The sequence below is a fragment of the Castanea sativa genome, chromosome 11, assembly GCF_040712315.1.
Source record: "Castanea sativa cultivar Marrone di Chiusa Pesio chromosome 11, ASM4071231v1".
NCBI lineage: Eukaryota > Viridiplantae > Streptophyta > Magnoliopsida > Fagales > Fagaceae > Castanea > Castanea sativa.
Window position 1 is genome coordinate 8,517,705 of NC_134023.1, and position 70,125 is coordinate 8,587,829.

The window sequence follows — 70,125 nt, forward strand, 5'->3', positions numbered from 1 at the left end:
GGAAATGTGTAGATGATTGTGGTATAAAAATCTCTAACTCTCAAGTGTATTTGCTAGGATTTTCTCTCTGAAAAGTACTCCTTACAATTTGTAGGTAACAAGGGTATTTATAGTGTGGGTAAAGAATTTGGTAAAATATTTTATCTTTTTGCCAAACAGAAAGTTTCACAAGTATCTCGCGGGATGGCCTTCTCGCAAACTCTTTGTGAACGTGATAGTCTGACGAGACTCTTCAGCTTCTAGTCACATGGTTCACACATGGCCTTTCGCGAATTACTCTTCTCGCGAGCTAGTTGCAAACTGCACTGATTCATCTTCGAAAGTTGATTCTTCACCAATCTCTCACACTCATCTTGTAAAAGAATGAAGTTTCTAGAAATTGAGAGAATTCTTATTGATTCACAAAATGAAAATATCAAAAGTGTCCAAAATAATTAACCTCTTCCTCTATATATACACAAAAACAGAGGCGAGAAAATAGCTAAATATCCTAACTAACTTCCTGATCTAACTCCTAACTCCACCGTTGGATGTGTAACACCTGTGCTTTCCTCTAACAACTTTAGACTTGCATCCATGCACATGATGTTCATGTAACTTCATTAAGCAATACGTTATTGTTTTCTGAATAACTTCATTCCTTTCAGCAAAACAACTTGTTGTTGTTTTTGTCTTTATCTGCTGATGCTCTCTGTCGTTGAACTTGAGTTCTTGTGCAGCTGTGTTAGTTTCACCCTCCCCCTTAAGTTTTGAACCTTAAGTTCTGAGACTTGAATTGAGGATTGTGTCTTTAGTCCCCTTGGAGTACAAATATCTTTTAAACCCAATTTTCCAGAAAGTCTTGTAAAAGCTAAAAACCCCAAAGCCTTGGTGAATATATCTACCACCTGAGAATTAGTAGCTACATGAAACGTTTTAATCGTACCCTCCATGATTTTATCTCTCACCAATTTACAATCTACCTCAATATGTTTTGTTCTTTCATGGAACACTGGATTGGCAGCTATATGCAAAGCTGCTTGGTTGTCACAAAACAACATAGCTAGCCTAGAATGATTTATCTTTAAGTCCTTGAGTAGTTGTAGCACCCAATTAATCTCACAGGCCACACTTGCCATTGCTCTGTACTCAGCCTTAACTAAAGACCTTGTAACAACTCCTTGCTTCTTTGATCGCCAAGAAATCAATGATTCCCCAAGAAAATAGCATAGCCAGTTAGGGACCTCCTAGTATTAGGGCATCCAGCCCAATTTGCATCACAAAAGGACTTTATGTGCAGATCAGAATTTTTAGGAAACAAAATACCTCTTTTTGATGAACCTTTAATGTACGGAAGCACCTTGTTGGCAGCAAGCAAATGGGGCTTTCTTAGCTGTGATACAAATTGGCTTAGCATATGCACAATATAGGTAATATCTGGCCTTGTCAAGGTGAGATACAAGAGTCTTCCAATTAGTCTTCTAAACTAAGCAGGATTTGCAACTAGTTTTCCTTCGTGTTTGGATAACCTCAAATTTTGCTCCAATGGAAATATGACAGGTTTTGAACCAAGAAAGCATGTATCCTTCAAAAACTCCAAATCATACTTTCGCTGGTTTAAACTGATACCTACATCAGTTCCGGCCACTTCAAGACCTAAAAAATACCTCAAATATCCAAGGTCTTTCAACCCAAATCTGTCATCAAGCAATTTCTTTAGACAATTTGATAGGCCAAGAATGTATTGACCCCTTGTGATAAATTAACCAATTAATTAGTCAAGTTAATTAATTAATCCAAGTAACATGCAAAATGTGTGGTAGTACAAACAAATCACCAAATAACTAAATGCAGCAGAAATTAAATTTGACACGGGTGATTTGTTAACGAATGGGAAAAACCACCGAGGCAAAACCACACCTAGTGATTTTAAGGTCACCACTCAAGAGAATTCACTATTATCACAACAAGCGGTTATAAGTAAAGGAATCTCAGTACCTTATACCAACCTACAGTTGAATCCTTACCTCAATACCCAATTGGACTTGTTCTATAGTGACAATCTCTTCTTGTATTGCACGGCTGCCAATACGTAACTAAGGCGTTGGTCTCTAACCAGAAAAGTAAATGCTTGAGCTTGAGAAGCTTCTGGTCCAGTGGGCCCGTAAAACGCACTATACGTGGATCCTAGTACATGACTTGATCACCAACTTGAGAAGGATATTGACTGCAAAGTTCTTCTATTCATCACACGATGAAGATCATGAAGTTGCTTGGTCACAAAACCCTATGGTGTATAAATACAGCAACTTCTTCAAGAGAAAGAAGAACAAGGGAAAATATTGTCTCCAGTCACAATTTGCATGAACAAGACTTTGCTCAATACTCGCGCAACCCTAGACGGCCCTTAAAATAATCCTTATATATGTTTAGGGTTGTGAGAAAAGAAAGCCTAAACATACATTCACAGATTGGATGAAAATCAGCTCTGAAAAATTGAACTTCATAAATCTCGACAGATATTCTAACTGTCGAGTAGACGTCGAGCCTCAGATTAAAACAACTCTTTCAAACCTCGATAGATACTAGCTGTCAAGATTTAATGAACAATACTTCCTTACTTGATTCTTGGATAGATTTTCATGGCTTTAACACTTGAACTTGAAACCTTGTTTCTTGAAGCATTAAACAAATCCTAGATCTACCCAATTACAAGTAAAGTGCGTTTTGTCAAAGGATTAGCCAATGCATAAAATATTTTTTTTGCTAAAACCAATACATAAAATGTTGACATATGTTCTTAACATCAATCAAATATGTCCTAACAATCTCCCCCTTTGGCAATTCATGACAAAACCACAACAAATAAATGAAGATATGAGAGAAGTCATAAATCACTCAACTCATACTCACTTGTTGAATGCAATAAAATCTATCCTAACACAATCTCTTGAAAAACTTTGCAAGAAGAGAGTTTATGGCAAGAAGACTTTGACAACCTGTATTTTTGAAACACTTTAAACAAAACTCATCAAGGCATTTTAGTGTGAAACAGAAATAAAAGATGGCATACAATAATATAAGAAGCATGTGCATAAAAAGAGAAAAGAAACAACACATGTAAGGATAGGTGAAAGAACTGCAATTCAAATGTATATATATATATCAACAAATACAAGGTTTGCTATCGCAACATGATCACAAGATCTAAGGTACATGAACAATGTATCTAAAAAAGAAAGAAAAGAAAAATATACATAAAAAATCCTCACTACATCCCTCAAAATATGAACACTCCCCCTATCTCCTAAACTAACCTTCCCCCTATAAGTATGACTACTCTCATATCCAAAACAACTCCCCCTTTTTGTCACAAGTGACAAAGGGTAAGTATATCAAGTAGACATCTCATCAGCACTAGAAAAGCTAACACCATCATCCTCAGTATTAGAAGCATTAACATCACCATCATCGTCCTCATCCTCAGAAGCCTTTAGAGTAGGAGGAGAAGAAGCAACGAAGCCACCCATGACACCTTGTCGTCATGCAATATAACCAATACGGGTGTTCACCTGACACAATTCATCATTGAGAGTATCGAGGCGAGCATCCATGCACACAAGCTGTGCCATGATGTCCTCGAGAGTCACACCACCCGTAGAAGAAGAGGAAGCGGATATGGATGGAGCCATAGAAGCTGGAGGAACTGCCATCTCGAATGTAACTACGCCTCACTCCGTTTAACGGTAGTGACGTCTATGGCACACATAAAATGGAAGTGGTCAGAAACGGGAAAGGGAACAGAAAAATGGCATAGAATCCTCATGATAGCAGAAGAGAAGATGAGTTTATCACGGATTGTTGTATCCCTATACACATCTATAAGTGAAAATATGAAATGGGAGGGGAGTTATAATGAGAGAGAGGATGCAAAACAAATGTCATAACCATCTTAATGAACCTAGGCCCTTTAGCAAAGGTCGAACAAAAAGTGAACTGATGATCACCCCAATCAAAGGGACGCTCATAAAAAGAGGATATAAGCTCTTCTTTAGACACGATCTTAAGACGATCATAACCAGGGTAGTCCAGATGCACTACCCTAGGGACATTGAGCACGTCGGATACAATATAAAGAGTGACCACGATGCGCGTACCTCGAACACGAGTAGAAAAATGAGGTACTGAATAATCAAATCCATACATGTTGGAGTAGAACTCCTGTATAAGCACAGATGGACAAGTGACTAAGACATCACATAGTGACTCCCAACCCCTACTGTGAATGACAGTGGGTAGGTCAGTGTCAAAGAAGTCCAACAAAATGACTTAGTGTTCCAAATGAATGCCTCATCTAGAAAAGTTCCCGAAAAGTCCTTGTAAACTTTATCATCACGGAACTGGATATGAGAAGGGGTAGGATCAGAAGAGGTAGATGCCCCAAAATGAAAAGGATTCTGGGATGGAGTGGATTTACATTTAGGTGCCATGACGCAACTAACGTAAGAAGGAGAGGGAGAGAGAGAGAGAATCAGAAAAGTACCAACAAGATACAATATAAAAAATATAGAAACTTGAAGGTACGTATGCATGAAAATGCATGAATAAGTGACATGCAAATTTAAATACATCATGGGCTCAACCCAATCCAAACCTACCAGCACACAATCATTGCAACAAGGTAAACACACATCTAAGATGCATTGTTATAATGCAAATGTGATGCAATTCATGATGATTTGAAATCATTTACACAAAGCCCATCCCAAAAATTTCACAAAACTTCATCAATTTTGAAAAATCCCAAAATTTTCTCAAAATCCCAAAAGCTAGGTCAGAAAACATGAAATGCATGAGAGAATGAGAGAAACAAGATCTTACCAGAAGAAGAAAGATCAATCTAAGGCCAAAAAACTCTTGGGAATGAAGTTTAGAGTGAGAGAGAGGTGTTTGGGAGGTGAAAGGACAAAAGGAAATTGAGAGAGATTGAAATAAGTGACTTTGGTATCGCGAGGAATCTATCTATAGAACCTCTTAAATCTTGCCAGATCGAGAGGTGTTGAGAAGTGTCAAGCTTTAAAAACTTGGAAAGATATAACTATCGAGTAGTTGTCCAAAGGTGTCCACAACAAGAATGAGCTTGATGGATCGAGGAGCTCTCAAGCATCTATCAAGGAGACAGAGACTTTCTCGATGGATCGAGAAGCTATCAAGATTGCGATAAAGAAAAGCTGAAAAGCTCGAGAGGTATCGAGGAGCTCTCGAGATTGCTTTAAAAACAGTTTTTCAAGAAGACAAAAACACAAACATGAATGCAATTAAGCATGCAACTCAACCAATGATCCAAACAACATTTTAAGCTCTCAAAATCATCTCTCAATCAAAAAGAAAGTAATCACATAAATCCAAACACACACACACACACACAAACACACACACAAACACGTCTAACCAATTTTATATTTCAAAAACAAGTTAAGACAGTTTAATGAGCATACATTAACACATGTAAACCTTGTGATAGCCAAATTAAATTGTACCTGCACATATATCAAAAGTAGAAAAGAATATTACGTGTTGTGTGTAAAACATCACAAGATTGCATAAGTATCTCTCTGTTATGACGATTTGAGATATGAGTAAATCAATTTAACTCACACACGATCATAACTACTTGATGAGGACTATCACCTTCAAGGTACATCCTATAACTCCCACATCTCTTAGAATACATACTTACAATCATATAAAAAGCATTTTGATCTTTTTGCTTTCATTTTTCTTTGCTTATTTTTCTTTTGTTAAGCATAGCATGCATGGACATATGAGAGAAAAAAAAAGAAATACCCAATTATGTTAAGCTTATTGACATTGCACTTTTGCTATGCTGAAGCATACCGATGTCATTTCATGATTGGTGGGCAACAATGGTGATATGGTAAGTTATGCCTTTCTCTTAAGATGTTCTAGTCTATCCCATCAAAAAAAGTGATACAAATGTTAAGTACAAGAGATAACTTAATCTTACTCATCACAAATAAAGAGTCATAAAGTTCACTTGCTTAGTTGTGCATAGAGATGCTCATCTAAGATACAAGAGATACAAAGTTTGGAAAACTTTGTTTCATTGGCCATTCAAGGTACATAAGTACCAATGTACATAAACACATACTATTTTTGTATTTTTTGTATTTTTCATTTTTCATTTTATTTTTATGAATGAAAAAACAAAACTAAAAACAAAACTAAAAAACAACTAAACAAGAACATGTTAAATAAAGCAATGCATAAAAACTAGACTGTCTCAAAATAAGAAAGTAAAATACACAAGTAATGCAAACATAACAAAAAGAGGGAGAGAAAGAGAAAAAGAGACGAAATCACTTGGAGTCTTTTTCCTTCCATAGTTTGGGGGAACCTTTCCTTTTGGCGAACCCTTAAACCAGCGAAAAGGGGGAAGAATTGAAACCATTCAAGTTCAAAAGGAACATGAGGGCCTTGATGAGATCTCCAAGAAGAGCAAGGGAGGATGGAAGCTGATTCTGGTTTCCCGACAAAACCATATTGTTGCTCTACTGAGTGGCTAACCATTTATGGCAATTAGGTCGAGTATGTCCAGCTACGCCACAGTGATAACAGAGATGCTGCTTCTTCTCTTTAGACTTTTGAGCATTACTCTTCTTAGCCCTAGGGTTTTTGGTTTCTTTCTTAGCAAGTTTAGGAGGTTCTCCTAAGATAGATTTACCATTATCTATGTTCTCACTAGCTATCACAGTTTTAGCATCATTATTCTCAGAATCAATATTATTAGCAGGAGAAACAAAAACAGTAGTACTAGAAGAATCAATATTAGGAAAAGCAAAATCATACCCTAAACCGGATCGATTGGAGGCAGATTTTTGCATGCCGGGCATCTCATCAAACTTTGCACTTGAGGTCCTCTCCAACTGAGCTATCACTTGGAACAGTTCTGCGTCAAGCTTCTTGGTCTTCTCTGCCAAGAAATTGTTTCCAAACCTCAGTACTCCAATATTTTGATTTGCTTCATCAAACTTTGTGGAGAGTTGTTCTCGTTCAAGCTCCACATCACTGAGCTTCTTGGTGGGCAACCTATACAGCTTCTCATGCTTTTTTGAGACCTTGTATAACTTTGCATAGGCTGTGTGGATGTCATCTTGTTCATCCATCTTCTTAAATTTTGATATCACCAAGTTTTCTTCTACAATCCCTTCAGTGGGATTGATAGTGGCGGTGAAGGCATTTAGGATTCTATCATCTTCATTTTTGGAATCATCCTCAGGTTCAGTATTGCTCAAAGTTGCAGCAAGTGCCTTGCTTTTCCCAATGGACTTGAGATAGGTAGGGCACTCTTGTTTCATGTGACCGAAGCCTTAACGCCCAAAACACTTGGGTCCTGAGGGAATAGTGTACTGACTGTCATCCTTAGCATCTTTCTTCCTTTTGTCTTGGCTCTTAGACTGAGAAGAACTTGATTGCCTATGGTCCTTGTCAAAGCCCTTTGCATTGGCATTCTTCATGAACTTCTTGAATTGTTTGGTGATATAGTCATTTTAGAATCTTAATCGTCAGAAAACTCATCCATGTCACTATTCTTGGCCTTCAATGCCATGCTTTTTCCTTTACTTGACTTGTCAATCCTTGTCAAACCAAACTTATAGGTTTGCAGATTTCCAATGAACTCTGTCAAAGGAATCTTGTCAATATCCTTTGATACCTCAATAGTGGTGATCTTGGCATGAAATCTCTCGAGCAAAGATCTGAGCACCTTTCTCACAATCTTGGTTTCGAGAATGGTTTCCCCAAGATTGAAAGCTAAGTTTACTATGTCCTTGAGCCTAGCATTGAACTCATTAAATGACTCATCCCCCTCCATCTTGATTTCTTCAAAGCTAGTAGTGAGCCTCTGAAGTTTTGAATCTTTGACAGCCTTAGTTCCTTCATAGCGTGTTTGGAGAATGGTCCACACCTCCTTTACAGTTTCAGTGGAGGATATCTTCTTGAACTTCTCATTTGTGACTGCACTAAATAAGGCATTCAATACCCTACAATTGAAGTTTACCGCCTTGATCTTTGCATCATCCCAGTTGGTCGGTGCTTCCTTCAGCTTAGTCCAGCCTATCTCCACAGCTTGCCACACTTTCTCATTTAATGACTATAATAAAGCTCTCATGCGTACTTTCCAGTATGCATAGTTAGTACCATCAAATAAAGGAGGTGCAATAAGTGACTATCTTCTATCCATGACAAACAGGGGTCAGTGGATCTTACAGCAAAGATCAAACCCTAATCAGAGTGTGCCTACTCTGATACCACTTGATAGGCCAATAATGTATTGACCCCTTGTGATGAAGTAACCAATTAATTAGTCAAGTTAATTAATTAATCTAATTAACATGCAAAACGTGTGGTAGCACAAACAAATCACCAAATAACTAAATGTAGTGGAAATTAAATTTGACACGGGTGATTTTTTTACGAATGGGGAAAACGACGGAGACAAAACCCCATCAGGTGATTTTAAGGTCACCACTCCCGAGAATTCACTATTATCACAACAAGAGGTTACAAGTAAAGGAATCCTAGTACCTTATACCAACCTACAGTTGAACTCTTACCCCAGTACCCAATTGGACTTATTCTATAGTGACAATCTCTCCTTGTATTGCACGGCTCCCAGTACATGACTAACCAAAAGATGCGTGGATCCCAGTATGCGACTTGATCACTAACTTGAGAAGAATGTTGACTGCAAAGTTCTTCTGTTCATCACACGATGAAGATCATAAAGTTGCTTGGTCACAAAACCCTACGGTGTACAAACACAGCAGCTTCTTTAAGAGAAAGAAGAACTAGGGCAAATATTGTCTCCGGTCACAATTTGCATGAACAAGACTTTGCTCAATACTCGTGCAACCCTAGACGGCCCTTGAAGTAATCCTTATATATGTTTAGGGTTGTGAGAAAAGAAAGCCCAAACATACATTCACGGATTGGATGAAAATTAGCTCTGAAAAACTGAACTTCATAAATCTCGTCAGATACCCTAGCTGTCAAGCAACTGTCGAGTTTCGGGCTGAAACAGCTTTTTTAAACCTCAATAGACACTATCTGTCGAGCTAGTTGTTGAGATTTAATGAACAGTACATCCTTACTTGATTTTTGGACAGATTTGCATGGTTTTAACACTTGAACTTGAAACCTTGTTTCTTGAAGTATTAAACACATCCTAGATCTGCCCAATTACAAGTAAAGTGTGTTTTGTTAAAGGATTAGTCAATACATAAAATGTTGACATATGTTCCTAACATCAATCACATATGTCCTAACACTATTAACACAGGCATGATTATTACCAGTCAGCAATATATTATCTACATAAACCAAAAGTACTATAAATGAAGATCCCTATATGTGAGTGAATAAGGAGTAATCAGACTTGGACTGAGTGAAGCCCATTTGCAAAATGATGATTGAAAACTTCTCAAACCATTGCCAAGAAGCCTGCTTGAGGCCATAAAGACTCTTATTCAATTTGCATACCATATTCTCCCCCTTACTATGAAATCCTGGTGGAAAACACATGTAAACATCTTCAACCAAATCACCATGAAAAAGACATTATTTACATCCATTTGGTGAAGAAACCACCCTTTCACAATAGCCAAAGACAACACAATTCTAGCTGAAACAAACTTGGCAATAGGAGAAAATGTCCCTAAGTAATCCAAATCATGTTTTTGAGTAAAGCGCTTGGCAACCAAATGAGCTTTATACCTCTCTATTGAACCATTTAAGTGATACTTAATTTTGTAAATCCACTTACATCCAATAGGAGACTTGCCTGATGGTAGAGGAGTCAATGTCCAAGTGTTACTAAGCTCCAAGGCTTTAATTTCTTTGTCCATGGCAGCTCTCCATTCAGAAAACTGAACTGCTTGATGAAAAGAAGCAGGTTCTGATGGAGTGGTAGCAACAGCCATGACAAAAGAATGATACTGAGGTCCAAGATGAGAGTAACTCATAACTTCTAAAATGTCATAAGGCTAACCAGAACTAGTTTTGGTACTAACTGCCTTACAAGAGTAATCAGAATGGTAAGCAAGTGGATAATGAGATCTAATGGACCCTCTTGACACAAGTAAGTCAGGGAGTAAAGGAATAGGTGCAATTTGAGTAGAAATAGGTAAATCAAAAGTAGAAATAGGATCTATGGAATCCAAAATAGGTTCTGCTGGGGCATCAAGTATAGGCTAAGGAACTTGGTTAGAATCAATGATTGGATTAGGTGGAAGAATAGGTTATGAAGGAACCAAACCTAATTCAATCATGTGAGGAATACTAGATGATGAAACAAAATAAGTGTCAATATTACCAAATGTATTTGAAGCATAGTGAGGAAACACAAAAGAATCAAGATATGAATTGGAAGGGTGATCTGATGCAGCATATGGAAAAATGTGCTCACAAAAAATGACATCCCTAGAAATGTGAATAGTATTGGATTCAAGGTCTAACACTTTATAACCTTTAATGCCATGATAATAGCCTAAGAAAACACATTTCTGGCCCTAGGTGCAAATTTGTGTCTATTATGTGATAGTGTGGAAATAAAGCCCAAATAGCCAAAACATTTAAGATGATCATTAGTAGGTGGAGAATTAAAAAGAAGCTCATAAGGGCTTTTATTCCCTAAAGATTTTGAGGGAATTCTATTGATGAGGTATACAGTAGTAAGGATGCAGTCACCCCATAGGCATAAAGGCAATTGAGACTGAAATTTTAGTGCTCTTGTAACATTGAGAATGTGTTGATGCTTCCTCTCAACAATAGCATTTTGTTGAGAAGTATCAACACATGATAACTGATGCAAGATGCCATTGGAATGAAAGAATTCCTTTAAGTAAAATTTTGTCCCATTATCACTTCAGACAATTCTAATAGTTTTAATGGTAGCATTAAACTAAGTATGAACTATATTAGCAAATTCGAGAATCAAAAATTGAGTATCGGATTTATTCTTGAGAAGATAAACCCAAGTACAACAAGTGAAGTCATCTACAATGGTCAAAAAATACTTGAAGCCATCAACAGTACAAGTGGCAAAATGACCCCAAAGATCACAATGCACAAGCTCAAAAGGCTGAGTAGATACATGAGTACTAGAAGAAAAAGGAAACCTTGTTTGCTTGGAAAAATGACAGACTTCACAACAATCTAATTTATTTGAAACTTTAGAACCTACAAGTTTATTTAACAAAACAAGCTTATAAAAGGAAGGATGCCTTAATTTGTTGTGCCATAAGTCCGAAGAAGAATGGCCAACAAATGTAGTCAATGCAGTATGAGAGGTAGGAGCTTGTAGCAAATACAACCCTCTACACTCTTTACCTAGAACAATTGTGCTCCATTGAGTAAGGTCCTGGATAAAACACCAATTTCCAAGAAAAATAAGGGAACATGAAATATTCTTTGTAAGCTTGCTTACAGAGATGGGATTAAAACTGAAAGAAGGGACACACAAGACATCAATGAGTGTTAAAGTGGAAGAAACTTGCATAGTACCTATATGTGTAACTAAGGCCTGTTCCCCATTTGGCAAGAAAACACAAGATTGTACAATAGAAGTGATAGTGGTAAGCTGGGTCACTGAATGGACCATATGGTCAATAGCTCCAGTGTCCAAGATCCAATCATAAGACTTAAAAGCATGTCTATTAATAACATGAGCAGAGAAAACAGAATGTGACATATTTGGTGGAATCCAATATGGATTACTTAAGAAGTTAGAGGAATTTGAAGATGAAGCTGAGGTAGGAGTTAAGATTGGTTGTATGGGAGGTGCAAGTGCCATAATCGTAGCAACTTGATAAGCAGATTGAGTACCAATACCCAAACCAAAACTTGAAACTTCTTTCAAAAAGTTAAGAAGTTGCTCACATTGGACTTGAGATATAGGACACTAAGCGTGTGTTTGGATAACCTGCGTTTGCGTTTTGCTGAGAAATTTCAGCGTTTTTTTTTTTTTTTTCCTTCTGCTGCACGCTTTTCACAGGGGACAAGGCTACTGTTCATGCTACTGTGCATGAACAGTAGCCGATTTTGTTGACTTTCAGCACATTTGTGGGTCCCGTGTACTGTTCACGGGACCCACAAACTTCACTTTTCAGATTTTTTAAAATTAAAAATGGGACCCACGGCACTATTCACACATTTAAAAATTATTTTGGTACAGTGTTTTCAGTTTTCAGTTTTCAGCAATAAGCTGTATCCAAACGGATCCTAAGGCAAAAGAGCTTGTGCAAGAGCCTGATGGGAAGCAAATAAGCAACAAAAGGGTTATGTGGTGGAAGATCAGCTTCAAATTGAGTGCCAAGACTGGGAAAAACAACATTATTTTGGTTCAAATGTGGATTGGCTAAGGCAAAACCATCCAAGTTCCCAAAATTTCCTGTATGCAAGACTGTTGAAACTTGATTAGCCATAGCCTTGTTGTTTCCTTTTGGCTTCTAACCTGGAGGATACCCATGTAGCTTATAGCACTTACCTGCTATGTGACCAGTAAGTGCAAATAGGTATTTCCTTCTTAGAATGCCCTCCTTTACCACCATGATAACCTTGGTTCTAGCCTTGATTACCGTTAAAACCTTTATTATGATTCACATACATTGCAGTGGCCTTAGTGGGATAAACCATATTAACTCCATGACCAGTACTCCTCTTTTCCTCTTGCAAGATCATAGAACAAACCTTGCTAACAGAGGGAAATGGCTCAATCAACAAGATTTGGCCAATAATATTCCCATAGCTATCATTCAAACCCATAAAAAATAAAAAAACATGCTCTTTATGCTATGCATCCAATTGAGAAGCCTTAGATATACATGTACAAGCACAAGTGCATACAGTGAAAGGTTGATAATTGACAAATTCGTCCCAAAGTGTTTTGAATCTAGTGAAGTATGAACTTACTAAGAGTGATCCTTGAGAAAGATGAGAAATTTCTTTCTGAAGCTCAAACTGTCTTGGAGTATTGCCTTGTGAAAGCCGATCTTTAAGATCAATCCACAAATCTCTTGCAGTGTTGATATACATCACACTTGCCTTAAGCTCCATGCTAAGAGAATTGGTCAGCCATGAAAGCAATATGGTACTACACCTACTCCAAGAATTGAACAATGGAAAGGAAGGATCTAGTTCTGGAATTGAACTGTTCACAAAACCAAATTTATTTCTCGCACTTAAAGCCAAGAACATTGATCTTGCCCAGCTCTTATAGTTCTCTGGACCAGTTAATGGTTGCAATGTGAGAACAATTCCTAGACTCTCAGAAGCTAGAAGAAAATAAGGATTGTTAGCAAATTCATCTGTCTGTGCTTGAGGAAGGCACTAATTGCGAAGGATTAGATTGTGCTTGATTGGTTGTTGAATTAGAAGCCATGGATGAACCAAAACTTAAAGAAAAACAAGAAAGAAAGAAAATTTTAAAGACTAAATTCTATTTGGCTTCAACGAAGGAGAAAGAATATCAAAGAAAATGTTGCTCTAATACCATGTAAAAGAATGAAGTTTCTGGAAACTGAGAGAATTCTTATTGATTCACAAAATGAAAATATCAAAAAAGTCCAAAATAATTAACCTCTTCTTCAATATATACAAAAAAACAGAGGCGGGAAAATAGCTAAATATCCTAACTAACTTCCTGAACTAACTAACTCCTAACTCCACCGTTGGATGTGTGACACTGTGCTTTCCTCCAACAGCTTTAGACTTGCATCCACGTAGATGATCTCTGCATGCCTTCATTAAGCAATATGCTGCCATTTCTGTATAACTTCATTCCTTTCAGCAAAACTACTTGTTGTCATTTTTCTTTTTATATGCTAATGCTCTCTGTCGTTTGACTTAAGTTCTTGTGTAGCTGTGTCAGTTTCAACACACTCCTTACAAATAAACCCACATAAATACAAGGAAATAATTAAAGAAATTACAATCAAATTTGGCATGGAATTAGAGCCAACACAGGCTAGTTGGAAATCACAACTTTACAAAAGCATTCATTACTGATTTCTATTTAATATTAGATCATCTTATCAATACCACCAAAGATGTGGATTTCCTTAGTGATGAGGGAATCACTAATAATGGGCTAGGTGACAGCAATGCAATGACATCTATGATCAACAATCTTAACAAGGGAATCTTCAGGAGATATATGAACTCTGAATTCTACGAGCTATGTAATGATTTGAATAAATTCTATGAGGTCCCTTCGCACAGATAGAAGGCAACATTAAAACATAAATATTTTAGCACTCCTTGGGGAATGGCTTCTACCATCGCTGGTATTTTTCTTTTGGTGCTCACTTTAATACAAACATTTTGCTTTGTCATCCAAGTAGTTTAGGTCCAATGCCTACTTGAATGATTTGGTTGGTTGTTTGATTGTTGTAGTGCCATAATGGATATGTAATTTCCAATTAAGGATCTGTTTGGAATCTACTTATTTTGTTGAAACTGAAATTTTTTTACTAAAAGTACTATAGATAAAGGTAAAAATTAGCTGAAATAGTACAGTAGAATCCATAAATAGTAGCAAAAATAAGCTAAATAGTAAAATAAGTTGGCAAAAATAATATTTTCCAAACACACACTAAGCATTACATTTTGAAGATTAAAGTCCCTATGGAAATGTGGTCTTAGTTAATTAGTTTTTTTATCTTGAAAATAAACTTTGTAAGTTGTGTTATGTCATATGTGTGTCTTGTAATTTTTTCCTGGGTTTGGCTCACCTCCAATTAACTCTTAACTGGACATCCCTTTTATTTTAATAGTATGCTACCATGTCACCCATCTCTTAATATAGGATGGAGATTAAAACACACAATACCACGTTATTTGGCGTCAGTTTAGTTAGGTGTTTTAAGAGCCTAAAAACGCATATTTAAAACCTAAAATTCTATTTTGCAACAACAATTCGTTATAGTTTTTTTACAAAGACTTATTTTAAACTTAAAATACTGTTTTACAATAGTTTATCCAAATGCACCCTTAACTTCAGCTTCATAAACTAATAGAAGTATTTTAGCCTTTTAACACTGTTAGCGTCAAAGACTTTGCAAAACAAGGGTGAAGGAAATTCACATCTGACATTTATCATGGACAAAGATTTATTTAGTTCTCCTTTCTTTCACAGATCTTATTTTGTGTAGTTATTCACGTGAATCTTCACGCACCTGCAGAAAAAACCAGATCCCAAAATGCCAACCATGTGACTGTTTTTTGTTCTCAAAAGGAAAGAAAAATTAAAGATCCATATAGCAGTAGCATCAACTCCGTACAGTTGGCTGGTTGGTGTTGGCGTGCTTTCTTTAAATACAACGGTTGAAACTAGAAGGTTGGTGGCAGCAGCAGCAGCAGCAACACCCATTATTTGAATTCTTTGAGAACTTTTATCAAGCATCTAGCATGCCTTCTTTTTAACCAAATAAAGCTATCACATGAAGAGACGCCGCCTAATTACAAACAACCAAGACAATCATTATACAAAATAACAACATTGCAGCAGCTTTGGTTCTCCATAGCTGCTCATCACATTGTAATTTGAGACTCTTACCCCAAACAGAATTTGCCCACGAGAAATGTCAATGTTGACATATCATATATTATATATAATAGTAGAAGCCTTTTCCTGCAATTAAGGAGGTCATAACATCATAAATCAATATAGATGAGAGTACAATTAACGATTTATTGCATGATCAAAAGACATTGTACATTCCAAGCCTTGTTGATTGTCGGTCTCCCTTCTACTCCCAAAGAAAAGCATACTTCACAAAAAAATATTCAATTATTCAAGTCACAGAGTTCATCAAATATTTCATGCAAAACATTATCATTAAAGATTTTTTTTTTTTTTTGCAAAAATCCAAAATTGACTTTCTAACTGTCAACTTTTTTCATTTCAGTCCTCTAACATTCAGTTTTGTCATTTCAGTCCTCTAACTTTCAATTGTTGTCAATTTGGTACTCCGTTAGACTTTAGTTACATGCTGCCATTAAGTGAGCCAAAACGACGTCGTTTTGGCTTTTTTATTTTGTAATTAAAAAAAATTAAGAAAACTGTTATTAAAAAAAAACATTCTTTTTTTGTTTTCTCATTCTCTCTCTCGTCAAACTCTCTCTCGCTTTCTCGTTATCTCTCTCTCTCTCTCACAGTGTTGTGGGGCATGGTGCAAGGCCTCACCGTTGCCGCCGGCCTCCACCCACAACCTCCTTGCCACCACCGGCCTCTGCCTCTACCTCTCCATCTCTCTCTCTTCGTCACTCACTCCACCAAACTTTGAAACCCAAAGTCTCATACCCCCTCTCCACCAAAATCTGAAACCCAAAGAAAATAATCTCACACCCTCTCCCCCAATAATCTCAAACCCAAACTTCATACCCAAAATCCCATGATCATTCCCTTCACAATCTAGGTAGTACTGACCACAGCCCTAAACTGCGAATTGTGGGGGAAGAAGGGAGAGTCCGTTTAGGTCAACAGCGGCAAGAAGAGCAAGAAGAAAGGGAGAGAAACAAACCGATAAGAGCGGGTATGGAACAAGAGGCGACGGGTTTGGGCGTTTCTCGACCTCGACGAGGCACATGCGGTAGTTTTCGGCAATGGAGAGGCGACTGTGGTAGCAGAATCGAGGGATATCGATGCCGGCAATTTCACCGTACCCATTGACGAACACTTCGATCGTGTCTTCCAGGTTGGGGAAATGGACTCGGGCTCCAGCCACAGGGGACCGAGGCGACAGAGGAGGGGGATCTGGAGTCCGGTCGATTTGTGCCTGGGATTGGGCGGACAAGGTCTCTGGAGTACAAATAATGGGTCGGAAGAAGTGATGAGGACCTCAAATAATTCTTAGAAGAGGATCAACAAGAAAATAACACACTGGACTATGGAATGGAATTTGATTCAGCGGTCTTTCTAAATGTTTTTTTTTAAAACAATTTTCTTAATTTTTTTAATTATGAAAAATTTAAAAAAAAAAAAACAACCTAAATGACGTTATTTTGGCTCACTTAACGGCAGCAAGTAACTGAAGTCTAACGGAGTCCCAAATTGACAATAATTAAAAATTAGAGGATTGAAATGACAAAACTGAAAGTTAGATGACTGAAATAAAAAAGCTGAAAGTTAAAGGGTCAGTTTTGGATTTTTTACTTTTTTTTTTTATAGTGAAAATATTGGAGATCAAATTAAGGCAGCGAATGTTTAAGGAAATCATGAAATTTAGATTAATCAAGAAATTGATTGCTAAAGGAAATTGTGGGATTTAAGCAATCAATTCAATTAACTGTCATTAATATGGGTACGTTTGTCAAACCCATCATGAAATGGAGTTTCAATGTAAACATCATTATCTAAGAGCATTTACATATGGCTTTTTAGTACCACTAATTCTAAAAAGTAAGCTGTAATGGTGGAGCCAAGCTTAAAAATTTTAGCTCTTGAGCTACAGTGCACAGCCATTTATGGTTGCGCACTATAGTAGGAAGCCAAAGCAAAAAATAATAATATTTTATCAAACCTCCAATTAAAATAATGTTTCTTTCTTTTCTTTTTTTCTCTCTCTTTTTTTTTTTCTCTTCCCATTACAGACTCCTTTGTTTCCCAAGCTTTTGGTTCTTTCTTCCTCCATCTCCCTTGCCAAGCTCTGACCATCTTTCTTCCTTAGTTCACTGCTGACCCAAGCCCCAAGTCCCAAGCCTCCACCGTTGACCCATTTTTGGCATTTGTGTTTCAATTTCGGTATGGGTTTTGGCATTTGTGTTGAGGTTTTAGAGTGGATTTTGGGCTAGGTTTTGGGCTATGTTTCTGTTTTGGTATGGGTTTCAGCGTTTGTGTGTTTTGGCATGATTTTGGGCTGGGTTTGGAGTTTTGTTTGCATTTCAGGTTTGTGTTTTAAGCGTGGCTTTCAGCCTTTCTCTGGGTTTCGGGTTGGTTGTTCTCGATCTATTGGTTTTTATCTGGGTTGCTCTTTTTTCTAGTTTTTCTGATATGGTTTTTGCTCATATTTCTGCTTTTTTTTTTTTTGGTTCTTCTTCGCTAGTTCTTGATTGGTTTTGGTTACAGTGGTGGCGTTGCAGCTATGTGGTGGTTTCAATGGCTTTGATGGTAGTTGTGGTTGTGTTTTGGCGTTGAATGATATATTATTTTATGGAGTTATTTATTTTATTTTGTTGTGTTAAAAGCTAAAATGAAACCGCTGATGCTAAGTGTTTTGTAAAATGAAAAGGTAAAATAGATAAAGTAGCTTTTGGTGGAGCTAAATAGCTAAAAGTATGGCTCCACCAATGTGGATGCTCTAAGCGAATGAAGAAGATGTAGCCTTTGAGTTAATGTTCCATGAATGTAGGCCTTGTGGTTGAACCGCATAACATTCTCATGTCACGTTATTTGGGTCCACATATGAGAGAGATTGTTAAAATATTGGTTAAATAATTAAATTTGTCATTTTCAAACGGTCTAACTTTTAGAGACAAGCAATTATTTATCTTCCAAGGAGAGAGTAAATGGTGAAAATAGCCAAATACCATGTTTTGGCAAAATTTGTAGCAAACTAGCACTATTTTGAAAATATTTAGTAATGCACCACTTTTTTAGTATTCGAGTTTCACAAAATTGAGTTCTAAATAGTACTCGAGTTCAGTGAACTTGAGTTCCTAGGTTAGTCATTAGCATGGCACTGTTTACCTAGAATTTGTGGAATTAAAAAAGTAATGTGGTACTTGATATTATGGAAATCAAGTACTTCTTTAGAGTACTCGATTTTACTGAAGTCGAGTACCCTTTTTTTCCTACTTTTTGTTTCGTACAAACCTTTAAAAGTACAGAAAGTGGTGCAAACTCAAATACTGAATCTGAAAGTTTTGTTTTTGGGCCTAAACAACTAGCATTTATGTCCATTCCCACAACCTATCCATCAAATTTCCTTAATTTGATTCTTATCACTTCCATTTTTGCCTTAAACACACGTAAAAATTAAAACAACTTCTTTTTGGTTTCTTTTTTTTTTTGGGTAAGAAATTAAAAATAGCTTCATTTACTACTCAGTGTGTTGTTTGGCCCAATCCTCATGGTCACGGGCTGGGCTCTTACCTTGTAAAGTGTAAACCACCTTGCATGGACTTTGAACCATCATTTGGGATCACTCTTGTGGAATGGTTTGGTGGCCCTTGGGCCTACTTAATTCGTTCCAAATATAAACTGCCCTTGATCGACATCATCAAGAGAGAAAAAAGGACTTTGTGAAAAATATTTTGGTGATAGACTTACTGGGTAAGTTGTTATTGTTAAATGAAAAAGTGATGTTAATAATAGGCCCAGATGAAAATCAATAAGAAGTTGGTCACATTAACCATTTGTAAAAATTTTGTAAAATATTTTGTTCCTATAGTCTTACTCTTATATAGCCCTGAGAGTTGACACTGTACATGGGAAAATTTCCTTAATTTGATTCTTGTTCAATTAGGTGAGGTGAGAATACATGGAAACTAATATATACTAAGGGCAAGATGTAGGTACAGTATTTATGTACTGTTCCTTTAGGTTACCTCTTAAGATTTTGTCATGTGGATTTTTTCTCATAAAAGGAAAATGTATTTTTTAGTCAAGTAGCTCCATATGATTGAATTTTAAGAAGGAATCCTAAGGAACAGTACCTAGGGTTTATTCATATACTAATATACTAATAGCTACAAAGTCGAAAAAGATCCACTAAGTTTAATTTTGTTTGTGTGTTCTATCAAGAAGGAACTAGCAACATTTGTTAAATCTTAAAGTTGCATTTGGATTTTGATGTAAAGAATAACTATTATTATAAATCAATTAATAAAAATTTTAAGCATGTTTTATGGTTGAGTTTTGAAAATTTTATTCAAATATAATTTATAATTTGATAGGCCAAAAACGTAGTGACCCCTTGTGATGGATTAATTGATTAATTAACATGCAAATGCGTGGTAGTACAAACAAATCACCAATAAACTAAATGCAACGGAAAATAAATTTAACACAATGATTTGTTTACGAATGGGGAAAACCTCAAAGGCAAAAACCTCACCTGGTGATTTTAAGATCACCACTTTCGAGAATCCACTATTATCAAAACAAGCGATTACAAGTAAAGGAATCACAGTACCTTATACTAACCTACATTTAAACCTTTACCCCAATACTCAATTGGACTTGTTTTGTAGTGACAATCTCTCATTTTGATGTACGGCTCCCAGTACGTGATTAACTAATTGCATGGATCCTAGTACGCAACTTCAATCACCAACTTGAGGAAGATGTTGGCTGCAAAGTTCTTCTTCTCTTCAACAAATGAAGATCGTGAAGTTGCTTGGTCACAAAACTATATAGTGTACAAACACAACAGCTTATATAGTGTACAAACACAACAGCTTCTTCAAGAACTGGGGTAAAACTAGGTTTTTTGGTCACACTTGTGGAATTATGCTCTTGTGCAATTGTGCTCTTAGCTGTGTCACCAGATACGGCCCAAACACATAATCACATAATCACGGATTAGAGTTAAAACAGATTTGAAATTATGTTCTTCATAAACCTCGACAGATGCCTATCTGTCGAGCTGCTGTCGAGCCATGGGCTTTAACAACTCTACAGGTCTCAATAGATGCTAGGTGTCGAGCTAGCCGTTGAGCTTTAATGAACAACACTTTCTTAGCTTGAATCTTGGACAGACATGGCTTCAATACTTGGACTTGAAATCTTGTTCCTTGAAGTATTAAACACATCCTAGATTTACCCAATTACAAGTAAAATGCGTTTTGTCAAAAGATTAGCTAAATTACGTAAAATGTTGACATATGTTTCTAAGAACCAATCACAAATGTCCTAACATAATTTATAATCTATATAAAACTGAAGAAGTTTGAATTTTGGAGAGATGCAAGTCGAGGAAGAGAGAAATAGTAAAGGGTTAGCTTGAGATATTTCCACCAGGTTTTGAGAGTATTTGACAATTAATATGATTGGTGGGTTTCAAATAACTCATATATGAATTTGAATTTGAATTTTTTTTTCTAATTGGTGATACATCAATTCGTAAGATCAATATAATAAAATTTGTAGTATTTGTAACATTACTCGATTTATTATTTAATTTCTTGCATGGAACTCAAGTTTAGAACTTGATTTTTATGAGTTAAAATGCAGCTCTCAACTATTTCTTATTTAATTTCTTGCATGGAACTCAAGTTTAGAACTTGATTTTTATGAGTTCAAAATGCAACTCTCAATTTGGCGGAGAGAGAGAGAGAGAGAGAGATTATTGACATTTTGAACTTTCCTAAATTGCTGGAGATGGCTTCAAGCTATTGACATATATATTTGTTTGTATTTTTTTTCCAATTTTTTTGTTCTGTTTTGGATCTATATTTTGCGAAATCCTTTTTCTTATTTAGATTAATTTTGAGCATCTACCTTGTTAAGCGTTGGGTTTCATTTCAAATTTGATAAATTGCGTTCCAATTTGTGTGTTTTATTCCTAGGTAAATATGATCATTGCCTTTCTTTCGTTATTTTACTTTATTTTATTTAAATTATAAAATTTCATGGTCAATAGCTCTTTTCTCATGGGTTTGTTCCACAAGTGCTTTGAAATCTGTTAATAATTACCTGATTTGGTTATTGTTCTCCCTGATCGATCAATAAAAAAGAAAATAGGCAAGACACATATCGATCGAGCAAGTCATCAAATTAAAGGAACTTATCAGCATAAACTGTAAATCTTCCATTTGCATTGGCAATTTGGCATTTTAATGCACTATATGATTGTGTATTCAGCAGTTGCATTAAAAAGGGATAATACACTGCACTGATAATGAATTATTTGTCGTCTGTTCCTTTGAACGAAGAAGGGCCATATCCTATCAACTCTTCACTCTGTGACACCATTTAATTGTTTATAATATTGGATTTGGTTACAATTTGTTCTCAACACATACTTAAACAAAGCACGTGATGTAGAGGAATTCTAATTTTTGTACTTCAGAGCTCAATTTTCAAAATCACATAGTACAAAATAATTTTAAAAAACAACAAATTATATTGCTTCCATCCATAAATAATCACTGACAAACCCAAAATGCATGTGTAATTTTCTTTTGTATTTTGAGCTTGACGTTTTGGGTGTTAAACCCACCAACCAATTTTACTAACAAAACTCCAAAGTCAGAAATAAAAGGAATAAATATAGAAATTAACAGATGCATAGAGATTAGAGACCGTATAGTAGGGTTTTTGATCGTAGTTTAAGGTTTTAGAGATCTATCAAATCATGAAAAACAAAGAGAGAAGAGAGAGATTAGATGGAAAGTATGTGTTAGGGATTTTAAGAAAGTATCGAGCAAGAATGAGAGAGATTTTATATTTATGAAGAAAAAGGAGTAGAGATCGCCAGAGCACTAGTGATTTTACGATGAGTGGAGAGTGAGAAATATTTGAGAGATAGATGAGTTTCAGAATAGAGACAAGAGAGTAAGTGAAAAAGACGAATCAGAAGAGTGTAATATGATTTTCTTAAAACAAATATACAATAGCAATTTTTTTTTTTTTAAGATAACCACATCAGCTATTGTCACCTTTCACAAAACTTGAGTTGCATAAAGGGGCAATGCTTACACACCGCTAGAGCAATGCTTTGGGAGTATGTACATTTTTCACTTCAAAAGGGGGGCTTTTTGTGTATAAATTTTGCTAAAAAAGACTAAATGACCAATTTGCCCTCGAATATTACCTTAAAAAAATGAAAAAGGAATCATATTTGCTTATGCATAATTGTTTGGGATGAATTTGTTTTGTTGTTTATTTATTTATTTTAATTTTTTAGCTTTTTTTGTTTGTTTGTTTAGTCCTCTTCAATATTTACGAAAATTAACTTTGCAGTATAAGATCATATGACCTTATAAAAATCATTAATACAAAATAAATATATAAATGAACACAGTATTTAATACACAATAATAAATATTGTGTTTATGTGATTTGTGCTTGTTTGATGTTTCATTGATTCAGATCTATTGCATAATTAATTATTTGGTTAATATTTGATAAAATCTCTATAACCATTACAAGCCAGGTTAAAACTAAAAAAAAATGAAGGAAGAGGAGAAGTGAGAGTTGGTAGCCAAGAAAGTCGAATGGCTTTTGATGATGCCGAAGAAATCACCAGTAAGCTGCGAATACTCCTCAGATCGAAGTAACACCTGCGAAGAGAAAATAAATGATCGAACAGAGAGTACCGGTGTGGTGCCGGCCAAAAACCCTCCGACGATCAAGTTAGAGTCTTTTAAACAACCCTAGAGTGCAAGAGTTGAGATAATTGTGCGTACCTTTGGGTCATGAGGGTTTTGGGGTATATATAGTGGTATGGGGCCGAAATAAACGGTTTGGTGAAGAAGTACTTTCCTTTTAGAAGAGTAATTCGTGGATCCTTACCTATTGTATAGAGCCCTTTCCTTATAGGGATCTTTTTGACTAAAGCCGAACGTGTAGCGCAAGAACTTTCCTTATATTCACGTATGTAGAAGTCAAGATAGGCTAAGAATGAAGGTTGGATTAGTCCTTCAGTTTTTACCTGCCAAGGTCGTCAGCCCACGTGTACCTCCTACACTGTCGTCAGCCTACGTATGTCTCCACAAAGAACGTCAGCCAAGGACCTTTACAACCAAGGTCGTCAGCCTGGACTCGTCAACTTGATCTGTTAGCCTAACGTCGCTACATAAGGGGTATGGCCTCAAACGTCAAAAGGAGGCATCCTAATGAGACTGGCTGACGGGTTGTATATTCCCGTCAGCCTCCTTAACGTATTGACAGCTTGTAAAAAACGTCACTATCAACTGCCCCCCACTCCATTACCCCGTCAGCTATGGGTGACGGGTCATGGAGTTATCGTTATCGGGGAAATGGTTCGTGCATGGTAATTTGTGCCATCTTCATTAAATGGTGGGACACATGGCGTAGACTGATTGGCTCCGTGTCTTTCGCGCCTCCTCTCTCCTATATATACTTCACTATTTACCTTTTTCCCACTTTTTTCGCCTTGTTCATCTTGAGAGAAAGAATTCGTCACTACCAATCTTATCACACCGTCAATCGTACAGCCGTCAACTTCTTGGGACCGTCCTCCTACACGTAAGTTTTCCTTACTTAACTTTTTACTTTTTCTAGTGACGCCCTTTAGTAAAGTCGTCTGCCTAGGATCTTAGAAAAACCCGTCGTTTGTAGGTAGTCAGATGTCTAAGGAGACCCCGAGTGATCAATCGTCGATCCGCGACGGAGCGAGTTACGACGAAGTTTTCCAATCAGGTCGTGAGCCCGCGGAGGGCCTATCCTGGTCGTCAGAAAGAGAATCGTCAACTCCTTCTGACGGTGAAGTAGAGAGTTCTAGAGGAAGTGAGGTGAGTGGTGATGAAGAAGGGGTAGACGATGAAGACCAGGGGATTCGTGAAAAGGCGAGTATCAGTGATGGGGGTGAGAGCGACGGCGACGAGGAAGCCTTAGAGAGCACCTCGGGATCCTCTGGTGATGACCGTCCCTTCATCTTACCCTCAGAGTGGTCCGTCAACAATTTTCTCCCGACGATGTCGGAGAATGTTTTCAAGAGTTTGCAGTCCCGCTACCAAATACCAAACGACATTCCCATCCGTCTTCCTGAGGAAGGTGAGAGGTGTTACTCGGGACGAATCGCGGACGTCGGCATGTATGATGCCATGTTCGCGGCCGGGCTAAGGCTACCACTGACGGCGTTACACCGTCAGTTAGCTAACTTCCTTGGGATATCGGTCAGTCAGATTGCCCCCAACACTTGGCAAACCTTTATTGGTGCCGAGATCTTGTGGGGTCGTCTGAGTGGTGGGAACCGTCAGCTGACCTTGGACGAGTTCTTTTGGTGTTATCGTCCTCAACACATTTCCTCGTCAAAAGGAGTGTATCATTTTGCAGTGAGGGAAAAGGAGTTGAAATTAGTGTCAGATATGCCTGATTCCAATAGGAAGTGGAAGGGCAGATACTTCTTTGTAGAAGGAACAAACTGGGTATGTCGTCAAGAGGAGTGGGAGTCAATGCCCAATGGCTTTGATAACACATGGGCATATGTTAGAGACTCAAGTTAATCCCGTCGACCTTTCTCGCTTCGTCTACTTATTTGATATCCTAACCCGTCACTTTTCATTGCAGCTAACAATCGTCCACGCATTACCGCGAAGCAAGAGGATTTCATTCGTCGAGTGACGGCCATTCACTTGGACGAGAGGAAGTGTCGGGATCTAACCACATTAGATACTCTTCACTTATATTGTGGTGGTCCTGAATCGACGGAGGAAGCTTGCAAATTGAACGCTTATTCCCGTCGTTGTGAGTGTCCTTCAACTTCTTGTCTTTATCCTGACGCTGTCTCTTTCTAACCCTTATTTTTCGCAGAAATGGAGTCAGCTAAACAAAGGGTTCGAGCTGCCGTTGCGGCCAAGAAAAAACAGCAAGAGAAGGCTGGGGGCGAGTCGACCCCACCGTCAGCCCCCAAGCCCGTCGGGAAGGTCGTGGCCAAGAGGAAACCTGACGGTAGGGAAGACCGTCTAGGAAAGAAGGCTGCCCCAACCCCCGGGGACAAGTCTTCACGAAGGCCGTCACCTCCCAAGCCCGTTCATGGGGCAGGTAAGGGGCCCATGACCTCGTCAGGCCCCATCTCCCAGGGACCTGTGCGTCGTCTGCTGACCCATAAAGACTACGCTGTAGAGGTGACGGAGTCCATTTTGAAGGATGAGGAAATGGACCCTTGTGCCGAGCAAACTATTGACGAGATAAAGGCGTCAGGCCTCTTCGACCTTACCAGGGTGAGCCTCACTTTCTACTTTGGTGCCTGACCAATTTTTTATACCCTGACGTTGTCTCATCCCCTTTTTCTTCTAGGCTATGGTTCGCATGAAGGCTCTGTCAGACAGGTGCTCTGCCAAGGAAGGGGTGATTACTCGTCTGCACGAGCGCGTCAAGTACCTAGCTGACGGTCAGGCGCAGTACAAGGATGCGAACCACATCTTGGGCGCGGAGTTGAAGGATTACAAGGAAAAGCTGACGAAGGAAACCCGCCGACGGGAGCTGGAGACGGAGGCCAAGGTGGCGGCAGAAAAAGAACTGAGGTCCATCCTAGTCCAAGTGGAGACGGCTAGGAACGATGCTGTGGCGGAGTTTAAGGATTCGTCAGCCTTCATAGATGCTTGTGCTGCCTATTTTCTTTTCTTTTTTTCTTTTTTCTTTTTTTTCTCTTTGAAAAGTGTAGACGGAGTTGTAGTACTTGACGTCCATTTTTCTGGGCTTTTGTGAAGACATCGCCTATGTTAATTTTAATGTCATTTTACACTTCAAGTATGTGTGTTTTTTATTCCAAGTCAGAATTATATGAGCTCGTCAGCTTATTTGTGACGGGGTTTTTCTTTTTCAACTCAATTTTTGTTGAACTGATGACGGTGTCAGTTTCTTTTTCATAAAAACTTAGGGTCGTTTATTATCATTCCGTCAGTTTCGTGGGCAACGTCATTGGATAAAACTTGATTGTATGCCTGTCAATTTCCTAACGGCGTCAGCTCTTCTTTTGTTAGCTAATCTATTTCGATGTATCCATTTGGCTATACGCCCATCATGAACAATGTCGTCAGCTTAGCTAACTTATTATGTCGTTACTTTGAACATAACACTGTCACTTTGTTGCATCATGGCAAGGTGACGAGTTCAAGAGGGAACATATCAGCACTTTATTGCCCTTGTACATCTTATGCACTTAGTGATGAGGCCCCATACCTGGCAATGAGGTCGTCCACCCTATGGATTTCAGGTGTAAGGTCGTCCATCTTGTGGACTTATTCATGGGGCCGTCCACTTTATGGATAGGTGTAGGTCGTCCCCTTTGTGGACTTGACCATAGGGCCGTCCACTTTGTGGATTTGTTCATGAGGCCGTCCACTTGGGGGACTTAACCATAGGGTTGTCCACTTTGTGGACTTAGAAGCAGGTCGTCCACTTTGTGGACTTAAGAATAGGCCGTCCACTTTGTGGACTTAGAAATAGATTATCCACTTTGTGAACTTATTAGTAGGTCGTCCACTTTGTGGACTTAAAAGTAGGCCGTCCACTTTGTGGACTTAGAAGTAGGCCGTCCACTTTGTGGACTTAGCCATAAGATTGTCCAACTTGTGGACTTAGTTGTAGAGGATTTGCTGTTTTCTTCAAGACATAAAAAATTTACTAGTCGTTTCCGAATGAACCTCCTCTTATTATGATGAATGCATAAGTAAAATTTTGTTCAAAAAGGAAAGATAAACTTTCAGCCCTTTGGACTTAAAATATACTGTAGACAGGAATAAGCTAAGACAAATAACTAAAGATCATAAACTGGTAATGAGGAGTAACGTTTTGCTTGCTATCTTCTACTGGTAGTACTTTCTGAATGCTCGGCGTTCCATGGGTGTCGTAGTTTTTGCCCGTCAAGAGTCTCTAGGTGATGGGTGCCCTTTTTTAGCCATGATACGATCTTGTAGGGTCCTTCCCAGTTCGGGCCGAGCTTTCCTTGTGTGGGATCTCTGGCTGCGCCCATTACTTTCCTTAAAACAAGATCTCCGACTTTGAAGTCTCGGTGCTTGACTCGGGAGTTGTAGTGCTTGCTTACGAGGTCCTGGTATCGTGCGAGTCTCTGCTCAGCCACCGCCCTTACTTCGTCAATTAGATCCAGTTGTAAACGAAGCTCTTGATTATTTCTTCCCTCGTCGTGATTGTCCACCCTATAACTTGTGAGTCCTATCTCAGCTGGAATGACCGCTTCACTTCCGTATGTCAGCTGGAAAGGGGTTTCTCCTGTAGGGGTTCGTACTGTCGTTCTGTATGCCCATAACACGCTGGGTAGCATCTCAGGCCATACGCCCTTTGCCCCCTCGAGCCGAGTCTTGATGATTCGAAGCAAGGATCGGTTAGTGACTTCCACTTGTCCGTTTGCCTGAGGATGGGCTGGGGAGGAATAATGGTTCTTGATTCCTAGCTCTGAAAAGAAGGCTCGGAAGGAGTCGTTGTCAAATTGTTTACCGTTGTCCGAAATTAAGACTTTTGGAATTCCATACCTACAGACAATGTTTCTCCATACAAAACCCCTTATATTCTTTTCAGTGATTGTGGCTAGGGCTTCAGCTTCAACCCATTTGGTGAAGTAATCGATGCCGACGACGAGGAACTTCAGCTGCCTTGCTGCCATCGGGAATGGTCCCATGATATCCAACCCCCATTGGGCGAATGGCCATGGGGCGGTTATGGGGGTCAATTCTTCCGCCGGTTGCCGAATGATGTTGCTGAACCTTTGACACTTGTCGCAAGCTCTCACATAAACCTGGGCGTCATTTTGCATTGTCGGCCAATAGTATCCGGCCCGAATTAACTTTTGTACCAATGACCGTGATCTAGAGTGGTTGCCGCATATCCCCTCGTGTACTTCTCTCATAACATAGCTTGCTTCTTCGGGGTCTACGCACCTTAGGTATGGTCGAGAAAAGCCCCTTTTGTAGAGGATGTCCTTTATCAAGACAAACCGTGCAGACCGGACCTTCAGCTTCCTGGCAGCCTCCTTCTCATCAGGCAACGTGCCATCTTTTAGGTAGGAGATTAAGGGCGTGGTCCAATTGTTTTCGGAACCAATTTCCTGTATGCTGACAACGTCAATTAACGGTGAGGACTGAGTAAAAGAAAGTACCTTGTCAATGGTGGTCATAGGCTCCGCAGATGCGGCTTTGGAAAGTCGGTCGGCATGTTCGTTTTCTCCTCTTGGAATTTGGAATATTTTGGCTTGCAGCCCATCTATCCTCTTTTTCGCTTGCTCCCAGTACTTCTTCATTCTTTCACCCTTGCACTCGTACTCGCTGTTTACCTGGCTTGTGACGACTTGGGAGTCGCAGTGAACAACCACGTTCGCGGCCCCTACAACTTGAGCAAGGTCTAAACCTGCTATCAGGGCTTCGTACTCAGCTTCATTGTTAGTTGTAGGAAAATTGAGGCGAATCATACATTTGAGCTCGTCGCCTTCCGGAGATTTAAGCACGACCCCTACCCCGCCAGCCTTCTTGTTGGACGACCTGTCAGTGAAAATGCTCCATTGGGGATTCTTTTCCTTTTCACCTTCCGCGCTGGTGAACTCCGTAATGAAGTCGGCCACCGCTTGTCCCTTGATGGCAACGCGGGGGCGATATTGTATATCAAATTCGCTTAGTTCTACCGACCACAACGCCATTCGTCCGGCAGCCGCTGGGCTGCCCATTGCTCGTCGCAAAGGTTTGTCAGTTAGGACGACTATTGTATGGGCTTGGAAATATGGCTTGAGCTTACGGGCCGCTGTAACCAAAGCGAAGGCAAGTTTTTCCATGGGGGGATATCTCTCTTCTGCACCATGCAATGCCTTGCTCGCGTAGTACACGGGTCGTTGGACCTTGTCGTCTTCTCTAATTAAGGCCGCACTGACAGCCGCTAGGGAAACGGCCAGATAGAGGAACAATTCTTCTCCTGGTTGCGAGGGGCTTAGCAACGGCGGCGAAGAGAGGTAGACCTTTAGATCTTCGAACGCTTGTTGACACTCGGCAATCCATTCAAAGGATTTTTTCAATGTTCGGAAAAAAGGTAGACATCTATCTGCAGCCTTCGACACAAATCTACTAAGCGCGGTGACCCTGCCATTGAGGCTTTGTACTTCCTTAATATTTTTAGGAGGGGCCATCCCCATAATGGCCTGAATCTTGTCCGGGTTGGCCTCGATCCCTCTTTGGGATACCATGTACCCCAAGAATTTTCCTGCCGTCACGCCAAAGGCACACTTGCTTGGGTTGAGCTTCATGTTGTAGGAGCGAAGAGTATCAAATGTTTCCTTAAGATCCTCCAGATGAGCTTCTTCCCTTTGACTTTTGACCAGCATGTCGTCGACATACACCTGGACGTTCCTTCCAATCTATCGTGCAAACATCTTGTTCATGAGCCTCTGATAGGTTGCGCCAGCGTTTTTCAGGCCGAAGGGCATGACCTTGTAGCAAAAGAGGCCTTGGCTTGTTACGAACGAAGTCTTCTCTTGATCAGCTTCATCCATTCGGATTTGGTTATACCCGGAGAATGCATCCATGAAGCTTAGCAACTGATGTTTGGCCGTAGAATCCACCAGGATGTCGACCCGCGGGAGGGGACAGCTATCTTTGGGGCATGCTTTGTTTAAGTCCGTGAAGTCGACGCACATCCTCCATTTCCCGTTGTTCTTTTTGACCATCACGACGTTCGCCAACGAATCGGGGTAATACACTTCCCTGATAAATCCCGCTTCTTGCAGTTTGCGGACTTCTTCTGCTATTGCTTGATCTCTTTCTTGGGCAAAGGTTCTTTTCTTCTGTCGGACGGGCGGAAAAGATGGCGATACGTTCAACCTGTGCACCATGACTGACGGGTCAATTCCTAGCATGTCTTCGTGGCTCCATGCGAACACGTCTTTGTTTTCTTTCAAGAAAGTTGCGAGTTTTTGACGTATCGCCGGGTCGGCCAGGGTTTCGACTTTTGTCGTTCGCTCTGGGTGGGCTTCGTCGAAAGGTATGTCTTCGAGTCTCTCGACAGGCTCTGTCGCCACCCGACGTTCCTCTATGTTCATGGCTTGAATGTGACTGTCCATCTCCATCATGGCCACGTAACATTCTCGTGCGGATACCTGATTTCCTCTCAATTCTCCAATTCCATGATCAGTAGGGAATTTTATCATCAAATGGTATGTCGAGGTTACGGCTTTCCATGAGTTGAGGGTTGGACGTCCTATGATGGCATTGTAAGCCGACGAGCAATCGACTACCAGGAATGTTACGTTCCGGGTGACCTGCTGTGGGTAGTCTCCAATGGTTACCGCTAAAGTGACAATGCCAAGTGGATGTACCCTCGCCCCTCCAAAGCCAATGAGCGGGGCATTAGCCGGAATTAGTCGTTCCTTTTCAATTCCCATCTGTTGGAAAGCGGGATAGTAAAGGATGTCTGCAGAACTACCGTTGTCTACGAGAACTCGGTGTATGTTGTAGTCTCCTGCCCATATGGTGATGACCAAAGCGTCGTCGTGGGGATGATGAAGGTGCCGGGCGTCTGCTTCCAAAAATTCAATGGAGGGATTGTCAATCCGTGACCTTTCAAGCGCGGGACTTGCCGTCTGGACGTTCTGGACCGTTCTGATGTATGCCTTTCGGGCTTTCTTGGAAGATCCGGCCCTCGTGGTGCCTCCTACAATCATCCTTATATCTCCTACGGGTTGCCTGGGGCGATCATTGTCTCGCCGAGGGGCTTGATTTTGTGACGGGTCCGCCCTCTCTTTGTTGACGAACCTCTGTAACCTTCCTCGCCTAATGAGAGCTTCTATTTGCTGTTTCAAGTCGTAGCAATCGGCGGTGTCATGGCCGTGATCTTGATGAAAACGGCAGTATTTATCCCTTGGTCTCCTGTTGGGATCTCCCTTCAATTTGCCAGGAAAGGCCAGAGTTTCCTCATCTTTAATCTGCATCAGCACCTGGTCGATGGGCGCATTTAGGGGAGTGAAGTTCGTGAATCTTCCTGTAGGCGGCTTAGGTCGTCGATCATCTCGTCGCTCTCTGGTTCTCCCCCTTTTTTGTCCTCTGTCTGGTTGTGCATCTTCCTGTCTTTCCCTTTTTCTAGGCTTGTCCTCTCGGGCGAGCAAGGCATCCTCCGCATTCATGTACTTCGTCGCCCTATAATGTACATCGGACATAGTCTTTGGGTCATTCTTGCATAGAGAGAACAAGAACTTACCATTTTGTAGCCCGTTCATGAATGTTGCTACAAGTATCTTGTCATCTGCCTCGTCTATCGAGAGGGATTCCTTGTTAAAGCGGGCTATATATGACCTTAATGTCTCGTCTTCTCGTTGCTTAATACTCAGTATACACGCAGTAGACCTCTTGCGTCGGTGACTTCCAATAAAGTGTGATACGAACTGTGCGCCTAGTTCCTTAAAAGTGCCGATGGAATTAGGCGTCAGTCTGCTGTACCAATCCCTCGCAGGCCTTTTCAAAGTGGTGAGAAAAGCACTGCACATGATTTCGTCTGGTACGCCCTGAAGATGCATTAGGGTTTTGAAGGATTCCAAGTGGTCCAATGGGTCCTTGGATCCGTCGTAATTCTCCATGTGTGGCATGCGGAATTTTGGAGGAAGAGGGCATGAATTCACGAGCGCTGTGAAAGGCGAATCCGTCCTGTGGACTAGGTCATCCAGGTTGCTGGATACTCGTCCTCTAAGGGCGTTCATCATTACGTCCATACGCTCCCTTATTTCCTGCATCTCAGCAGCGATATGGGTCGGCAAGGTGTCCGAGACGAATGGTCGGTTGGTTTCTTGTCGTTCCGGTCTGGTCGGGGCGTTGCTACCCTCAGGTCCTTCCGCGTTCCTTCCTTCCGGACTAGCACCTTCCTGGTCTTCCTCTGGTGCACTCGGGTGTGCAGTCCTTTGTCGCAACTGTTCCTCCAAATCATGGTTCTGCTTGGTGAGGCGCTCAACCGCCGGCGCAGCGTTTGGACACCTTTGCCTCTAAAACTGTGGCGTGCGGTTCGTCGCCTTGGTTGTTGTTTGTTGCCATCGATCGAGTGAGTACCATGCAACTTTTTGTCTCAGGAATAGAGCAAGGCTGAGATACTCGAAAATGTCGTTTCCCACAGACGGCGCCAACTGATGATGCCGAAGAAATCACCAGTAAGCTGCGAATACTCCTCAGATTGAAGCAACACCTGCGAAGAGAAAATAAATGATCGAACAGAGAGCACCGGTGTGGTGCCGGCCAAAAACCCTCCGACGATCAAGTTAGAGTCTTTTAAACAACCCTAGAGTGCAAGAGTTGAGATAATTGTGCGTACCTTTGGGTCATGAGGGTTTTGGGGTATATATAGTAGTATGGGGTTGAAATAAACAGTTTGGTGAAGAAGTACTTTCCTTTTAGAAGAGTAATTCGTGGATCTTTGCCTATTGTATAGAGCCCTTTCCTTATAGGGATCTTTTTGACTAAAGTTGAACGTGTAGCGTAAGAACTTTCCTTATATTCACGTATGTAGAAGTCAAGATAGGCTAAGAATGAAGGTTGGATTACTCCTTCAGCTTTTACCTGCCAAGGTCGTCAGCCCACGTGTACCTCCTACACTGTCGTCAGCCTACGTATGTCTCCACAAAGAACGTCAGCCAAGGACCTTTACAACCAAGGTCGTCAGCCTTGACTCGTCAGCTTGATTTGTTAGCCTAACGTCGCTACGTAAGGGGTATGGCCTCAAACGTCAAAAGGAGGCATCCTAATGAGACTGGCTGACGGGTTGTATATTCCCGTCAGCCTCCTTAACGTATTGACAGCTTGTAAAAAACGTCACTATCAGCTTTGATACTATTGGAACACAATGCTTGTTAAATAAATTGTCATTTGTATCCTTGGAGTATTGTGTGCATTGTATTTAGACTAAATATATATTCTCTTACATGCATTTTACATACACTTGTTCACACAATATCCATAGTTGCATGTACAGAAATACAAATTTTAAGCAGCATAGTGATTTTCACATTTAAATCATGAAAAGTGAATGTAAAATAATGAGTGTGACAGCTGAATCATTACATATCTATAATTTCGAGAACACAAGACAAGATCGTAGATAAATACATAACAATAATTCAAAAGATACCAAAGATTAATATTGAAAAAGAAATATGCTAAAGATTAAAATGCAAAAGATAAGACGTGTGTTTAATAACATGCAACGTTATAGTTCCAATTTGTTCATATTCATTTTACAAATGAAGAAAGGAAAGCAACAGAAAAGATTGACTAGTTGCACTTGAATAGCCATTGCTAGTAAAGTAACATTAATTATTTTATACATCAGCCTTATGCAGTGGGCGTTGCGGGAACGTGAGACCTATTAGAAGATAAGACACCCGCTACAAAGTGGCGCATCAGACACTTCCTAGTAAAGTAGACGTTGTCGTGGCTGAAAACGAGAGTAGGTACATTGGACAATGTCAACTAATAGACGGCACTTCAGAAACATGTATAAGATTGGCACACAGGAAAATAAACCAATGACAAAAAGAATCAATGGCAATTGCTGGTGATTATGATTCTTCAAGCAAAAGGATGCAGAAAATGCGACCATCATGGCAGCAATTGAAATGAAAAGTGTACATTATTTTGTATATTATAGTGGTTGTGACTTTATTCCCACTAATGGAACAAGTTGATGATATGTAATTATTTATTCAAACCTTTATTCTTTTATGGCCAATGGTCCTTGTAATTATTGCTTAAAGCTCTGACTCACTTTGAGAGTATATTCAATGGAATTATTATGATAATTATTAATGTTGGTACTTGATAGGATTTATGTGGATTGAATTGTCAAAAAGGAAAAAAATTTACAGGTACTTGAGATGTCTTTCTCATACTTTGGACCTTTTGGGTTTGGTGCCGTGACAAAAGTTACCAATAAAGCAGTTAAAAGTTTTTGTATTATTCTTACTTTAATTATATGGTGAGCACTAATAATGCTGTCGAGGTTGGCGTGCTTCATTTTTTGTATCTTTATATGTAACTTTATAAAACTGTTTGGAATCAAGTAGGTAGGCTCGATCAATCATGTACACTCAGATCACAACTGAGAAAAAGCAAAAGAAGAAATCAATAAAAAATTAGAAACAAGGAAAACCCTATTCAGTCTTCATTCCCAACACATATCTCAGAATAATGTCTCTTTGGTTACTCGTTTCCCATATTTGATATTTCCTTCTTTCCCACGAGCAAATCATGTCAGTTATCGGAGAGGTTGCTTTATCCGCTTTGTTTGAGGTGCTATTTGACAAGTTAACCTCCTCTAATTTGTTGAAGATCTTTCAGCAAGAACAAGTTTGTTAGGTTCCAAGTACTTAGGAACTAATGTATTAGAAATCTAATATGTATTGTTGGCAAACCATGATCAAAACAGGTGTTTAGTCTTGTTTTAGACTTGCTCAAAGTATGACATTCATGTAAAGTTGGAATCGAGTTAACTGCAGAAGTTATTGTATAAATCTGCCTGGCTCGATCAATCGAAAATTAGACTCGGCCAATCAAAAGTCATGCAGATTGTTTTTTCTGCAGAATTTCTAACTCCGTCCTAAGCCCATATGACGTGTAGGGTTTTATGTTTTGCCCTAGGTATAAAAGGCAGACCCTAGTCACATTTTTTAGGTTGCTCATATTGCTGTTTGTGTGAATCTTTTGTGAGATCTGAGAGGTGTTTGCTTCACACAAGCTTAGGATTATCAAGAAAGAGATTGCTTCAAGAACTTGATGATCATTTAGTTGCTGTCATAAGAGCTTAAAGATACACAAGCGGGAGTGCTTGTACTTGCTGGAGAATCCAAGGAAGAAGGAGTCTGTGGTCTCGAAATTTGCACGTGATCATGTTAGTAAGTTTTCTATTGGTGGGTAGCAATAGGATGTTAGTGGTCTAAGTCGCTATTGTACAACTTCAATTTTTTCATAGTAGATTCAGGTTTACCTTGAGGATAGCTAGGTTAAATCCTCCCCAAGTTTTTTACCGGTTTGATTTTCCTAGGTCATCATATCTTTGTGTTTTTATATTATGCACTTTGTATTGATATGATTATTTAATTATGTTAACCTAGATCTGGAATTTGGACTAAGTAATAACTTGGCTTGTTAACTAGGTTAATCCAATTGTGGTTTCAGGGGTCTAAATAAACTCTACAAGGTTCATGTTGACCTCAACAAGTGGAAGAAAACGTTACTGAAAATCCATGCAGTTTTGGATGATGCAGAAGAGAAGCGGGAGACAAGCAAGTTGGTGAAGATCTGGCTGGACGAGCTGGAAGACTTGGCTTATGATGTGGACGATATCTTGGATAAGTTTGCAACCGAAGTTTTGCGGCGTAAGTTTAATGCAGAACCCAGCACAAGTAAGGTAAGAAAGCTCATCCCTGCTTGTTGTGTGGATTTCAGTCCAAGTTCTTTTATGTTCGATGCCAATATGTGGTCCAAGATTGCAGATATTGACTTAAGACTACAAAGAATTGTGACTGAAAAGAATGGTTTGGATTTGAGAGGAAGCACTAGGGGAAGGATTGGAACAGAAAGATCAAGGGAGGCCACAACTTCTCTGGTGAATGAACGCTGTACTTATGGCAGGGATGAGGACAAAAAGGCTATCATAAATTTGTTACTAAGTATTGAATCTAGTAATACTCAACTCTCTGTGATTCCCATAGTTGATATGAGAGGTTGGGGTAAGACAACTCTTGCCCAACTAGTGTACAATGATGATGATGTGAGCAATTATTTTGATTTGAAAGCATAGGTTTGTGTTTCTGAAGACTTTGACATTGTATGGGGGTCAAAAGAAATTCTAAAATGTATCACTTTTGAGCACTGCAATGATGGTGATGATTTAAACTCAATACAAGTCAAATTGAAGGAGAAATTAAATGGCAAGAAATTTCTAGTCATTTTGGATGACGTTTGGAATGAAGATTACAATAATTGGACTAAACTATGTTGTCCTTTTGAATTTGGAGCTCTAGGAAGTAAGATTATTGTCACCACTCGGAGTCATGAGGTTTCAAAAATAATGGAAACTACTTCACCTTACAAGTTGAGAGAGTTGTCAAATGATGCTTGCAGGTGTCTATTTCTCCAACATGCACTAGGGTCAACAGATGTTGTTGCACATCTAGGACTTGAAGAAATTGGTAGAGAAATTTTTGATCTATGCAAGGGATCACCTTTGGCGGCAAAAGTACTTGGCGGTGCTTTACGCACTAAACGCAATCCTAATGAATGGAAAAATGTGCTAAATAGCAAGATCTAGGAAAAAAACGGTATTATCCCTGTTCTTGAATTAAGCTACCAATACCTCCCTTCTCATTTAAAGAGGTGTTTTGCATATTGTTCACTATTTCAAAAAGATTATGAATTTGAGGAGAGTGAGCTTGTCTTGTTATGGATGGCAGAAGGTTTGGTTCAAGAAACGGAAAGAAACAAGTCGATGGAAGTTCTTGGTGTTGAGTATGTTCATGATCTACTCATGAGATCATTATTTCAACAATCAAGCAATAATGAATCACTCTTTGTCATGCATGATCTTATCAATGATCTAGCTCGATGGGCAGCAAGGGGCATATTCTATAGAATGGAAGATTCATTGGGAAGTAATAAGCAATCTGAGATTTCTACAAAGGTATGACATTTCTCTTACATTCAACATTTTTTTGATGGCATCAAAAAGATTGAAAACTTCCCCAAAAATATGCATTTACAAAAATTCTTACTCCTACCAATCAAGTCGTCAGGCTACTTAACAAACTATGTTCCTAATTGTTTGTTGCCACAACTAAGATGCTTAAGAGTATTATCTTTACGTGGATATAACATCATTGAGCTACCAAGCTTAATCAGTGATCTAAAACATTTAAGATACCTCAACCTTTCTAATACTCCAATTAGAAGTTTACCAGAAGCAACAAGTTCTCTATACAATTTGCAGACATTGATGTTGAAAGGTTGTCACAAACTTACACAATTACTGGAGAAAATCAGGGATCTAATTAATCTTCATTATCTTGACATTACAAATGCAATTTAATTAGAGAAATGCCAGTGGGAATTGAAAAATTAAAGAACCTACATACGGTATCTAATTTTGTTGTGGGGAAAGATAAAGGATCCAAGATAGGAGACTTGATGAACTTGGAGTTTCTTCGGGGAAGACTTTGCATTTCAAGTTTGGAGAATGTGCTTGATATTGAGGATACAAGAAGAGCTAGTTTAAATGGTAAGAAGAATTTAGATGCACTAGAGATCAAATGGGGGTCTGCACCTAATGATTTACAAGATGCAAGCATTGCAATAGATGTTCTTGACATGCTACGACCTTGGACAACAGTGAAGAAGTTTCAATTGATGGCTATATTGGTATAAAATTCCCAACATGGTTAGGAGACCATTCCTTTTCTTATATTGTGGACCTAAAGATTGCTAGATGTGCAAAATGCAAATCCTTACCTACTATTGGAAATTTTTCCAACCTCAAATTCTTTGCCATTAAGAGTATGTCTATGGTGCAGACTATTGGTCCTGAGTTTTATGGGGACGGCTTCTTGAAACCTTTTCAATACTTAGAAATACTTCACTTTGAAGATATGCAGCAATGGCAAGATTGGATTCCTTATGGAGTTGAGTACAGAGAATTCCCTCATTTGCGTGAGCTTTATATCTCTCAATGCCCCAAATTGCAAGGGAAATTGCCACACCATCTCCCATCATTGGAAAATTTTTCTATTAGTAATTGTGAGCATTTGGTTGTTTCAATTCCAAGCCTTCACATGCTCCATACATTAAAAATTGTGGGGTGCAAAGAGGTGGTGAGCAAAAATATAGAAGAGGCATGCTTGCTGGAGTCAATTACTTTTTCTATTCCAGGTCTTAAAAGCTTATCAAAGGAGTTCATGGAAGGATTAGCAAAGGTAAAAAATCTAGAGATAGATAATTGTAATGAGTTGACATCTTTGTGGCAAGATAGTCTCATATACCTTGTTAGGTTGGAAATTCAGTCGTGCCCGAGTCTCATCAACATCCACTTGACTTCTACATTAAACACATTGTATATTAAGGGTTGGTGGTGCTTTAAAATCCTTACCAATGTCCAATTGTACATGCTTGGAATATGCAATTATTGACGAATGTAGCTCTTTGATGTGCATTTCAAAATGCCAGCTACCTCCAACTTTGGAAAGGCTAGAGATAAATAATTGTGAGAATTTGCAGTTTTTTATAGACGAGGGAGAGGCTTCTTCTTTATTAATAAAAGATGAGAGTATTAACAGTAATGCATCTCTTCTTGGGCACTTGGTTATTAGAGGTGACCAATTTGTGAAGCTTAAATTCCTTGAGATTGCAAATTGCTCAGAGCTGACATCATTATCATCGAGTAATCAGTTATCTATGGCCCTTAAACAACTTGAAGTACATAAATGCCCAAAGTTAAAGTCACTGGTGGAAAACTTACACAATAACGTGTCTCTTGAATGTCTTAGATCAGTAATTGTAAAGAGATTAAATTCTTACCAGAGGGCCTACACAAACTCTGCCACTTGAATGACATAAGCATAGTAGGCTGTTGTAGTCTTGTTTCATTTCCGGATGGAGGGTTTCTTCCCACTCACCTGAGAAATCTTTCGATCTGGTGCTGTGAGAAACTAGAGGCCTTGCCCCGCATGCATATGGTCACTACTCTTCATATTTATAAATGTCCAAGCATAGTATCCTTGCCAGAAGAGGGCTTGCCGACAAACCTGAACGGCCTGCCTCCATCACTTCTAGAACTACAAATTAGTCGATGTCCAGTGCTGAAACAACACTGCAAGAAAGGAAAAGGGCAAGAGTGGTTGAAGAATATCATCAACATCCCTTGCTTTGAGATTGATGGCAGGTCCATCTATGAGATGGAGTAGCAATAATTGTGTAAAACAGAGAGAGCAAAACGTACAGAAATATACAAATATATTTACTCCCTCTAGGTACAACATTTAGAAATTGGTACCTCTCTTCTTTGTGTGTGTATATTTATGCAATATGAATTTTAAAAATCCAACCCTAATTTAAGCTAATTCTTCTAGTGTTGCAGCAGAGGCTATCTTCTCAACTCCAAAAAATTCTTCTCAAATTCCTAAAATTTGGATGTACATTAAACTTTTGGGTTATACATTTGAATTTATTAGTTTTTGTTTTACTTCTTATTAATGTGTGGAGTTATAAAAGGAACTTAAGTTGTAATATTTTGTGAGTGCTGCTTCAGATTTTGCATTTATATTGTTCATTAAAGTGGGTATTGTGGGACACGTATATGGTGTGGGATTCATATTCGTGGTAATGGGTGTCAGAAATTTGATCTAGTTTTAAGAGTAAATCAAACTTTGAAGCAATTTTTTTTTTGGGTTGAAGATTCTTTAACCGTAAGAGGAATTGCTTTTGTAATTTTCATTAAGGACTATTTAGAATTTACCTTAGTGGTATAAATTTTGGTCTTTTGTGTGGTTTCAAATTTGCGGTGAGGAATTTCATTTGTATTATTCCTTGGGAATTTTTTTTTTTGGGAAAATAATTTTAATGCGGTGCTTAGATGTCTATGTGTTCGAATTTTTTTTTCCCTTCTAAAAATTTTACTTCTAGCACTTTGAAGTTTTAGCTCATCAAAATCTCTTACAGTTTTAAATGAATCTTTATGCCTAACGCACATAATTGTCTGATGAAATTCTTGAAAGAGAAATAGTGACATGGAATTTGATGATTGCAGGTCATATATTGTGCTGTGGAACATGTTTATCTGTGGGTATGTATGGAATGGAGGGATGGCTTTTTAATACTATGCCTGACTGGAATGTATATTTCAACTAGACATCATTCCTTGCACAAATGATTGTAGCATTTTCACTTATGTGCTGCAGATGGGTAGGTATTTCATTAAGCAGGCATGGTGTAAAATGAAATATAATAGTTTCAGTAAAATCCTTATTAATGATACTGACCATTCCATAACTATGCATGTACTTACCCTTTTATTAGAATGCAAGAACCCTTTTCTTTGGATAAGATCACACAACTATATCTTAATTTATTGAATCAAATCCCATTATTAATCCACTCTTAGGGGTCTTTTACTTTTTTTGGGTAAATTACTCTTTGGGCGATTTTAAAATGCAGGAGTGAGGCCATGCTTGAAGGGAAGGTTGTCAATGCTTCTCAAGTTCTTAACTACTACAAGCACATGGTCATGATTTGTCAATAAGCAGTGGCTGGGATTCATTCTCTAAAAAGTTGTAAACTCTTGTTTGCAAGTGGACATGATTTCTTGATTGTTAAGATCAAGTGTTGAGGTTACTAGTTTTTATCGTTCTTTCTACCCTCCTTCCATTTCTTTCTCTTGGAGGTTGGTGTGGCAATCGAAGGTTCCTCCAAGGGTGGCTTTCTTTTCATGGTCAGCCTCTTGAGGTAAGATTCTTACCACTGATAACCTTCACAAAATGTGTATTGTTGTTCTTGATTGGTGTTACATGTGTAAGAGGTGTGGAGAGTTGGTGGATTATCTTCTACTTCTTTGTCCCTTAGCCTGTGAGTTGTGGTCGTTGGTGTTTTGCTTGTTTGGGCTGCATTGGGTTATGCCACGTAAGGTTATTGAATTGTTTGAATCTTGGCAGGGTAACTTTGGGCGGCATTGCAATATAGATTTTTGGAGACTTATGCCGCACTGTTTGATGTGGTGTATTTGGAGGGAAAGAAATGCTCTCTGTTTTGAGGGATGTGAACAGTCATTCTTAGAGATTAAGTCTTTTTTCTTACATACTCTCTTTGTTTGGAGTGTAGCCCTGTCTCATTTTTCTTGTTTTTCTCTTACTCTTTTGCTTGATCATTGTGATTTTGAATCTTGATTTTTTGCCCCCACAGTACATCCCTAATGTACTTGGGTTGACTGTTTTTTCTTAATAAATTTTTTTTGTTATCTATAAAAAAAAAAAATGATCAAGTGTTGAAATCAATGGAAGTTAGTACCAAGAGAGTTTCTTGTGAGGTGCAAGCTTTCTATGTAAAGATTGAATGGGGAACCAAATTGCAATAGGCTTTTATGGTTTGATGGTTTTGGAGCAATCCATAGTCCCTCCTTAGACAATTTGGGAAGCCTTATCCTTTGTACTTATGAAATGCAGGGTGGCTGCACTTGCACTTACCAATAGTTCTGACGTTTATAGCTTTTGTTGTGGAAAGCAAACACCAAGCTGGGAGATATAAGCTGTTAAGAAAGACATTTCAGCTTTCTAATTTTGCAACTTTATAATGATGGCTGTCCAGTGCAAGCAAAAAAAAAAAAAAAAAAACTGCAAGAAAGGCAAAGGGTGAGAGTGGTTCAAGAAAGGCAGAGGCCTCACGTTGAGATTGATAGGAGGTCCATCTTTGAGGTGGAGGAGGAGAAGCAATAATTGGGCAAAACAAATAGCAGAAAGTACAGAAGATGGAGTTATTGTAAATCTGGTAATAGAGATCATATTTGCTTTGGATGTTCCTTTGGTAACAGAAGATATGCAAAGTTGCAATGATGATATCAATCGGACAGTAAACTTTTTGAAGGGTAAGAGTTTCAAGTAAATTGGCTTGGACTGCAACCATGTGCTTCAGCTGGTTAGGCAAGAATGCAAAAAGTAAAACGGCATTAGTCCAATCAATCATGGCAACTTGGCCAGGGTTAGATTCACATTAGCCTATTAGGTAAACTGATCCCAAATCTATTAAGAATCTGAGTCTATTTTACTGCTGGTGTATTTATACTGCTATGTTGGTTGTAATTTCTCTTTGTTGCATGAAAATTTTCTTCTGTCTTCATTTGTGTGTCTCCTTACTCCTTAGCAACAGTTATGTAGTTAGGAATTTCTTTTGCATTATTCATTGTGAAAAATAGTTGTAAAGAAGTGCTTATATTTGTACATTTTTTTTTATATAAACATATTTGTACGTGTTCACCTATCACACACACACCCACACATATATTTATGTATTCAATTTTTTTTCTTCTTACAATTGTGCTTCTTCCACTTTGAAGGTTTAGCTCATCAGTATATCTTACAGTTTTCCATTTATTTAAATTATATGAACCTTTATGCCTAAGGCAAATAACTGTTAGATAAAATTCTGGAAAGAAATATTGTAACATGGAATTTGATGATTGCAGGTTATATATATCATGTTGTGGAACGTGTATATCAGTGAGCATGCATGGAATGGCAGGATGACTTTTTAACATTATGCCTAAGTAGAATGTCATTTAAATCAGAGACCATGCCTCGCAGATATGATCGAAGCTTTGTCACCAATGCACTGCAGATTAACAGGTATTCCATTAAGAAGTTATGGTATAAAATAAAATATAGTAGTTTTTGTAAAATGTGTACCAACCTTATTAATGATCTTGAACGTTCCATCAAATTTGCATATTTTTACCCTTCCATTAGAATCCAAGAACCATTTAGTTTGGATACGATCTCATAGTTAGATCTGAATTTATTGAATCAAATTCCATTACTAATTGGCTCTCTATTGGGAAATTTGGAAATGCAGGTGTGAGAGCATGGTTGAAGGGAAGGTTATCAATACTTCTCAAGCTTTTAACTACTGCAAGCTCATGGTCATGATATGTAAAGAAGCAATGGCTGGGAATCATTCTTTAAGATGCTGTAAACCTATTGTTTGCAAATGGACATGATTTGTTGATTGTCAAGAATAGCAAGTGCTGCTTTCAATGTAAGTAAATACTAAAAGAGAATTTTGCTGGTGAGGTTCAAGCTTTCTATGTAATGATTGAATAGGGAACCAAATTGCAATAGGTTGTTATGGTTGAATGGCTTAGTTGAAATCCATAGTCCTTTATCAGACAATTTGTGAAGCCTTTTCCTTTGTATTATGAACAGCAAAGTGGTTGCACTTGTAGTTAAAAGTAGCTCTTAGGTTTGCAGCTTTTGTTATGGAAAGAAAATACCAAGCTAGGAGCTAAAAGCTGTTAAGTAAGACATTACTTAATGTACTGTGTTTGCGATTTTCTAAGCTCTCAGCTTGCTAATTCTTCAGTTTCCTGTTTGTTGCACACCGCCTGGTCTTCTTCGTGTGCAACTTTTATGTTAAACATTGTATGTACTGATGACAAATTTCAGGCTCAACAGTTTAAAAAATATAGTTAAGGATTCTGTTGACTTACCACCATTTTGACTAATGGGTTGAAAATTGTCGTTGAAACTTGAAACTTTACTTTCAGCAATCAAATTCTGGCTTAAAGAATAATCTGGACAGCATTGCACATTGTGCTTGATCATAGCTTTAAGATATACTACTATGGTGTATACTAAAGTATACTAGCTAGTAAGACCATTTTCTCTTTTGGAATTTTTCTTGATAGTGAGAGCGCAGAAATTTTAGCTTTGATTTTTAGTTTATCTTTTCATTAAAAAAGAAGAAAGATTTGTAGTTTATCTAACTCAATTTCATTTCAAATTTTCAGCTTTATCACTGATGGTTGGATGCAAAGTGGGCCAGTAATCCAGCATTAGATTGAATTATTGGATTCTTGCAAAAATGGTCACATTAGCTAAATTCTAGCATCAGGTAGTAAAAACTTTTTTTTTGGTTTTCTATCATTGTTAACTGTGAAGGTCAGCTGAAATACAAAAGCTAATCAATAAGGAAACACATTGACTGACTTGTGCTATTTGGGACGGACTTTGTTGCAGATATTGAATGAAACGAAGCAGCCTTTTTGTAATAAATACATCTTACAACAGAAGGTATAATATTGAAAACAAAACTCAAGCACTGAATTTTTATCTTGCTGACATTCAATGTTTTTCAAAACAAACTAACTACAGGATAGATGTGAAATTTAGATAGAAATGGGAAATTATAAATTCATATTTCTGTGTGTTTGATCTTGATTTGAGTTAATTTTAGTATGACAAGATGGTTCACCTGATTGTGTTTAAGTGGGAACAACCTTTCTCTTATTATATGATCCTTAAGAAGTAAAAAATCATTGCTGATGATATATCTGGTATATTGCTTTGAATTATACCTTATTCGGTGGTTGTTCAATCTTTTTCCTTTTTTGAACGTTTTATTTTTCTATGTTTTTCTGTACTGTCCGTTTTATGGTTTGCCCAATTTGAATCTCTAGTGAGCTTAAAGATTGAGGAAATAAATTATTCAGGTCTGAGAGGGCAAACACCTAATCTACTTTTCTTTTGTGTATGCGTAAATAAAAATATAAGTTCCCCTTTCTTTTATCTCTTTTATCTTTCGAAACAGCAGCAAGTTAGAGGTAAGTACTAGAAATTTGTGATGAATTCTAATATTTTATTTATTTATTTTCAAAGTTTTCTTTAGAGTATGCTATAGTACCTTCATTTCCATAAACGTCACAAAGCATTATAGAACAAAAAATCAAGGTCTTAGTTGTCACTGAATTTTTATTTGCAAATTTTCAGGGAAGTTTTACATTGGTTATATGATCTAACGGAGGCTAACCAGCTATTGTAGATATTCTAAACCATTGAAAACATGGAAATGGCAAAGCATTTCCATTCGTTTTGTATGTCTGGTAATTAAAAATATTTTTCTTATCTTCATTTCATAATGTGCCACAGCATTATTTGTTCAGTATATTCTACTTTGGCCTTCGTAAATAGTATAGTGCCTCTACTCCCTTGATAGCTGATTGGATCTTGAATTTCTCAACAGGCATCTGCAATTCCTATAAGGAGCTTTTGGTAGCAAAACACCATAGTGCCAAACTCCTGCCTGTCTTCTATGAATATCCTGCCCCAGTTCTGGGGATCATAACTACCTATCCAGCTTGACCTGCTTGTAAATTGTCATATCTATCCCTTTAAGCATGTATATTAATGAGAAGGCATATTAGACTTACTTTACCGCTTCAGATTGTGGTAACGATGGAACTTGTGGTCTTTGAAATCCTGACTCAAACTATTCAGTGGTGAAAATTCTTACTACTTTAGAGATGTATTATAATGTTGCTGCTTGAGAGATGTAAAATGACTTTGATATTACAGCAGTGGATTTCAATGAATTTGTTCTCTCTTTTCAGTACAAAGTAGATAAAATGAAAGTTTTTGAGGCTAGTCCTTGGTCTGCTAAAGGTCATTTGTTGATCATCAAAGAATGCAACCACAACTTATAATAAAAAAAAATAAAAATAAAAAAAGAAAAAAAGAAAGAAGAGCGCCCAAGCCTAGAACTTTGCCGTCGTGTTCGCCGATCGGAGCTGTGGCTGCCGTGGGTTGGATGAGGTGGGGGCTCAATCGGCGTGGCTGGGCAAAGGGGATGAAGTGTGAAGAGGTATGCTTGGATTTGGGAATGAAGAAGTGATTCTGTGGGTTGGGTTTTTGGTGTGAAGGAAAAAATTGTTGGTGGGGACATGAAAGGGAGAGCCGGATTTGCCAAGGCACTGACAGTGGGTCCATGTATGTGTGTTTAATTACAAAAATATCATTAAAAACAAAGTTATGGAAACTAAAAATATCTAAAATGTGTTTTCAGTTTCCATAACTCATAAGTCAAAAATTAGAGAATTGAGTGATGGAAACAAGAAACTGGAAACAGAGTTATAGGGTGCCAAACAGACTTCTTAGCTATGGGTCTTACCATTTTTGAGTTATAAGTTATAGAAATCATCAATCCAAATAGCCTCTTAGTGTCAGTTATATTCATACCTTTTTTAATTAATTTAATTATTTTATTTCAATAGTTACATTGGGGGAATATTTGAATCATATTTCCATTAGAAAAACCAAGAGATGCTAGATGAGCTATAAAGTTCTTGCTTAAATTCTAAACATTAATAATTGATAAAGATGTAATTTTGTTGTGTAATTTTTTTTAAAAAAAATCAAGAGTTGTGAATTGGGTTATAATATTGTACGTATAATTTATAATATAGACAAAATCAAAGAAGTTTAATTTTTAGTTGACTTCATAATATTTTGCCAATTTTTGAGGCTTCACAATTTTACACATCATTCTTCTAATATATGTTTTTTAATTGAATTTAGATTCTTTTATATATTTATTCTAAAAAACGATTCTATTATATATTTAAACCCTCCATTAGAATACTCCCACATCATATTTTATTTAAATTTTAGAATAAATAGTTCCATATATGAATACAAACATAATAAATGCCTATTAATAACTACTACATTTATATCTCATTCATTTAAAGGCACCGCATGGCAGCAAAATCCTAACATTTTTTTTTTTGCAAATTAAAAAATATAAAGGAAAAAAAAAGCCATGAGACTGCAACATGATTTGTTAGCTAGTGGTTGAAAGTATTGAGAAAGGACACTCTTTTTCGGGGATTATGTATATGCAATCTTAGTAAATAAAGAGAAGGCAAAGAACAAACAACAACAAGATTTACGTGGTTCAATAACGTGCCTACATTCACAGGAGAAGCCACAACTGATTTCACCATGAAAATTAGAGTTGCAACAAATTTATATTATTTGATTAAAGTATCCTAACCAACTTGTTGACGCTCCTTTCACTTTGCTACCTCCCACCCCATGAGGCCCCAAAACCAGTGACCATTATTACTTTCTTATTCAGAATATGAGCCACCATCTCCAGGCATTCTTGTCCTTCTTCAAGATCTTGAATGCATGAATCCAATTTCTCATGCTGGTTTTGTACCTTCTTTAGGATTCCATCATAATTGCTTATCTTGTGACCAAGATTGCAATGCAACATTTATCTTTGAAATTGCAAGGTAACAGACAGAGTGCCTACAGCCATAAACGAGCAATCTTGAGACATATAACAAAGAAAGTGCCAACAGCAATACAAAAGCAAGCTGTAACTTAAAGCTGCATGTACCATCTAATTGCATCAGATTTTGTGGCAAATGCAAGCTACTATAACATACAGAACAAATAGTGAAAGCCTCCAGTATGCCTTCAAAATGAATGAGCCTGCCATAATCTGAATGAGAGCTTCTAATTGATTTATTTATGAATTTATCTGTTTAATGATTTGTTATGGTAAATAGAAATAAAATGCAGCAGGGCAGATACAAATTTGGATTAAAACAATTAGACAATAAAATTGAAATGCAACAAAGTCAGAAGAGAACTCTGAAGAACATACCATTTCATAAGAAGAAGAAGAAAGTAAACTCTGACAAAGAAAGCTAAAGTAAATAAGCCAAAATTCGTTAAAAAAATTACAGTCAAACATCTTCATGAGCAACTTTTAGGCAATGTCAAGAACATAATTGTATGATTTAAGCCTATCAATTCCAACTACCATTTACATATATTGGTAGAATATGTCCATTAAGAAGTTTTCGGAATAGAAAGAGAGTGGAAGTATTAAGAATTTTCATGGTTCTGACGGCCTATGCTTATAATGGAAATCCCTTAATGAGCTACATCTTTTTTGTTCTAAATTTTACGATACAAAAAATCCAATGAAGGTTATAAATAGGTATACATTAGATCCATTTGACAACCTTAAAATCATGGTAGCTAATGGTATTACAAAACAACAGTATTCTTTTAAAACCATGGTGTAGTCTATTTAAGATATAGGTCTTCATCGTATTACATCAAACACAGAAATATCATTCAATCAATATATGTCCAAAGAAAAACAAAAGGACAGATGCATTAGGAATGAGACCAAAAAAAAAAAGCATGCTCACCTTTCAAAGACACTGCTTGCAACTGCTTGAGTCACAAACAGAGTGAGAGAGTGAAGAGTGACAAACCACTGGAGCGTGCAGATTTTGAGTGACTGAGGCCGACATACTCAACAAAGAAAAGATTAGTTCAAAATAGACAAGAAAATGTACATAAGAGAACAGAAAGGGAGGGAGAGAGAGAGAGGTTTGCTTTGTTACCGTTGATGGAGCAAGTTGAAATGCGTAGGGAATGACAAGATAAGGATGGTTTGCTTTGTGAGTTTTCTGTGAGGGCAAGCATTTTGCCAAAATGAATTCTGTTGACCAATAAGTTTGTTTCTAGATCATCTGTGTCTTCTATCCTACCAAACACAGGAAAATGTGAAAAAAAAAAAAAAAAAAAATTCCCATCAGAACAAACAGGTAAATAAATATTTGGCACTAAATAACCCAAAAAATAGAAGTTTCAATCAAACAACCAAATCATGTTTATATAGTTGATTTGCATTAACTTTCCTTGTACTTTTTTCCTAATACAAGTTTATCAAAACCGGTAATAAAAGATGGTTGTACATAATTAGAAAAAATAAATAAAGCAAAAAGTGCGGGATAGCTATAATTTATTCCTAAAACAATATTAGAGACAACAAATTTCACAATTTTTTTCAAAAGTTAAGTGCATCACATTATGTTTCCTAGTTAAATTCAAGCACTTGGTTGCATTGAGAAATAAAAAACAAACAGTGTAATTTTTTTCGAGGACAATTGATTCAATGCATGATTCAATGAAAAAAACTGGCGTTATAGATTATGGTGACCCCAAGTATAATGTGGTAACTTAATTTATGGAATGTTGTAAAAATGTTGTGAGTTTTTGTTGTATCTCAAGCTTTATAGTTGCACATACCAAACGGTTGATATTTCAATCAGATAAGAGCACTAAAAGTTGAATTTAAAATTATGGTATCTTAAATTTATTAAGCTAGAGATCTGTGTTCACTTACAGAAGGTGTGAAGCTGACAGAGTTCTATCCTGCTTTTGAATCTGCCAATAGTTCATTGGCAGTTTTAATATAAGATGCCAACCCCCGGGATAGCTCGAATAAAGCCAAACAACCTGGATCAAAATTGCAGTTAGAAGAAGAAATGGAAAGACAACTAGACAAGTAGCTAATTTAAAATTAATCAAGCACATGAAGAACCATGGTTAAGATCCTCTTCAAAAACCCAAAAACAGAACAAACTAAAAAAACAGATGAAAAGACAAACTCATTTTAAGGAGGAAAAAGAAGATTCTCAATTAAGTCATGCATGAGGCATTGGACCATTGGTGTTACACCCAGGAAACAAAATAAATAAAATTTTGCCATTTCCAGTTTGCCCCTTTTAACTAAAAGGGTTTTTTTCTTTTGAATATTCTGTGGGACCTTATTATTAGCAATAAAAGCCTGCTGGCATGTTTAATCTCAATTTGTAAATCAATATCAAAACTTCTTTATCCTTAATATTTGCTAGTTCTTTGAATGGCTTACACCCCAAATCCCAAACAATTTCTTACAAAACCAAACAGTCCCAAAAATTTCTCACCAACCAAATGAACCAACTAAACTCCAAAAAACAATTCCAGCCACAACACAACAATCAGCTTAAGCTGATATACTCTGAAGAATTAGAGTTCCCTTAAGAAAGTATAATAGGAAAATATGAACTGTTACACCCCGAATACTTATCATACATCACCTATAAACAAAAAATGAAAACAAAGTCATCTCAAATTGCAAGAGTAACCTATGTAGTAAACCAAAGATCCCCTCAGATTGCATATCAGCAGTTCCTTGCAAAGTACTTATCATACATAAGTCCACAAGCACAACTAAGGGAACAAAATTTCTATTGCTAATCCACTGTCACTCAAGAAGGCTTAATAGCACAACTAATCAAATGCATACATAATGACGCCCTTTAATTTGTCAGAGATGGCTCACATATAAAAGCAAAACATATCACAACTATATATGATTCCTGTAGTCAATGATAGAATTTGGATCATCAGTGTTGATATGTTGTATGTTATGTTCATAAAAATCAACTCTAATGATTCCTGTAGGCTATTAGATTTTCTTTCATACATTTTATCAAACACAATTACACAGTTCTTATAAGTCCATAAGAGAGGTTAATCATTAACAGTTCAACCATGGAAAATTTTATTAATTTGTTATCAACACATGGAAAGTGACACCAAATCAATTGATTAGAACATAAATATATATACAGGAGGCCCTTTTTCAGTTTGGCTCAGGCATTTTGTCAAACACTTTGAGGGCGATGGGATTGTCTCTTTTAACATGCAATGAGGAACTATCAAAAGGTACTGATTTCTATTCGTTGTTCCTAGCTTTTGAAAAACTTTTCCCACTAATCTTGCTGAGTTCTCACCCAACAAAAAATGGGTGTTTTTATCTTAGCCTTCTGTTAAACTTTGCCATAAGCTCTCTATTTACTTTTTGAAAAGAGTAGCTGAAAGGAATGGGCATAGATTTGAGAAAAAATGTCCACATTTGCAGGCAGAAGAATAGAATCAAAGTCAAAACTCAAATGATATGATTTATATACATATACAGATTTAAATCTCAAAAATAGCATGCTAAGAATTTGAATCCTTCCAAAAGCAACCCAAAGACTTTGAACTTGGAAGTTCAAATTTGAGTTTTACATTGATAAGTTGAATTGTGTAGTAATAATTTTTTTTTTAAGGAGCGATTCATAGTGATCGTCAGCAGAAGAAGGGAAGAATTAGAAAGAGTGAGAGGAGGAGGGTTTCCAACATTGGGAGTTCGAAGAAGAAGAAAGAACAGAGAGTGTATGAGTACGGACTACTGAGATATATTATAGCTAGGGAGTTCTTTTTATTTTTATTTTTATTTTTATTTTTTCTCAATGAACTTGAAAGGCTTTTAGTAACCCAAGGATTCAAAGTTCCATCCACAGCACATGGGATTTTCGGTTAATACTTCTTTAATAAACAAAAATTAAGTTGTGAAAAAAAAATCATCAAAAATATTAAAAGAAGGGAACCGATAATGAGCTATTGAAGTTGAGCTACAGCCTATTTAAAGTTTAGAAGGGTCTATGTAGCAAGGGTTGCACTTAAAAGGTAATTTTTAAAGTTTAAATTATAAAAATAAAGTACGAGTATTTGCCAAAGAAATGGGAAAAAAGAAAACACACACACACAAAGCAAAACAAACATATAGTAACCAGTAAGACCTGTAATAGAAAGAAAGATGATGACTTACCAGTCTTGAACCACCTTCAATAGAATGAACCATGCAATCAGAGTTACGATGACCAAGTTATCCTTTATATATGTTTGATTCCTCTTCAAATGTGGTACATTGTTAGAGCTACTTTCACCACTAGGTCCAGTCTCATAAGAAGTGATGCAACTGCTGTTGCTGGGTTGAGCCAGTCCTCTGATATCTTCCATGTCTTGCTCGTATACCATTTGAAACCCACATTTCTCAAACTCCAAGTTTGAGTCCCTAGAAAATTGAAATCTAACTTCCAACTGAATGGATTCATTCTCATCAATTTGACTCAATACTGCTCTCGCATTCTCATCAAAAAATTCAGGGCGAAAATAGAGTAGCCATAGGTGATGTGATGAAATCTGAACACAGTTAATGCTAAATTTTGCCAGCTCTCCTACACCAACTTCAATGTAACAAATAATATGACAGTTTTCAAAGAAACTGTAATTTTTCGGATAAAGATCGAGGGGTGAAAAAACAACACAAGCAGCCATTCCCATCCACTTATTACATGAATGAGTAGGCATTTGTATGTTCATATTTTGTTTCCAAGGAGCAACTTGTGCTTTTACTATATTCCCCATACTTTGATGGCTAAACCATTCCATAATTTCACTTCCAGGAACAAAAGTACTAATGGTTGCCTCTTTAGGTTCCTTGTAGATTCCCTACAACATAGAAACCAAGACGTTTAGAATTTAACTATACATACATACATAAATACCTATATGTATATATATATATATATATATATATAGAGAGAGAGAGAGAGAGAGAGAGAGAGAGAGAGAGAGAGAGACCTGAGCAGCTTTATATAGCATTCGAAAGAACATGCTTCCTTGATTGTCAGCCAATTCAAAACAATTGAAGAGATAAAGAAATAATGAGTTTGATTCGTCCGGTATTAATGTTTTTGGTAATATTTCCAATAAGGTACAACCTTCTGCAAAAACACTCCTGGTGCTGGATGGAAGCTGTGGTAATGAACGTAGTCTTGTGCAATTCTTCAAAAGAATAGTCTTCAATTTAGATAGTCGAATGATGCTTTTAGGAAGGCAATCAAAATTATTTTCACTTAGATTTAAATCTTCTAAAGAGGATAAGCAACCAACATCATTAGGGATTGTCTGAAGATCACAATTACTTAGATTCAATCTCGTTAAAGAGCATAAATTTGGCAAGTAAGGCAATAACAAGCTCACAGGATTTGGGTTTCTTCTAGGCAGTGGCAGTTTACAACCCATAAGAGATAGTACTTTGAGACAGTAATTCAATAACAAGCTCACTGGATTTGGGTTTCTTCTAGGCGGTGGCAGTTTACAACCCATAAGAGATAGTACTTTGAGATTTCTTAAACAAACAATCGAGACAGGCGGCTTTCTTAAAGCAATCCCACTCAAATCAAGCTCTTCTAGACTTACAACATTCCACAAGTTCTCCGGTAGATTGTCAAGTTTTGAGCATCCAGCCACATTGAGTTCTTTAAGCAACTTGAAGTTACAAATGTTGCTAGGAAGACACACAAGATTTTTGCAATCCCTTAAATGCAATGCAGCAAGGTTAGTCAAATGCTTGACTGAAGAGGGAAGTTTTGTAATAGCGGTGCCATCTAAGTGAAGTTTTGACAAGCGTTCCATGTTTCCCATAAATTCTGGAATTCTCTTAATTTTGGAACAATTAGAAAGGTTAAGAATCTCAAGAGACTCCATTTCAAACTTTTTTGGAAGACTACTAAGGTTTTTGCAACCTTCTAGATCAAGAAGAGTAAGCCTTTTATGAACCACAACAGATGCGTGAACCTTAATTAATCTTATACAACCTTTAACAACTAATTTCTCAAGATTGGGAACTCCGGTAAAGTCAGGGGTTGCAATGAGGCTTAAGGAATTGTTCAACTCGATGAACTTTAATTTGTCCAAGTACTGTTAAAATCCCCAAAAAAAGGTAGAATAATTAGGTTCCACAAACCTTACCATTTATTAGAAATAAAAAAACAAAGTTGTACACGAGTATTAAATAATAATCTTACCTTTTTTCCTTTCCAAAGTTGTTCAACTTTGCTATGACACATGTGAAGTTCAACAAGCTTATCCGGTTGAAAACTTAATGGCAAAGATTTTGAAGGATACTCAGTCCAATCAAGAAATCTTAAGCCATTAGGAAGTTCTTTAGGGCCACGCAGAAGGTGAACTCCATTAATTATAAGCAATTCAAGGTTGGGCATCTTTGAAAAGGCATCAGGGTTCCAATATGCCTCTTTGGATTTATGCAGTTCACCCAATTCAGTCACCATATGAAGATCTAGGACTAGGCCTTTAATAGCTTCTGCTCCCTAATAATCAAGAAAATAGGATGTGTGAGTGCTAGATATATGAATACTAGAGTTATTCAAATTTTAACTTTGTTGAATAACATGATAGGGTGTATGCTCAAGTTCTATAAATAATCTCTTACCATATTTTTCATCAAAACATTGTGAACGTCTTCATATAACCACAATTTGCTCCACTTTCTAGGTTCTTGACGAAAATCTCGACGAACTATGTCTTGACCCATTATTTGTAGTAATTCATGCATCCAAAATTTATTTTCATATTCTTTTAAGAGAGACTTTTCAATGAGAATCCTTAATCCAATGTCAGGGTGAAGGCCAAGACACTCAAGTATTTTCACTACATAGTCTTTATTCTTCATGTTAAAGAAACATGCAATATGTATAAATATTTCCTTCTCTGTATCCTCAAGTCCATCAAAACCAATTTGAAGTGTATTGTTAATTTCTTTTTCAGGAAATTGTTTGAGCCTATCTAATGTACTAACCCATTCCTTCGTACTTCTATTAATCAAAAAAGAACCCAAAACCTCAATAGCTAGAGGAAGGCCTTTAGCATAATTTACAAATTGTATAGACAACTCTAGATAATCTTTGGCCGGATGATTGTTGCTAAAAGCATTCAAACTAAAAAGCTGAAGAGCATCATCATTACTCAATCCTTTAGCCTCGTATATTCCATATACCTTTAGCCTTGTCAACAAATGCTTATCTCTTGTTGTGATGATAACTCTACTACCTAGACCAAACCAATTAGGCTCCCTAGCCAACTTTTCTAATTGATCAAATTGATGTATATCATCAAGAACAAGAAGAATCCTTTTGTTATATAACCTATTCTTGATCATAAGAACTTTATCATTAACATCTTGTGGGTGAGGTATACCATATTTTTTAGATTCTTCACTAATGTTAATGTCAGTGATAAATCTACAATCTTCAAATTCCTTAGAAAACTTTTGATAAACAACTCTAGCAAGAGTTGTCTTTCCAATTCCCCCCATCCCCCAAACTCCGATAATGCGAACATCATTTGATCCTATAGCTAAAAGAGGCAATAGGTCCTTTACTCGAGAATCTATTCCTACTAAATCTTTGGTACCTTTCGGAAATGCGTAACTTAATTTATTTAATATTATTTTCACAATGTCTTGGATAAATTCTGACTCATGCCTGCAAAGAAGAGAAATCAAGTAATATGAGTGAACCACCCATAATACACTCTTATGAATAACCGTCAAATCCTTGCAAATTCTCACTGAGAAGTAGAGAACTAAGTAAATGCAATAATTCTTACACGAGTAGTTATCCCATATCACAACAAATAGAGTAATGAGTTACAGTTAGAGCCATACATACAAACAATGATATTAAGGTTTGATCGCTAATACCTTTGGTTCAATAGGAACTTAAGATCGAGGTGGGCGGCCCATATGGAGGAATAACTAGATTGAAAGACATTCTATTGGAAATATACAAACATGTGTAGTGTATGTTTCTTTGAACGCTGAAATATTCATGATATATTTGGGATTAAAAAAAAAATCATTGTATGACTAGGAAATTTGTTTCTTGTTTAAGTATAATAGCCCTATTTAGAGTTTGTGAATATCATTTGTAGTTGCAAATCATGTGATTGTGATCTGTAATTGATAGAGTTTAGTCAGTGTTATACAAAGGTGTAGACATGGAGTTTTCTGAGTTACATGAAGTATCATTGCCTTGTGTGGATATTCTAGTCTATTTTTTGTATGAATGCATATTTACTATTCCACAATTACAACAAACTAGCATCAAAGCTCTAGTTTTTAACCTAATCCAATTCAAGAGAAGATATCATTTGGTAAGTAAACAGATTGTTTAACGCAAGCCTACACTAGCTTACTTTATAAAAGTTAGTTATCTTATTTGTATCAAGTTTCATTAAGGTGGTGCTGTTGTTGTAGAGAATGAAAATTTGTTTGATGGAATTTGAATCAATGTGAAAATTTGTTGTAAACTACTTTAAATTTGAATGAATCTCACATTGAAAACTTAAGGAGATACAATAACTCCTATGTAAAAATGGTAATCCCACAAATAAAAGAAGATAGTAATGAGCTACAATCAAAGACTTACGGTTTTATTATTACAGTTATAATAACAATACATGTCAAGGATAATACATGTCAAGGTAATCCCACATCTGAAACAGCTGCCCCCTCTTTACCCAAAAAAAAAAAAAAAAAAAAGAAGAAGAAGAAGAAGAAGAAGAAGAAACAACTGCCCCCTTGTGTTGCTTTATTATATCAAGTATTCATGTCAAAGAAATAATCACACAACCAGAAATGGATGTTGTTGCTATCATGTCAAATGCATTATAATCACATCCTAACTAGAAGTTAAAAAACAAATCTGGTATATGTCAATTAAACCATACTTTAATATATTTAGTGGAAATAATTTACCTATCCTGTAAAGAAAATCCAGCGAGATTGGCCACTTCTGTCAAAGTAGATTTCCAGATGTGAACTTTATTTATATTCTTTTTGAAATTTTTTTCATGTTCAATGAAGGCTTTTGCATAACTTCCCATCAGTTTGCGTACCTCAGATGGATCTACATCATAAAAAATGGGCAAAACTATTAGCCCTATCTTTTCTTTGCATTCCATGATCTTTACAAGTTCATCCAAACACCACGTTGAGGATGCATAGTTTCTTGAGAGAATGACAATAGCAAGCAATGATTCTTCTATTGCTTTTAATAGCTCAAGTGAAATAGGTTTTCCTCTCTCGAGATTTTCCTTGTCCCTAAAGGTGATGACGCCCTCCTGTTTCAAAGCAGTGTGTAAATGGTCTGTAAAACTCTTGCGAGTGTCGTCACCTCTGAAACTTAGAAAGACATGGTATTTCCATTGATGGCTTGAAGAAGATGGGTTACTTGTATCCATGAAAGTCAATCTAAGTATACAAGTAAATCTTGAATCAAAAAATAAATATGCATCAATGAGAAGAAAAAAAATGATTTAGAAGTGAGAACTTACAGATTTTGGAAAATTGCGGTCTGTGAAGCTGTTATCATGCAATTGCAACTTAAAATAAATGAGCACCGTTCTATGCCTCAGACTCTGTCAACTTCCATTTTCAGTCCAAGTCGATAACTAGTTTGTTAACTCACTTTTTTTTAAAGAGTAGGTGCGCAAGTGGCCCTTTCTTTTCTTTAAATGCGTAGGTTGAGATAGACTTAACTTCCAAAATATATGAAACCCTCCCCTGGAATGCAATGGTGTCTAATGTTTTTTTATTCCGAGTTCTCTACTCCCATGGACCAAAGGTGAGATCCACTTTGCTTCCTACAAAGTTGAATTACATGCAAATGTGATCAAAATGAAGGTGTAATGAGAGGTACTATTAGCATTATAAAAAAATAAAAAATAAAAAAAAGGGAGCAAAATTTTAAGCCTCACTATCACTAAACTATTAGCAGCACTATAACAAGGCCTTCCATATTACAAGTTGAGTTTTATTAAATGTCAAAATACATTGTTGTTCTCTGAATTTTAACCCATGAGTGACTTTGATTTATAACATTTAACATGATTGCTTTTAATCCTTAACAAATTTTGAATAATTACTTTTATTTTCTAGCTAAAATGTCTATCGAAGTGATGACATGTCAATTCTTGGTTTGACCACGTCATCATTCCTTCACAGAGATTAGCGGATGACGCAAACAATTTAAGTTTGTTGAGGACTAAAATCACTCACTCGTTAAAGTGTGAGAACCGAGTAATTATTAGGTACTTCCGGAGTACGGAGAATAGTGCTCACTCCTCTCACATTCATGGTGGGGACCACTCATTAAATTCATGGTGGACCCTATCATTAATGTGAGAGGAGTGAGCACCATTTCTCCATACTTCGGGAGCACTTAAGAATTTTCCGTGAGAACTAACAATATATTGCGCCCCTTATTAAACAAATTCTTATCAATTACCTTATCCTTGTAGTCCAATGAATTATAACTATCAAATCGATGACAATACAAGTAAAGAATTCCACCACTGATGGCACATAAATCACGTTCAATCACATAAACAAATTAACTTTTATGATTATAGCCACAATAGTTTGATGTACACTTGGAATGAGAGGTCACTATATATACATCTATATATATCTAAAAGCTAAAGCGTAGCATTCATTGTTGCTACGCTCCAGTTAAACCACATCAACATTCACGTCATTATCATTTTTTCTTTCCAATTTTCCTATAATTTTTTTTTAATACAAGATATAATTCTACTCTAGCCTAATCTAAGTGTATATGTGTGTAAAGCCCCCACACTCCATAAACACTTATACTTGTGGAGTGACCATCGCACCAAGGGTGTGCGGTGGTTCCTATAATTTTTTTTAACATTCACTTATTTTTTTAATATTTACACTTTCCCTAACCTTTCTCCTTACCTTACCTTTTCATCTCCCCACTATCCTCTATCTTAATATCACTATTCATTTTTCCCTTCATCTTCCTTTATTTTGTCTCTTCTTATTCACACCCTTTTACTATAAATTTGTCATCCTCTCTTTCATTCTTTGCATAGTTTTCCCTTACAAAAACATTCTCTCTCTCTCTCTCTCTCTCTCTCTCTCTCTCTCTCTCTTAATTTTTTGGTGGATTTTTTTATTTTTCTTGCATCTCAGCTTTAGGTTAATAAATTTTTGTGTTTTTAGAACTCTAATTTGGGTTTATGAGATTTATTTTTGTGTTTTAAGGTTTTTTTTTTTTTTTGTTCTCTTTGATTGTTAAATGTTATCCTATTATTGCATTATAAAGAATTAAAGATAGTACATAAAAAATAATATTATTTCTATTACATAACATGATTTGGATAATTTAGTGTTTATTGTTATATCTTTTTTTTTTTTTTCTTCTCATCTTATTTTATTTGACATTGAAATTAGATGAGATCCTCAATATCATTAAATTATTTATATTTTCTCATCTTTTTTATTTATAAAAATTAAAAAATTAATATTTTACACTTTCTCCAACATTTCTCATTCCCTTTACCTTTTCATCTCCCCAAACCCTTTACCTTAATACCCCTTTTCCTCTTTCCCTTTATTTTCTTTTTTTTTTTTTTCTTCTTCTTCTTCTTATTATTATCATTTTAGCATAAATTAGTCATCCACTCTTCCATTCTATGCATAATTTTTCCTCACAAAAAAAGTTATTTCTCTCTCAATTTTTTGGTGGATTTTTTTTAAAAACTTTTCTTGCATATTTTTTTAGATTGATAAATTTTTGCGTTCTTTGTAACTTTATTTTAGGTTGGTGCAATTTATTTTTGTATTTTATTTTTTTTCTTAAATTTTTTTTGTTCACTTTGATTGTTGAATGTTATCATATTGCATTATAAATAATTAAAAATAGTATATAAAAAATTATTATTATTACTATATTACATAACATGCTTTTGAAAATTAGGTGTTTATTGTTATATATTTTATTTTTACTTTTTTTTTTCTTCTCATATTATTTTATTCAACATTTAAATTTAGATACATCCTCCATATCATTAAATTATTTATATTTCCTCTCCTTTTTTAAATTAAAAAATTAAACATATAATGTTTTACTTAAATTCGATAAATAAAATTATCCTCATAAAGTGGAGTAATACTAGGGAAATACTCATTTTCACACCCAATACATTAAAGAAAAAATAGAATACAAAACAAATATCAATTTAGAAACACTTAATTAAAAAAATTAATGTGGATATTAAACCAAATATAACATAAAGAAACTAATAATGCATATTTAATGCCATAGAATCATCATCAAATTTTGGTAAATGATAGGTTGCCAATGGAGAGAGAGAGAGAGAGAGAGAGAGAGAGAGAGAGATGGTAAATAAAAAAAAATACAAAATAATAAAGAGTAGAAAAAAAAAATCAAACATCATTAGTAGACGTTAATTGGAAAACAAAGAGGCTATAAGGAGAAGTAAAAAATAAAATAGAGATGTCCATATGGAGAATATTAAAAACAGTATAGTGTAGTAAAATAAACAGTTACGTTCACTTAAGAAATTAAATCAATAATCAACAATTAAATATAATCATAGTACAAAATTTAAACTTAAAACTAACCAAATTTTAATTATAGAAACCATATTTCCAATTATAACTAAAAAGGTGATGTTCTCCAATAATAATAATAGAAATTGCATAAGAAATAAAGTTAGAAAATTTAAAATTCTTTTTTTGAAATATCATTTGACCTTATTTATATATATAAAATTTTCATACACCGTCTTTGTTATGCAAATATTTGGTTAGTAAATATATAATGGTAAGAAGCTTTATAAATGAGATCATTAAAAAAAAAAAAAAGGATAAAATTAATTAGCAACTATCATTATGGAGTAGTAGTCTATGGTTTTATGCATCTAATGAAGTAGAAAGTATAAAGTTTACTTAAAGGTATATGTAAAGATTCACATTGTGTGTGTGTGTGTGTAAAGGTTTTAAAAAAAGCTATATGTAAGGTTTTTAAAAAATATATAATGAGATCACCCAAAAAGAAAAATTATCATGCGCAACACGTGAGTTTGCGACTAGTTACATTTATAATACAAGGCTCTAAGCTATTCTTGATTAGCATGGTTCTTTGAAGTAGATCGCATATTTGATACCACAAATGGAAAAAATAATGATGACAATATCAATGTTGATGAGTCAGAAATTTATGATCGTCATTAAGCTGAAATCGTCATTAACCAAGAGAAGACGTCACGTATTTATTATGCTCATTGATGACAAAGCGTAATGGACAAAGCAACAGTCACAGAGTGAACTGTGAACTTCAGACAAAGATTTTGTAACGCACTAGCCGTTGAGCATAAATATAGCGATTCATTGCCCATTAACGAGGCACACAACTATAAAAGAGAAGCAACAGAAGTTGAAGGTACACACAAATACTCTATGAAAATCACTCTCCAGTCTGTTTTTCTCTAAAATCACTCTCCACACCTTGCCCCACATGTGCATTTTCCATGCATTGGTCATGTATTGCACATAGCCACCTCTTGCACACACCTTTGCTACCATTGTCATGCATTTGTCTATACCTTGTTTCTTCATCCTAGCATGTCATGTTTACCTTATGCTTTGTAGCATGTTGTTTTGTCTTAGGTTTAAACTTCATTTTCTCATTCATCTCGTACCCCTCATGCATCATTATCATTGTTCGTAACCTCATCTCTCGCCCTTATTTCTCCTTGACCCTTTGTCTATTCGTGACAAAAAGGGGAAGAGTATACTCTACAGAGTATACCAGAGAGTTTTTATCATTTCTATATGACTCTTGTGCACATTTGTAAAGGGAGAGATTTTCCATAGGAGAGACGCATATACCAAGGGGAAGAAGACATTGTGTTTATAAGAAAACTTTGTTTTGTTTGTGTTTCTTTATGTTTGTTTTCTTGCTTGCTTTATGGTGTTTTGAGTTATGTTTATTATCTATGCTTTGCTGTTCTCTTTGCATCATGTTTATATGTTGGACATGCATACTTCCTTGTGCTATTGTGCTTCATTGATTGCATGTTCAGATGATCATTTGCTTTGCTATGTGATCATTGTAGTCATTTCCATATGACTGTCATGTGTTTGATCAAGTTGCTCATATGTTTCACAACATGTTTACTTGATCGCTTTTTACTTGTTACATTATACTTGTCCTTTTATTACTTGTTTTACCTTGAGAGTCTAATGTGTTTTGTGCAAGTGTTTCATGTTACAAGTATATATGTTCCAAGTGCATCACAGCTTCTCATCATTTTGATGGGAAGAAACTTTAAGCACTTTTAGTTTATATTGTGCATTTTCTTTAGTACATCATTGTCTGTACCCATGTTGCTTTTGTAAGCTTTAAGGGTTTGTTTTCTTTATTTTGTAGGCTTTTATGGTTTCTACCATGCTTATGTAGCCTTTATGTTTTTGTTCCTATGCTTTGTAGCTTATGTACTTGATGTTATGCTATGCACTGCTTTAAGTACATCACTCTTGTGCCATAGTAGGATCTTGTTCCTAGATGCATATACTTCACGAATTGTGCATTGGTTGAGTGTTGGACATGCAATGGTACTTTGCATTTAAGCTTTTTAGCTTGCATATCCGGATGTTCATTCCAAGTGTGAATGAGCATTGTGGTCACTATTTTATAGTGATTGCCTATATAGTCAAGCTTTGGTTTATTACTTTACTCCATTGTGCTTGCTTCATATGCATTACAAGTTTTTCTGCATGCAATGATCATATTATGTTGTTGTGTTTCAAGAGACACTTGTTCTTATGATTCAAGAGCTACACAGATTCTAGAGTTAGGTGTGAGTGAGTTTTGTTCAACTGTTCCCAACTTACATGTTAAATCTAAAGTTTGTTTTAGGGTTTTGTCACGGAATAGCCAAAGGGAGAGATTGTAAGGTTGAAATTTATTAACCATTTTGTTGGCTTTATTCTATGCCAATTTTCTTGTAATTCAGCACTTAGAAACTCTGTATTTAGGTGGGATTCATGTAAGGGTAGTGTGTGAGAAAGTGTGAAGAAATGCTCAAGACTGTGCAGTGAAGCAGGGACTCGCGGCTGGATCTCGCGGGTGGCTCGCGGCTTGCAAACTGCCAGATGATGCACATGAGTGAAGCATGCAGAGAAGACGAACAGTCATGCCAGCTAGAGCACTACAGGACAAAAAGTTCAGTCTGGCCATTCTATTTACTCGCGGCTTGAACTCGCAACTCAGTCAAGTCGCGAGGCCAAGTCGCTAGCCAGCTCTGTTTAAAAAATCTTGACTCTTTGCATTCCATTCTCACTCTAGTATAAATACCCCTTATACCCACAAAATGTAGAGAGCTTGCAGAGAAAATTTTTGAGAGAAAAACCCTGGAGAAAACCAAGATTGATTCATCCATAATATTTACATAAAGACTCTTCAAATTCCTCTACTCTCTTCCTCTCCATTGTTACATCCTTGAGAGGTACATTACCAAAACATTTTCTCACCATACCCATATCTGTGAGAAGGTTGTTTGGTGCTTTGAGAAGCAGTTAGGAAGGGACCAATTTCATATTGGTTGATGCTAAGGGCTATAACGGAATCCGGTAAGCTAAAGAAGAAATAGGTTCGGCACAACCTTGTTGGAGTAGGAGCTTGGAGGGCTTAGGTACACTAGGTAAATTAGGCTTGGAGGGTCTTCTATTGTTCATGTATCCCAACTACATTTTTTAGTGGATTATTGACCGCTTGGAGGGCAGCGAACAGGTTTTACGCCGTGGGCTTCAGTTTCCTCTTCGATAACACATCGTTGTGTTGTCCTTGTGTTTGCATCTCTCGTCCCTTAATCTTTGCCATTTAATTTCTGCTATGGATATGATTTTATTTGGTTTAGATTGTTTATCAATTCTGTTATCTATTCTGTTATAAGCTTATGTTCATTTTCCGCACATACTTTGTTTGATATTAAGCGTGAATTGGTAATTTGTATTTTGGGGTCTAAACGTTCATGGGTGTTTTATACACATATTGAACTTTCATTTGGTATTAGAACAGGTACACTTGTTGTGGTTTAAATACCTAAGTGTGATCCTTGACCCCTTGTATTATTTGCCATGGATAGTGCTTTGTATGCTTCTATGCATGTTTTGGATGTTGATAAATGAAACATGCCACGTGTTTGTGAAAGTGCCTTTATGAGTGATAGTCCTCATGATTGTGATGCTATGTTACATGAATCCTTGGGTGTTGATGATATTCCTAACATTAAACTCTTTAAGGAAAAGGCTAAGAAGTTTCATAAGAATTTGAGCAAGTTATTTTGTAAAAATGAATCTCTTAAGATGCATGCCAAGTGTTTGATTTCTGAACCTATTGTTAAAAAGGATGAAAATATTTGTTACAATCATGTTGTGGTACCCGATTTTTTACCTAATGTGTGTTCTACCTCTAAGGGCAAATCGGTGTACATTCCTCCACACAAAAGAAATCAAAAGGTGGAGAGAACGGCTCTCAAGTCAAAGCATCTGTTTAGGTCTCAACCTAAGGTTTTGGATGGATCTAAGTTTATTCTAACTTGCCACTATTGTGGTGTGATTGGTCATATAAGATCTCAATGTCATAAGTTAAAGAGGGAACAAAACCCTGTTGCTAGATCCCTTCCCAAAAAACCTAGTGGACCTAAACACATTGTGTGTCACCATTGTGGCGCTTCTGGTCATCTTAGACCTCATTGCTCTAAGTTTCATGCACTTAAAATAATCAAAAGAAAAGAGAAACTTGAGCTTCATGGAAGTTGTGCTAAAAAGGGTAAATCGGATTTGAGTGAAAATAGCATGTTGTTAAAGAAAATGTTTAATGCTCTTAACTCCTTGTTTATGTGCATGTCCAGTTCTCATTCTTCCAACCCTCGTCTCACTTTTCATGAGACACTCATTCCAAACAATCGTTCTGTTTGGATGAGGAAAGGTTCCTATGGTTGAGTTTTTGCTCTTTTGGTCCTTGATATAATTCTTTCAATCTATGTAGGACCCTTCATGCATTGAATGTCATATCTTCATGTATTTTGTGCATCTTGCATTTCTTTTTATGCATTGTTTCTATTTTGATCTTACTTTTATGTTTTAGTTTTGTGTGAGTAAAAATCCAAAATCACATAAAAAGTGAAAAATTCAAAAAGTTTGATCGTATATGTTTGAGCACATATCACATGTGAGTTTTGCCTTATACCTCCATACAAATGGCTTTGTGCATTTACGAGCTTAGCTTGGTTTTTATATACTTATATCTTTGTGGGAAAAATCTTGACATCTTTGTGTGATTGTTGTAAATCGATCTTCAAGTGTGTCATGAATGATTAGTCAATAGTCATGTCGGTCTTGATACATGCGTAGACTTGTGTTTATATCTCTTCCCACTCTTTTATGTTTTTGCTTAAAAAGCTCAACCAATGTAAATCTCAAAATGAAAAGAGATAATGAGCTGCAAAAAACATTGCACATACTAGTATTCGACTAGGAAAAAGGGAAAGCAACTTATATGAAATTGTATGATGCTCAAAAAGTCAAAGGTTTGTTCATCAAATTGAAATATCAAAAATTTCAGGCATCGATCTCAAAATGAGATGTGTTTATTCAAAAAAAAAAAAGATGTAAAGATCAAAAATGACCAAATGGTATGAATCGTAAAGAAGCCAAATGAAAAGTTTCAAAGATATGTAATCATTTTCTTGTGAGAGGTCATATATGTTCATTTCTATAATTGAGATATACCACTTGACTTAGTACTAGTTGTGTATGACTTAATTGAATTGATCATTGAAGCTTCACTCTAAACTAAGGACTATTCCACATTTGATACACACACACAACACACATGCCTAATGTTCAATAAATGCCTTATTCATTTGTTCGATTGTACTTGTTTAAATGTGATGTGTGTACTCAACTATATATGGATCAAACCAAAAAAAATTTCGATCATTTTATATGTATTTGGAAGTGATTTTTATCACTCTCTGTGTTCATGTTTAGTGCTTACTTTGTTTTTTATTGTTTAAAAATGTTTTGTGTTGAAAAATAGGTGCCAGAGTTTTTCGCGACTCACTTGCAACTCGTAAAAATTTTCGCAACTCATCTTGCGACTCGCCAGTCACGCAACGCAAGTTGTGAAGTTCATCTAGAAGCTTTCGCAACTTATCTCGCGACTCGCGAAAATTTTCACGACTCATCTCGTGACTCGCCCAATCGCAAAATGCCCAAAAATAGCCTTTTAAAGTGTTTTTTCGTGGGAAACCTATTTAAAACCTCTCCCATCCTCTCTTGAACCTCTCTTTCAATATTTTTACATCAAAACCCAATCAATTTGAATGGTTTTTCATTCCATTAACATCTCTAAGGTAATTTTAAACTCTTTTCATTGTTTTGGATCCTTAGATTATGTTTTGGAGAGTTTTTGTGCTTTTGGTTGGGACTATTCCACATTTAATACACACACACAACACACATGTCAATGTTCAATAAATATCTTATTCATTTGTTTGATTGTACTTGTTTAAATGTGATGTGTGTGCTCAACTATATATGGATCAAACCAAAAAAAAATTTGATCATTTTATATGTATTTGGAAGTGATTTTTATCACTCTTTGTGTTCATGTTTAGTGCTTACTTTCTTTTTCACTGTTTAGACATGTTTTGTGTTGAAAAACAGGTGTCAGAGTTTTTCGCGACTCACTCGCGACTCGCAAAAATTTTCGCAACTCATCTTGCAACTCGCCAGTCATGCAAAGCAAGTTATGAAGTTCATCTAGAAGCTTTCGCGACTTATCTCGCGACTTGCAAAAATTTTCGCGACTCATCTCGTGACTCGCCCAGTTGCGAAATGCCCAAAAATAGCTTTTTAAAGTGTTTTTTGTGGGAAACCAGTTTAAAACCTCTCCCATCCTCTCTTAAACCCCTCTTTCAATATTTTTACATCAAAACCCAATCAATTTGAATGGTTTTTCATTCCATTAACATCTCTAAGGTAATTTTAAACTATTTTCATTGTTTTGGATCCTTAGATTATGTTTTGGAGAGTTTTTGTGCTTTTGGTTGGGATTTTCATCATAGAGGTTGGAAAAACTTATTTTTTGTCAACATTTTTGTATGGAATTGGTTTCTTTTGAGGATTTTCTTTGGATGTTGGCCCCTTGTGGCATAAAGTACATGTATGAAGGGTAGATTTCATGATGTTCATGCATTGTTTCACATTATTGTTCATAGTGTGCATGCTAGGTGTTTGATAAAATGCCTCTCAGGCATTTTCTCGCTTGCTTGGACTCCGATGAGTAATAAACTTTGGGGTTTCTCATATTTCCTCACTAGGAACATGTTTAGTTCATTGGTTATGTATTTAACACACCTTGCCTCACATGTGCATTTTCCATACATTGGTCATGCATTGCACATAGCCACCTCTTGCACACACCTTTGCTACCCTTGTCATGCATTGGTCTATACCTTGTTTCTTCATCCTAGCATGTCATGTTTACCTTATGCTTTGTAGCATGCTGTTTTGTCTTAGGTTTAAGCTTCATTTTCTTATTCATCTCACACCTCTCATGCATCATTATCATTGTTCGTACCTTTATCTCTTGCCCTTGTTTCTCCTTGACCCTTTGTCTATTCGTAACAAAAAAGGGGAGAGTATACTCTAGTGAGTATATCGTAGAGTTTTTGTCATTTCTATATGACTCCTGTGCACATTTGTAGGGGGAGAGATTTTCCATAGGGGAGATGCATATACCAAGGGGGAAAAGACATTGTGTTTATAAGAAAACTTTTGTTTTGTTTGTATTTCTTTATGTTTGTTTTCTTGTTTTCTTTATGGTGCTTTGAGTTATGTTTATTATTTATGCTTTGTTGTTTTCTTTGCATCATGTTTGTGTGTTGGACATGCATACTTCTTTGTGCTATTGTGCTTCATTGATTGCATGTTCAGATGATCATTTGCTTTGCTATGTGATCATTGTAGTCATTTCCATATAATTGTCACGTGTTTGATCAAGTTGCTCATATGTTTCACAACATGTTTACTTGATCGCTTTTTACTTGTTACATTATACTTGGCCTTTTATTACTTGTGTTACCTTGAGAGTCTAATGTGTTTTGTGTAAGTGTTTCAGGTTACAAGTATATATGTTCCAAGTGCACCACAGCTTCTCATCATTTTGAGGGGAAGAAAATTTAAGCACTTTTAGTTTATATTGTGCATTTTCTTTAGTACATCATTGTCTGTACCCATGTTGCTTTTGTAAGCTTTAAGGGTTTGTTTTCTTTATTTTGTAGGCTTTTATGGTTTGTACCATGCTTATGTAGCCTTTATGTTTTTGTTTCTATGCTTTGTAGCTTATGTACTTGATATTATGCTATGCACTACTTTAAGTACATCACTCTTGTTCCCTAGTAGGATCTTGTTCCTAGATGCATATACTTCATGTATTGTACATTGGTTGAGTGTTGGACATGCAAATGGTACTTTGCATTTAAGCTTTTTAGCTTGCATGTTTGGATGTTCATTCCAAGTGTGAATGAGCATTGTGGTCACTATGTTATAGTGATTGCTTGTATGGTCAAGCTTTGGTTTATTACTTTACTCCATTATGCTTGATTGCATTGTCTTTGCCTCATATGCATTACAAGGTTTTTTGCATGCAATGATCATATTATGTTGTTGTGTTTCAAGAGACAGTTGTTCTTATGATTCAAAAGCTACATAGATTCTAGAGTTAGGTGTGAGTGAGTTTTGTTCAACTGTTTCCAACTCACATGTTAAGTCTAGAGTTTGTTTTAGGGTTTTGTCACGGAATAGCCAAAGGAGGAGATTGCAAGGTTGAAATTTATCAACCATTTTGTTGGCTTTATTCTGTGCCAATTTGGTTGTAATTCAGCACTTAGAAACCCTGTATTTAGGTGGGATTCATGTAAAGGTATTGTGTGAGAAAGTGTGAAGAAATGCTCAAGACTGTGCAGTGAAGTAGGGATTCGCGACTGGATCTCGCGGGTGGCTCACACCTTGCAAGCCACTAGATGATGCACACGAGTGAAGCATGCAGAGAAGACGAACAGTCATGCCAACTGGAGCACTACAGGACAAAAAATCCAGTCTGGCCATTCCGTTTGCTCGCGGCTTGAACTCGCGACTTAGTCAAGTCGCGAGGCCAAGTTGCCAGCAATGTATTGTACATTGGTTGAGTGTTGGACATGCAAATGGTACTTTGCATTTAAGCTTTTTAGCTTGCATGTCTGGATGTTCATTCCAAGTGTGAATGAGCATTGTGGTCACTATTTTATAGTGATTGCCTGTATGGTCAAGCTTTGATTTATTACCTTACTCCATTGTGCTTGATTGCATTGTGCTTGCTTCATATGCATTATAAGTTTTTCTACATGCAATGATCATATTATGTTGTTGTGTTTCAGGAGACACTTGTTCTTATGATTCAAAAGCTACATAGATTCTAGAGTTAGGTGTGAGTGAGTTTTGTTCAACTGTTTCCAACTCACATGTTAAGTCTAGAGTTTGTTTTAGGATTTTGTCACGGAATAGCCAAAGAGGGAGATTGCAAGGTTGAAATTTATCAACCATTTTGTTGGCTTTATTCCGTGCCAATTTGGTTGTAATTCAGCATTTAGAAACCCTGTATTTATGTGGGATTCATGTAAAGGTATTGTGTGAGAAAGTGTGAAGAAATGCTCAAGACTGTGCAGTGAAGTAGGAATTCGCGGTTGGATCTTGCGGGTGGCTCGCGCCTTGCAAGCCGTCAGATGATGCACATGAGTGAAGCATGCAAAGAAGACGAACAGTCATGCCAACTGGAACACTACAGGACAAAAAGTCCGGTCTGGCCATTCTATTTGCTCGCGGCTTGAACTCGCGACTCAGTCAAGTCGCGAGGCCAAGTCGCTAGCAAGCTCTGTGAAGTAGGGATTCACGGCTGGATCTCGTGGGTGGCTCGCGCCTTGCAAGCCGCCAGATGATACACACAAGTGAAGCATGCAGAGAAGACGAATAGTCATGCCAACTGGAGCACTACAGGACAAAAAGTCCAGTCTGGCCATTCTGTTTGCTCGCGGCTTGAACTCGCGACTCAGTCAAGTCGCGAGGCCAAGTTGCCATCAAGCTCTGTTTAGACCCTTAAAAATTTTCTAGGAACCCTTGCAAGTTTGGCTTAAGAAAAATTCTACCCTTCATCTTCCTAGTTATGAAAATCAGCCCCCTTGGAAACTCTTGTTTGTTTTATCTATTTGGCAATTAGAGTTGTTGAGAAATGAGAGGGTTTTTAAAGCTTCTTCTAGCTCTGCTCCACAAATAATTCACAAAACCACTCATTTAGCCATTGAATTCTTCTACACTGCCTATCCTAAACCAAAATAAATAAATAAATAATATTACAAAAAATTCTTTTGGCAACCTTCCTTAGAGCCTTTTATCACTTTAAACATAGATGAGTTCTTTTGGTAATCTAGGTAGAGCTGGTGGAAGGGGAGTCTTTCG

The 70,125-nt window shown here is 36.9% G+C and overlaps 1 protein-coding gene, 3 long non-coding RNA genes and 1 pseudogene across 6 annotated transcripts; 2 read left to right on the top strand and 3 right to left on the bottom strand.

Moving 5' to 3' along the window:
* Positions 1–15,127: 15,127 nt before the first annotated feature.
* On the bottom strand, positions 15,128–15,688 carry LOC142615432 (uncharacterized). Its single transcript, XR_012840755.1, has 2 exons — positions 15,614–15,688; positions 15,128–15,512 (listed from the first exon to the last, which is right to left on the bottom strand). It is a non-coding gene; the product is annotated as an uncharacterized LOC142615432 (long non-coding RNA).
* Positions 15,689–34,908: 19,220 nt separating this feature from the next.
* On the top strand, positions 34,909–39,096 carry LOC142616012 (putative disease resistance RPP13-like protein 1; annotated as a pseudogene).
* Positions 39,097–39,105: 9 nt separating this feature from the next.
* Positions 39,106–45,756, top strand: LOC142615843 (uncharacterized). 3 transcript variants are annotated; one of them, XR_012840862.1, is made up of 10 exons: positions 39,106–39,677; positions 40,454–40,608; positions 40,861–41,148; positions 41,862–42,417; positions 42,878–43,037; positions 43,264–43,446; positions 44,198–44,301; positions 44,427–44,480; positions 45,177–45,289; positions 45,430–45,756. It is a non-coding gene; the product is annotated as an uncharacterized LOC142615843 (long non-coding RNA). The 3 variants fall into 3 exon arrangements; XR_012840864.1 differs by lacking the exon at positions 45,177–45,289; XR_012840863.1 differs by lacking the exon at positions 41,862–42,417.
* Positions 45,757–47,127: 1,371 nt separating this feature from the next.
* Positions 47,128–49,531, bottom strand: LOC142615403 (uncharacterized). Its single transcript, XR_012840737.1, has 3 exons — positions 49,399–49,531; positions 48,416–48,756; positions 47,128–47,498 (listed from the first exon to the last, which is right to left on the bottom strand). It is a non-coding gene; the product is annotated as an uncharacterized LOC142615403 (long non-coding RNA).
* Positions 49,532–51,689: 2,158 nt separating this feature from the next.
* LOC142616014 (TMV resistance protein N-like) lies at positions 51,690–57,002 on the bottom strand. The gene is made up of 5 exons (XM_075788907.1): positions 56,488–57,002; positions 54,163–55,213; positions 53,738–54,040; positions 52,509–53,630; positions 51,690–52,376 (listed from the first exon to the last, which is right to left on the bottom strand). Exons 1-5 carry the CDS (start codon positions 56,970–56,972, stop codon positions 51,690–51,692), a joined length of 3,648 nt encoding a protein of 1,215 aa, XP_075645022.1. The 5' UTR covers positions 56,973–57,002.
* Between the last annotated feature and the right edge of the window lie 13,123 nt (positions 57,003–70,125).

Excerpts from the sequence above, each read along its gene's own strand:
- LOC142616014 (XM_075788907.1), bottom strand. The coding sequence starts at position 56,972 with ATGGATACAAGTAACCCATCTTCTTCAAGCCATCAATGGAAATACCAT. Across the intron at positions 54,041-54,162 it reads ATGTTTTGATGAAAAATATG|GGAGCAGAAGCTATTAAAGG; the intron begins GTAAGAGATTAT and ends CTTGATTATTAG. Across the intron at positions 53,631-53,737 it reads AACTTTGGAAAGGAAAAAAG|TACTTGGACAAATTAAAGTT; the intron begins GTAAGATTATTA and ends GGATTTTAACAG.